This window comes from Aulonocara sp. 'chitande type north' Nkhata Bay, linkage group LG17, assembly GCF_057382095.1.
Source record: "Aulonocara sp. 'chitande type north' Nkhata Bay isolate Kocher_YH1m ecotype deep benthic linkage group LG17, A_spYH_male_GT1.1, whole genome shotgun sequence".
NCBI lineage: Eukaryota > Metazoa > Chordata > Actinopteri > Cichliformes > Cichlidae > Aulonocara > Aulonocara sp. 'chitande type north' Nkhata Bay.
Genome location: NC_141360.1, coordinates 42117203 through 42189291, shown reverse-complemented (window position 1 = coordinate 42189291; position 72089 = coordinate 42117203). Strand labels below are relative to the sequence as shown.

The 72089-nt window shown below is 42.8% G+C and overlaps 2 protein-coding genes across 4 annotated transcripts in view; one reads left to right on the top strand and one right to left on the bottom strand.

The window, feature by feature from the left end:
• Positions 1-39548, bottom strand: part of LOC147310689 (pleckstrin homology domain-containing family A member 5-like) — a 157735-nt gene extending 118187 nt beyond the window's left edge. For all 3 annotated transcript variants that reach the window (XM_086268990.1, XM_086268992.1, XM_086268991.1), the window contains exons 1-3: positions 39427-39548; positions 39224-39300; positions 38469-38526 (exon numbers count right to left, since the gene is read on the bottom strand). In XM_086268990.1, the coding sequence (XP_086125116.1) occupies positions 38469-38526; positions 39224-39300; positions 39427-39518 (227 nt within the window). In that variant the 5' untranslated portion in view covers positions 39519-39548. The remainder of the gene's footprint in view (positions 1-38468; positions 38527-39223; positions 39301-39426) is intronic.
• A 6388-nt stretch (positions 39549-45936) lies between these two features.
• rint1 (RAD50 interactor 1) lies at positions 45937-71721 on the top strand. Its single transcript, XM_086268890.1, has 15 exons — positions 45937-46467; positions 51652-51777; positions 57395-57510; positions 58636-58809; positions 59499-59639; positions 60427-60595; positions 61917-62027; positions 62417-62642; positions 63789-63926; positions 65724-65818; positions 66334-66438; positions 68106-68326; positions 69651-69831; positions 70712-70830; positions 71306-71721. The coding sequence occupies exons 1-15, from the start codon at positions 46246-46248 to the stop codon at positions 71514-71516; spliced, it is 2355 nt and encodes a 784-aa protein (XP_086125016.1). The 5' UTR covers positions 45937-46245; the 3' UTR covers positions 71517-71721.
• Positions 71722-72089: the final 368 nt, after the last annotated feature.

The window sequence follows — 72089 nt, the reverse complement described above, 5'->3', positions numbered from 1 at the left end:
TTGTGTTATCTTCACAGAGAAATCAGAGTGTGGGTCACATAAATGAATCTTAAGCTTTTACAGAAATCGCTCATCCAGTTTTCCTGCATATTTACAGCCAGCATCATATACAGTCAAGTTACATCTGTCTTAGACCAACAGGAGAGATTCTTTTTCACTAAACTCATCACACACCAGGTCAGCGGACTCTGACGACACAATATCCTCCATTTGTTTTACAATTTGGAGACGTGAAGAGGTGTGACTGAGCGACCCCAGCTTACCCCTCGTTACATCTGAGAGAGGGTAAAAAGATTTAACTTCTAGCTTCTACTGTACGTTTAGACTGATACAAAATGCTAAAGCATGTCACTAATAATTAATTATGCTTAAATCTAATCAATGAACATAAATGTCGTTAGAATTCGAACAGCCGAGTCCTGACCTCTTATTGTGATTTGGTGTGTGTGTGTCTCGTCTGAGCGACACTGAGTATGTTGTGATGGACAAACGCAGAGTTATGAACATAAAAAGGTGAGAAAGTATTTCTCCGAGTTATCATGTTGGTGACAGATCATACACGTGACACTCGTTCGATTGAGCTGATGATCAATTCCACTGACGTAAAATAGCGTCAGCTGGTCGGGATGGGATCAGATGAGCCTTTAGTGATTCCAAATATATCCAAATCCATATCACCTACTGACTTTCATTGGGTTCTCACCGACTCTGTTTTAAGAGGCATCACCATCTCTAAGCCGCAATAATTAAATGACATTCATGCAAATTGATTGGATGTTGTGGAACAAATATTTGTGCATATTCACTGAGATGTTTCCCTCTTTGTTCTGATCAGTGTGGAAGTCTTTGTTCAAAAAAGTAATTATTACACGTATCAGAACACTTTTCTTAAAAGTCATTATTCTGCTCGTTACATTGATTTGATGTAAAACAGCTGAAACACGTCTCATAATCACCACCGACAATATGAATCTGAGGCTACACACCAACACAAATCCCTAATGAGGAGACACATGTCTGCACAAAGCAAAGATGGAAACCAGCACAAAAGAGCGATCGCTACAGTGATTCTGCTTTAGAAACATGAAGCGGTAGAACGGGAGGCTGCAGCCTTGCTACCTGTTCGGGGTCTGGCTGCCGCGTCGACGTTCACTCAGCTTTCTCTCTGGGTTCTTGGCTAGCTTAGCGCTAGCATGCTGTCTGTGCAGATGTTTGCAAAGAACCAAAATTGTGTTAGCAGCATGCTGTGGTTGTTCCTGTCCTGGATGCAGTTTTCCACTTTATCCTTTTGTGCAATAACAACGCTCCAGAGAGCGTCGCTATCTTCTCCTCTGACACGCCAACTGAAACCAGCTGATTGTAGCACGAGTGCAAGAACTGATGAGCAGCATTGATAGGCAGGCAGACCAACAATTCCAAGGAATTGGAGAACTGGGAACCAGCTTTCTACAAGAACTGAAATTCCCATCCCTAGCAATGAAAGGTTAGAAACAGGTCTATAACTATTACCAGCTGATCCAAGTTATTTCGCTTGAGTAGCAGAGTGTGATGACAGCAGACAATCTGCTAATGATCACAAGCAGATTGATTCGAGGCACAGCAGGAGGAGCACAATGACCATTTCTGTCACACGTCAGAGGGAAAAGTCCCACCAGGTCACTGAAAACACCACGTGGACCAACAGATGTGACTCTGAAGACTGACTTCTAAAAGCCAATCAGGCACTGGTATTCACCTGGACCAATAACACACCAACGCTGAATGTTGTTGTTACGTCCCTCTGCAGCTTCTAATCGTCTCAGTGTTTTCAGCTGGTGCTAATTGGCCACACCTAGTCAGGTGTGGATAAAAGCATACCTGAGGCAAGCTTCCCGGCAGTGCACTAGTCTTTGCCTTGGTGGCACCAGCCATTTTAGCCAACCTGGTTTTCCATTTTAGGATGAAACCTCTTCTCACCCACACTCTGTTATTCATCTCCTTTTTTTATGTTGCGGCTTTTGAGCCGGGTCGTAACAGTTGTAAATACGACAAAGAGTGTCAGTGCCATCTAGCGTAGCAGGAAACGTGCGCTGCAGACAGGTGGGCTGATTTACACAGAAATAAGTCACAAGCCAAGTTTTACTGATTTGCTCTCTTTATGGAAATGTCAGGTCACCTGTACAGCAAACTGCATTACACAAAGCTTTAAATTTGCTGCTAATCAAAGCTTTCCTTGTCTTTCCTGACCCTCTGTGAGAGATCAGGCCTCTTCTCTGCCTGAGAAGACAGAACACATCTCTTCACCCTCAGACAGCCTGTGAGATGTTGGAGTGTTTTAGGCGACTGTAGTGAGATGATGGTTTTTAGTTTATTTTTATTTCACTTATTTTTTAGTTGATTGTATGTTGTTTTTTAATATAGGGTTGTTTTAATATTTATGTTTTCTTTTTTAGTTTCGTTTCATCCATTGTTCTTAACTTGTTTACTGTACAGCACTTTGGGGCTGTGCCGGCTATTTTAAAGTGCTTTGTAAATAAAGTTGGATTGGATTTTCCTTCCTGGGAAAATGAAACAGCTTTAGAGATTATGAGCCAAACTGTGTTTGATGATATGTCTTGAGCTGCTTAACTATTTTTGCTTGCTTCCCTTCTGTAGTGTGAGCGAGATGCTCACGTTTTATCTGAGCTGTAATGTCCACCATCACTGACGTTGCTTTGAAGCTTATGTCAAAGCTCAATAATGAAGACCTGTAGTCACACATCTGTCTTCTTCCCAGGTGTTTGGTGGCTAACCTAAGCTTTACGTCACTTCCTCTTTTTCAGACCATCTTTCTGTCCAATCAGCCTCCACTCTCATCATCATCATCATCATCGTTTATTTATATAGCACTTTAAAAACACACAAGGCTGACAAAAGTGCTGAACAATGGAAATATAAGAGATAAAATAATAAACATAGTAAAAACAATAAAATATAAGTAAATACAAGTCAGTTAATCCCTGAGTCAAAAGGCAGCGAATAAAAATGCGTTTTCAATCTGGATTTAAAAACCAGCACTGACGTCGATCGCCTAATGTGAAGAAGATTATTCCAAAGCTCAGGAGCCACGATAGAGAACGCTCGCTCTCCTCTCAGTTTCAGCCCTGATTTGGGGACTGAGAGCCACAGCTGCTCAGCCGACCGGAGCGAACGAGTGGGGACATAGGGCTTCAGCAAATCAGACAAATATGCAGGTGCCAGACCATTTAAGGATTTAAAAACCAATAAAAGAACTTTAAAATGAATCCTAAATTCAATTGGAAGCTAGTGCAGGGAGGCCAGAACCAAAGTAATGTGCTCAAATTTCCTTCTACCAGATAAAAACCGTGCCGCAGCATTCTGGACTAGTTGCAGGCGTGTCAGAGTGCCCAGTCCAACCCCTATTAAAAGGGAGTTGCAATAATCCAAGCGTGAGGTGATGAAAGCGTGGATACCAGTCTCCAAGTCACGCCTTGAAAGAAAAGGTTTAACCTTCGACAGACGCCTGAGATGATAGAATGATGATTTCACCACCGCATTCACGTGGCCATCAAGAGTAAGTGCAGAGTCGATTTTTAACCCAAGATTGGTAATCGAGCTCTTCAGGTGAAGGGTCAGAGCAGCAAGGTCAACATCAGGGATATCAGAGAGGAACGATTCGGCCCAAACAGAATTGCTTCCGTTTTACGTTCATTAAAATTTAAAACGTTTTGAGCCATCCATGACTTAACATCACTAAGGCAATCAAGCAGGAGTCTAATTGGGGAGCTATCAGAACGACTGAAAGGAAAATAAAGCTGGCAGTCATCAGCATATAGATGAAATGAGACTTTGTGTTTACGAAAGATCGCACCCGGTGGCAGGAGATGAAAACAGTAATGGCCCAAGAATAGATCCCTGTGGGACACCCCACGGCAGAGGGGCCACAGAGGACGATGACGAGCCCAACTTAACACAGAAGCTCCTGTTTGACAGATATGATTTTATCCACAGGAGTGCCAAGCCAGAAATGCCCACACAAAGCTGTAATCGAGAGATCAGCAGGTCGTGATCCACTGTGTCGAATGCAGCAGTCATATCTAGTAGTATAAGCACTACATGTTTACCACAGTCCGTCGTTACCAGAATATCGTTCATAACCTTTATGAGAGCTGTCTCTGTGCTATGAAACGGCCTAAAGCCAGACTGAAAAACTTCAAACATTTGAGAGTTGTTTAGATAATCCATCAGCTGAGTGTGAACAACCTTTTCCAAGATTTTACTCAGAAAAGGAAGTTTAGAGATGGGTCTACAGTTTGACTGAACTGAAATATCTGAGCCTGGCTTCTTAAGTAAGGATGAATAACTGCATGCTTAAACTCGCTTGGTACTTGACCTGACAAGAGGCTGGTATTAATTAGGTTCAGAATATGTGGTCCAACAGTAGGAAACACCTTTTTTAGAAAACTGGGACGAGCGACATCATTCGGAGAACCACATGGGTTAGCAGTTAACACAAGCTTCTCGAGTTCAGGTAGAACAATTGGTTGGAAAGCAATAAGCAAATTTAAACAGGGAACATGCACAGCCGGGTCAACAGAAGATAAAGTGGAGGGTCTCAGACTGGCAACCACAAAGAAATTAAGAAACTTATTACACATAACCTCAGAAGACTGCAAAAGAACATGATCCTCTGCATTCAGTACAGAATTAATGGTATTATACAGAACACGAGGGTTATGTGAATTAACAGCAATAAGTTGAGAAAAATAGGAGATTTTGGCAGTCTTTGCTGCCCTCTGATAAGCTTTCCAGCTCGTCTTAAGAGTTTCCAGAGAGACGTACAGTCAGTCCTTTTTCCATCGCCTTTCACATCTCCTACAGTCTCTTCTAATGGCTCAAGTAAAATCGGTTAGCCAAGGACTGGCCTTGGGTTTACACTGCCTGAGTCTTAGAGGTGCAACAACATCAAGGGCAGATTTACAAACAGAGTCCAGATGAGAGAGTAATCCATCTACGGAGGACGACTCAGAGGGACTGGACACAAGTTGTTCAAATAGTGTTGAAAAACGCTCGGGAGTATCTGAGCCGAAGGCTCGATAGCATCGCATAGGTGCAGCCGTTTAACAACAGGACTAAGAGGAACAACGTCAAATACAATGGGCATATGGTCACAGAATACAGCATCCTCCACATGTAAGTTACAGACAGATAACCCATATGATAACACCAAGTCCAATGTGTGACCATGTTCTTGAGTGGCACCTTTAACAGACTGAACAAGATGAAAAGAGTTCACCAGGTCCATGAAGTCCTTAGCCAGTGGCTTTCCTGGGCAACAGACGTGTATATTAAAATCACTGAGCAGCAGGACCTGGTCATACCGGGATGCACAGTCAGCGAGAAACTCCGATAAAAAAGCGAGAAACTCAGATACAAACTCCTTGTCTTATTTAGGAGGCCGATAAACTATTGCACACAGCAACGAAGGCGAGTGGCCCAGTTCACACAAACAACATTCAAAGCTGCTGTGGCGTGTCCATGAGGATAGTTGCTTAAACTCAAAGTGTGCTTTAAAAACAGCTAACCCCCCGCCACGACCAGAAGCTCTCAGAGCGCTAAAATGAGCACAGCCAGCGGGCAGCAGTTCAGAAAAGGCGCTTAACTCACCGGGTGAACTCCAGGTTTCTGTCAAACAGAGGAGATACAAAGCATGGGAAGAACAGAAATCCTTCAGGATGAAGGTCTTATTCGCCACCGATCTGGCATTTATTAAAGCCAACCTGAGGGGAGCTGGTTCGGAGACCTCCGCGGCAGTGACAACCAGATCCACCGGTCGAAGGTCTGATCGGTCCATTCGCCTCCAACGCAGATGCCAAAGAGGGAAGGATTTCACAGGGCTTCTCCCGATAGAGCCGACAATGGGAACCAACCAGGAATCCACAGGATCCAGAGCACGCGATGGTACCAAGAGTCGTGGAAAAGATTGATGAACGGAGCGAAGATTGTGAGGAAGGTAAGAAATCTGGATTCTCAGCTTAACAAGGCGACCTCCACGAGTACCCCGTCTCCTGCGTCGCTTCTTCATATCTGGTGGCAGTGGTATAGCTTCCAGGTAGGGAGGCAGAGAACCTTGGCTATCTTTACCAAACTGAACCGAAACTTTGGTGGATGAGCCTATTTTCAATGTCCGGCGATCGTAAGACAGCACTGAACTGACATGTTGCACACATCAGCTAAAAATAATAAAATCAAACGGATAAAAAAAAATAAAAAAAAAGAGCGGTAGACGGCGTGCCAAACACACAGGCACCATCTTAGATACACTCCGTACTTTAAATCTCGCTGCTCATCTGTCATTACAGAGGCCACTTCCTCCCCATCTCTGCCTCCCATGGTACTCTGACTCCATCCAAGCCTCCATCTTCATTTTTTTTATTTTACTTTAAATATTTTGACATTTTGGTCCTACGCCCTAAAGTGGTTTATATGTTGGATATATATAACATCCTGAAATGGGAGGAATGTTGTATTTAGAATGTAAAGATGATCATTTTTAACATGTAAGACTGGAGAAATATTTTATAACAGAAGAGCGTTTTAAAATTTCCAACAGCACACAGTCCTTTTTTTTTTTTTTTAACTGAGGCCTTAGAACCACAGCCCCGTCTGACTGAGCCACGCCCCGTCTGACTGAGCCACGCCCCGTCTGACTGAGCCACGCCCCCGTTTGACTGAACCAGGGCTTATACAGAGAGGCCAAAAGCAGCACACTTATACACAATTTAGCTTCAGCAGTTAATCTAACCTAACTGCACGTGTTTGGGCTGTTGGAAGAAACCAGAACACCCAGAGAGCACCGACACAAACACGTGCAGACTCCACCTCTCCAACCAGGTGATGGAGTGAGGCAACACTACTGCACCACAGATGTAATCTGTAGCTCACTACACTTAATTTTTAGAAATGCATTCATTGTTTTATCTGGCATTTATGTGAGATTTATGTTCTTTGATGTGTTTTTAATACCATCCAACAAAATATACTGAAAGACTCACACAGAAAGAGGATTGTTTTCTGGATTACAGACAGTTTGTGGGTTTCTGTGTTTCTGGAACATTAATGAGCAGCGTGGACGCTCCACAGACGACTGTCTGCTACACACTGTAAACAACAGACTTCAAACTCTGCAACTCTGAGTCCTGCGTCCACAAACACTCGGATCACACTGCCATTGCGGCGTGTCTTTGTCTAACAAGTTATAGACCTAACTGTGTTTTATTACTAGAACTCATAATCCTTATTATATGTATGTGTGTTGTTTTTATACACACAACTGAAACTTGCAACGATTTGAGTAATTTCTCCTTCCAGGTCAATGAAAACACAACAAAGTTCCTAATTTGACGTCTCTTTCCACACCACAGAGTGATCGGTGATTGGTGGAACGACTACTTGAAGCAAAAACTCTGTCTTCAAGCGAGATCATAAAGATTAACAAGCAGAAAGAAAAAATAATCATCATCACTACAGGAAAATGTATTTAAAGACATCTTACCTTGAGACAGGACGTGGATCGGTGGAGTCGATGACATGAAAAGACACAATGAGAATCTGTTAGCAGTCATGTTATACAGTCAAGCAGTGAAATAAATAAAGCACATTGGTTCACACCTTACGTTTGCAATGTTTCAACAGGAATATGTCAAAAACTATTAAAGGCCTGAAATTTTCACCGGACTTTAACTGAATCTGTAACTTGGGACAGCTACTAGGGCTGCCACAAACGATTATTTTGATAGTCGACTAGTCACCGATTATTTTTGCGATTAGTCGACTAATCAGATCATCATCCATTGGACGTAAAACGTACAGCTTATTGCACCAGCAGCATCTGCTCTGATATAACTATCATTAGCTTACAGCTTTAAGTGTTTAAGGTCTGTGCTAACTAAAAATAAAGACAAGATGATAGTTTATTACATTTTAATTAAATTTGCAAATTGTCTGGGTGGAGTTTAATAAACTCAGCTGTCTGCTCCTTGCTATCTAAACTATAACAGGACACCGGAGTAAATTCTCCAGCATCTCACACTTCTGATAATCAGCTGTTTGCTTGACGTTTATTCAGCTGTGTAAAAACTATAACTTTAATCTCAGCCAAACCGATTTACTCAGGAACAAATAAAACACTGAAAAAAGCCAAACAATAACATTTTAAGTTATCTAAGTGACTCATATATCATGTTTAACCTGAGTAGCGAAAGACGGCGGTGGGTTTGAAAACGATTTGCTGGGAGTCCGGTGTTCTCACGGCTCTAGTTAGCCTAGCCCCCGGCTAGCTATCGAGCTAGTGGGTAACAGACGTCTCTGAAAACGTCGGAGCGCTCTTGAAAATATGTGGTGTCCTGATAAACTGAGCAGATATTTGAGGTTTACACAGCTACATTCTCGCCTGAAAATATGTTAAACGTTTATTTTGTGACCCAGAAAGAATAATAAGAGTAATATTAAAACTAACTAGCTGCCCCCATTGTTGGAAACTGTGCAGGGCGCTATGGATTCTGGGACACAGCTTCTTCTTCTTCGGGGTTTAACGGCAGCTGGCATCCTTGTACATGCAGTGCTGCCATCTTCTGTTTCAGTCCGTTATTACACTCTTAAATCCTGCTACTTATTCCTGCGTCTTTTGGGATCTTACAAAGCTTCAAACGACGCGTCGACTATTAAATCAGTCGTCGACGATTTTAATAGTCGACTAATCGTGGCAGCCCTAACAGCTACTATCAGGAGGTTTCATTAGGAATCCTGGAATTTACAGGAAACTAAAACATGAAAGTCAAGTCACAGGTGATATTTACATTTTGCTTGTATTGTCTAAACAAAACCTAAATACATTGAAATTTACAAAAATATCGAAATGAGAAAAGAGTTAAGTAACAAGTAAACATGTTGGATAAAGCAGCTGGTTTAATGTAGCAGCCTGATAGGTTAGAACTCACAGCAACATTGTTAAACAATGTTACAACATGTCATCATCTCTTAATGTTCGTTGACTTTAAAAGATAGAATCAGGATATTAAAAGTCTCTTTAAAATTATGGACGTCAGTCTGGGCAGGACACTCCTTTCAACTTACTCCGTTTTGAACATATCAGTCATACAAATCTACAGTAGTCAGCCTCTGTGCGTTGCCATGACAACACACACACACACACACTCTCTTGATTTCTAGCAGAGGAAATGGAAGTGCAATCAAATTGCATTCAAGCCAAAAGAAGCCCTTTCCTGTAATTATCTCTTTGAAAACAAGCTCTGTGTGTGTGTGTGTGCGTGTGCGTGCGTGCGTGCGTGCTCTCCGCACGCACGCACGCACGCACGCACGCACGCACGGAGAGCGTGACTCCTTTCCCAAACACAAGACCACCACAGATGAAAGTGCACACAAAACTTTACACACCAAACACGCCAACGTTCACACGTTTGGTCAGAGAGAAGAACATCTGTCTCTGAGTTAATGTGAGAATATGAGTGAAAAACAGGCCGACTGTAACCTACATGTAGTTTAAACTGCCCGCAGGTTACAGTCCAACTCTGTTTAATGCTGAAATATGTTCTCATATTAAATACAGTCATTACATTATGTCAAGTACTACTCTGAGCAGCACAATCTGTAAGTGTGAATCCGACTACAACGAGATGTTTACTTCACACAGTGACCCAAACATGAACCATCACGGGGGCGTTATCAGCAACTTAATCAGCCAATCAGGGATCACACACACTCACGTTCTGCTACTTCTTACTTTTTACTTAATTTTCTTACTTTGTAAGTAGGGATGGGTATCGAAAACCGGTTCTTGTTGAGAACCGGTTCCCACTGTTTCAATTCCTTGGAATCGTTTGCCATTTTTGCAAACGATTCCCTTATCGATTCCAGTTTCCCCGAATGACGTCACCACGTTGCGGAGCGTCATTTACCTGGCAGGAAACACGGCGCCTAAGCAGCTCAAACGCTCAAAAGTTTGATTATACTTTACGAGAACGGATGACAACAGGGCAACTTGCAATACTTGCAAAGTAGAGATTTCATTTAAGGGAGGAAACACTACGAATATGCAAAAGCATTTGCTCACAAAACACGCGATGACCTTAAATGAATGTCGTGTTTTTAATTCCGCTCTCGTGAATCTCAACCAGCAGCAGCGGTAACGTTTGCACGTCCTCTCCCGTTAATGCGGCAGGTAAATAATCAACTAACAGTGCATATTATGTTAGCGCGATCTGCCTTATTACAAACCTGCCATTACTGTGCATTTAGTGACCATGATGACAGACAGAGTCTGGCTCAGATGCTGGCAGCTCTCGCTGCAGTCTGCCGTAGCGTCTCCTTTCAGGCAGGATAGACGAACGTCACCGAGCAGAGACTCAGTTTGTGGTCAAAGGCTGCCGCCGCAGATGCCCCGATTTTTGGTAAGTGAATGTGTTTAATTGTAGGCAGGGACATTACTGGATATTCTTGTGTAATTACTACAGAATAATTGATGTTGTACTTTGTTATTGCTACAGAAGAATATTTATTTTATTATTTTACATTTACATTTTATTTTCCTGGGGACCCTGTGACCCCCCATTGAAGAGGCTGTGGATCTCGTAAGATCTCACTGTTGGGTTTGTAAGGCCATGTTACTCCTAAATTTCTATCTTGTTCAAAGAGAAGATATAAAACGAAGTTCTGAGCTGATCGACCTTAGTGTTCTCCTTTTTTAAAAAGAATCGATAAAGAATCAAATCGTTAAACAGAATCGAAAATGGAATCGTGAAAATCTTATCGATACCCATCCCTATTTGTAAGTAACATTTGTACACAGCACTGATTCACTGTAAGTGAGCTTACTTGTAAACTGTGTTAAGCAAGCAGAGCTGTTTGAAAGTGCCGATCTGTGGAACAACACAGGAAGTCTGGATCGGCTCTCTGTTCACTCCAGCCCCTGGTGAGGGTCTCCCCTGGTTCTAACTGTCTGTAAGAGTCCGGGTGTTTACCCTGCTTAGTCTGAAAAACTAAACTAAAAAACAGGAGACCTGCTACCAGCCACAGTTACAGCAGCTCCCCTATAGATCCATGGCACTGGGTTTAATTTAGTGGCTTGGATAACTAAGCTCCAAGAGTCTCTTACTTTCAAAGGGCTGGAGTAACCAATGAGAGCTATTTATACTTATGTGAATCAGATTTTCCCTCTACTGCTTCACAAAGGGTCAAAAAGGGAATGTCCAGGATAAAACTTTTTAAATTCAGGATATTTTATTAAAGCAATTTAGCAAAAGCAGAATCAGATCGTTAATTAGACTTATCTAATGAACCTCCTCTGAGCTAATTCTGACTTTGTTCTGATCTTTCAGAGGAAGAAGACTGAGAAGAGAACCGGCCTGAAGAAGCACTCGTCTCTGTGTTTCATGTTTTTAATGACAGTCCAGCAGGAAAGCAGCACCCACTGGAAACTCAGCCCCAGAAATGCAGTGAAAATCCAAATCTTCTCAAAGTTAAAATGCACGGACAAAACTGTGGAACTCATGGAAGTTGTAATCCATCAAGAAAGTAATGGAAATCCCAATCTGCTTGAATTTATAATCTCACCCGGCATAAATGAGTCCAGCGCTTGGCCAGAGTTTGATGGCTCTGCTGTCACTGCTACAGTATCCAGCTGAGTGTCCTGTTATTAGAATCATTATTACATTCTCATATTGGTTAAACTTATACCTGGTTATACTCTGATCAGTATTAAGCAAATAAGCAAATTCGCGTTTGAATTGTGATTCTGTGCAACATAATTACACCATCCTTAATACAGCTTCTCTTACTCAGAATCAGGGATGATGATGTTTGGCGACACATTTCTCACTAATCTGCCAGAATCACAGCTGGATCATGTCCACACACAACTTCAGACATTGGAATAATTGAAGAGTCATTCAACACATTAACTAGACTTATATCTCTACTTTAGAATAAAGATGATTTACAGTTAAAAAGCACATGTACATAAACTCTGTATCCCTTTTAACATAAAAGACCACTGACCCTGTCTCAGATGTAACAGAGAGGTCAGTGTCTTTCAATCCCACCTTTCTCGACAAAAAGGTCAAGTACCAGGTTTCTGCACAGTGCCGTCAACATCAAAATCTTTTAATATCTTTCGATGAAAATATGCCCAGTTTCCAAGTTAAAATATCAGGAAAATGTATTTTTGTACTGTCACAGTTCACTAAATAACAAAGCTTTTATGAATATGATCAAAGTAGCTAATAAGATAAAACTAGACTCTGAAGATTGGCCTTCAGGACACATTCAGCTTTTACAACAAACCCTAATTCAGATTTATCATCAGTTCAAGGCCCAACAATCCATTGTGTAACCGGTTTGCTTATAGTTTTCGTTTGTTTTTAATAAAGTCTGTACTGTTTCAAATCTTCAGCAGCCAAGCTGACTTTCATCACCTGATTAAAAGCTAAAGATCAATGAAGACAGAACAGTCTTACAAACACAGATTTCAACTGAAACCTTCTAATGAACAGAAAGGAAATAATGTGAGAAACACCTGAAGCTTCACACTACAAACATGATGAAAGTCATCATCTGTGCAGTTGTTGCAAACATGGATGAAATATTTGAACTGTCCTTTTGTCTTTTAATATTCTTTGATATCAGATAATGACTGGTTGGTATCTGGTTAGCCACCAGCTTAAAATCACTTATATTTGGTAGGCTCCACTTGCGCTGCTAACACAGCTCATCAAGGCACAAACTCAAATATTCACAGTATAAATAAGGCCAAGTCCAAACCCTTATTGAAGATGAGCATTTTTCAGCACGGACCCTCGACTGCAGCCGGGAACACAAAGGTCTGCGCTGAGAGCATTTTTGTGCCAAGGACTCCTATTCCCAGGATCGTTAAATAAAAAAAGACAGCCTATGGGATCAGTCCACAAACATAACCACTGCATGATGGGGTACGGGTCTATATACCCCAAATACAAGTTCAAGTCAGCACAGTAACTGGTGTTATCACCTTTTAACTAACCCACACTGCTTACATACAATATTCTCTACACAAAGGCAATTTAACTTCAAATACTCTGAGAGACCAAACAAACCAAACCTACCATCTGCACCTATAAATAAAACTCCTGAGGGAAAATGTAAGACAATATGAGGACAGGATGGAAATAGGATAACATGAGGGAAAGATGGACTAAATATATGAATAACATTACTCAATGGGACCATCAGAATAAAACCGAAATAAATACAAATAATAATAATACATTTTATTTAAAAATGGCGCCTTTCAGAGCACCCAAGGACACTGTACAACAAAGACACAATATAACAATAATAAGAGTAACAGATAAAAGTTAAAAGGATGCAGAGGTTTAGGCTACGTCCACACGTACCCGGGTATTTTTGAAAACGCAGATTTCTCTATGCGTTTGCACCTTTCGTCCACACGTAAACGCAGTTTTTGGTCACTGAAAACGGAGATTTTTAAAAACTCCGGCCAGGGTGGATATTTTCTAAAACTCCGTTTTTGCGTTTACGTGTGGACGAGAAAAACGCAGAAAACTCAGCGTCAAAGGTGTGCGCATTTTTTGACGTCACACTGTGCGCCACGTTATTGTTTCGGTGAAATGAATTTCTACAATACTGTTAATTGTACTCTCTGCAGTGTTTAAATGCTTACATATACACACAGTTACTGTCCCTCCACACATACGACTCGGTTCTGCTTCTATGCCCCAGCTTTGTTTACTTTTTCCCACCGAGGCTTCTAGACTTCTGATTGGCCAACATTTCTGCACGGTTAGGAATATAGCACCACCTGCTGCTTTGGCATGTTCATAGCAGCGTTTTCCTTCATTTCTGCCTTTATGTGTGGACGGGATTATTTTTTAAAACGAAAACGGAAAATCTCCGTTTTCAAAAATACTCGTGTACGTGTGGACGTAGCCTTAAACATAAACAATTTTAAACAGGTGAGTTTTGAGGGAATGAAGTAATGTTTGTGAGGTCAGGGGGTGAGTAATGTTTGTGAGGTCAGGGGGTGAGTAATGTTTGTGAGGTCGGGGGGGGGGGGGGGGAGTAATTCCAAAGTCGAGGGGCAGAGCAACTAGAAGACCCTCCCCCGTTGTAATCAGACAGGAAGGAACAGAGAGAGAGAGAGGATGAAGATCTGAGGCACCGGGATGGGAAGTTCATCTGTACCAAATCAGAGAGGTATGGTGGAGAGAGGGGATGAACAGCCTTAGTGTATAAAGAATTATTATAAAATAAATGCGAAATTTAACCGGGAGCCAGTGAAGCTGCTTCAGGATTGGGGAGATGTGGTGGGTAGAGGAAGTAATAATACGGGCAGCAGAGTTCTGGACACATTGCCATGGCATAGCAGTGGAACTGAATGTTATATTTACAAAAAATGTGTCCAAGTGGAAGAAGGTAAATGATGAAAAGCAGGGGCCCGAGGACCAGATCCCTCGGGCCCCCCAGTAGATTGAGGAGAAGGCTGAGAAGTGAAGGATTTTAATTGAATGAACTGAGTGCGGTCAGACAGGTATGATTTAAACCAGGCTAATGGAGTATGAGAGAGACCAATAGAAGCTAATCTGCTAAGGAGAATGGGATGAGAGATGGTGTCAAAGGCTGCACTCAGATCAAGGAGAACAAGGATGGAGAGGAGACCAGAATCAGCTGCCATAAGAAGATCGTTTGTTATTTTCGTAAGAGCAGTTTCGGTGCTATGCAGAGGACAGAAACCAGACTGGAACTGTTCGTAAAGGTTGTTATCAGTGAGGTGTAGATAGACTTGTGAAGCAACTATTTTTTCAAGAATCTTAAGTAATAGATACTAAAGTGCTAGTACCATTTAAACAAAAACAACTGTGCAAACAGAAAACTAAAATAAAGATTGAAATGAAATCAAACATGCTCTGGAGCTCGCTCTCATCTTTCAGCTGCTGATGACCATGATAAACATGCTCTGTGACTTCAGCCATTTAGCTGCCATCTCTGTTACACTGGTTGTTACCATTCATCGAGTAACTGGAATAATTCCCTAATAACGGGGCAAAGAAAAAGCAAGAATTTATTGGAACCGGAGAATGAACGTTTTGCGGTGCTGCAAATGCTTGCATTTGATGCGGTACTTGGATTGTTTTGCCACGAGTTCCCGGCATGCAATGCACGAAAGTCACGTGGTCTGTCAATCTCTATTGAAGATGAATGTACTTTCTTTATGAAGTCATAAAACACACCGTGAGCAGGCCCAGCTCAGTAACAGTGCTCCTCTTGAACACACTGCAGGTAACAGACCTGATTTGGACTTCTGCTGTCACATATTTGTGAGGTCATGCTGTAGGGTTTCACAGGGGTGAGAAATTTTGACACAGAAACGACAGATTTTCCCACTGAAGCATAAATCCTGAGACATCCTTTAGCCTTCATAGTTTAATAGTCACCAACTAAACAGCAGGAAAAAATCATCCAGAAACCAAAGAAAAAGGTTTTTATAGTTCCACGGGCTAAACTCTGTGAACACTCAGACATGTTTCTGTGAAGCTTTGTGACTGAAGGATATTCTGGACCACCCAACTCTATAGAAGCCATTATGTAAAAGGCACTGCATGAATACGGTTCCTTTACCAAGCAAATTCTCACTTTCTCTCTGTGTGATCAGCACCATGGACAGCACATGCTGTCAGAGAGCTGATTTAAGCTTACGGGATAAACATGCACCATCTTTTTCAGCTCGTCTACTCAAAACAGATTTATCCTTGCTGAAGTCAGATACACAGCGCTGTACTTGCTGTAAGCATGGAACCAACGGGAGACGCCCAACCACAGGTGCTCACAGACCGACACCACAGGAGGGCTACAGCGTCTTCACTGAGCAATCATTTATAGTAAAGAGATTTCGCAGGTCTTTCCTTCCAACTGCTGTCAGACTCTACAACGTGGTCTCTGCAGGTGACCACACACATGAAGACAGACACACACATCGCATACACAATTGTAAGTTTCGCCCTGTCTCCCTGATGTGCAACAGTACCAAGTGCTAGTTTTCCTACTGTCCTCCTCTTTCCTGAGTTTCCGCAGCCTGAGGTATTCACTGAGCACACGGTCGGTTGGGGCCATCTTCCTGATGTACTGGGTTTGATCTTTGTTTTCCATCCTGGATAGTGGTTCTCACTAGTGTTCAGTCTCCTTCCAGTTATCATACAGTCTCAGGGTGCTGAACTTGAAATCCTCTGTGAAATCCTGCAAGCATGGTAAGGAGTTCTCTTCTTTTGCTGTCAGTGCCTACTATTGCCTTACTCTGCAGTCGTTGGTGGTGGCTGCGGCCTCTTTATGGCTCCCATTTGCCTGTGGGATTCAATGTGTGCAGTGTCTGCTAATGACCGAAACCAGGCGTATACCAAGCTGTAGACATGCTTTGTAATGCAGTTTAATTTTGAATTTGAACACAGGAGTTTTCATGGATTGACTCAGTATTGGAGTCAAAACCAAATGAGATGCAATTCTGCTGCTTTCTTTGGCATTTCGACATCAGACACCCGAGTGAAACTTTGCCAGTACAACTGTGAGACTGTGCGTTTAATATTGATGCCCCCCTCCCACCCCAGCCCTTTCTCTGCTGGGTTGCCCTTATATCAGTTGGCATGTCAGATCCATTAAAATCACTGGTGTAATTTTGTGTTGGTTCTGCTCCCTGAACAGCAGTGACCTTAAGGCATATGGATACAGGAACTATAGTCGTGTTCCTTGATATCTGGCACAGAAACATTTAGCAGCAGCTCCTCTGGGCTGCAGGGGGGACCTCAGTAGACCGGATTAGTGCATCCAGATCAGACCGGGATCTGTGGAAGTAAAGCTTCTTCTCCAGTCTTTGTACTAAAGTGATTCTCTGTTCTTACGACACAGCTCCTCTCCTTACCTTTATGCTCTTCCCTTCTACATAAAGACAAATGCACACATGCTTATTTTCATACTATGTGGACATTGCTTGTCCTTGCTTCTGTTTAGTTGACTGTTTTGCTGCCTACTCACAGATTTAACCTCTTATGTAAATCGATTAGTGAAGGAAGTCCCTCCTCGCAATATTTAAACGCCCACAGAAGGATCCAGGCTGAGAAGAATCTGTAGTACTACCAGACAAGCACAAAGGAACAAGGATATATGCAGAGGCACAGATTACAATAGAAAACAGGGGATTCACTGAGAGATGAGGAGATGGAGCTAAAGGCATTGACAGTAATCTGACAGAGGAACATTTTGGGCATTTCCACAGGCACATTTTCTACCACTCCTTTTATTTATCGACTCCTTTTAACTCCTTTCTGTGCCTTTCCATTATTCACTGGATTCCTCAGCATCTGCTTCCTTTATCTTTCCTTTTTTAATGTGATCACCAGATTACCCACGACCTCCTTACAGACACACAGAAACACATTCTGAATGGAGGATGGATTATATTAAAATATAAAATCAAAGAATGAGTACGTTCGAAGTAAATAATTAATTCAATGTTAAATAAAAACACTAAAGATGTAACTTTGTCAGTGCGTGCGTTGTGTCCCTGTGTGTGCAGCTGTTTGACTTTTATAAAACAGAAGTGCCACTAAGTTACAAACCTGCTTAATTTATGTCAGTCTCTCTAAAGAAAACTCTGAAAACTTCAACCCTGGTGCTTCATACATTTCTGTGTTTGTAAACCTCAAAAAGATTATGTTTGCAACTTGCATTAATATTTGTATGTATGTTCACTTTGTCCTTTATCGGGTTTTTCTGTTGTGAAGAAATCAAAGACTTTATTAGGTCTCAAAGTACTGCTTTGCATTTGTAGATAATGATGGTATTTGTAGAAAAAATATTCACTGTCTTCCAAAAGTTGATTCTGTTCATCTGGATGTTTTCAGTGGGAGAAACGAGAAACGACCTCCCAGCCCATTGCTCCTTCAGTGGGTGGTTTCAGTCATTATGCAAATGTCCTGATTATAAGATTGAAACCTGCAGTCGGCTGAGACTGAAGACGTCACCTGATGATGACGAAACGTTTCTCCCACTGAAAACGTCCAGATGAACAGAATCAACCTTTGGAGATTTACTTACGTGGATGACGGAGCATCAAGACTGTCTTATTTCTAGTATTTTGCTAATTAGAAGTACACATACAGTGAAGATGAGGCTGATCAGAATCAGAATACCTTATTAATCCCGAAGGAAACTGGAAGGATGGGAATGTCTGGACAGACTAAAAGCCAGAAGATCGTTTTAGGATCTTACAATTTTTCCTAAACTCGTCAGTTCTGTTCTAAAAGAAAGAAAACCTCATTGAAAAGCTCGCTCATATTCACGGGCATCTAATCTAATCTGAACTAAAAACTAAAATCCATCCTTGAAGCAAAACCTTTCTAAAATGTATCTGACGGGTATGTAAGACGCAGCAAGTCCAACACAGAGGCTTTGAGTGAACCTAAAACGTGACTCAGAGATGCCAAGAATCACAACAGTGGTTATGAGCAGCTTTTGTTCGCTTCCTGCTTCAGGCTCAGTTTGTTGTCAGAACAATGAGACACTTCAGTTAAATACAAACGTTTACAATGAATCTATCACAGGAGTCGGGTACAGAGATTAGAATATGACATTCAAATGCAACACCACTGCAAACAAGGCAAAAGTGTAAAGCTGCAGAAATCTGATGATCTCAATTAATTTAGAATATTTTTGCTGCTCTGTATTCTTTCAGTGCTGCTGTTTATTTCTAAATGAGAGCAGGACACCGACAGCTCTCAAACTCTTCATTTCATATATTTAAAGATTACAGCTTATTCACTGAATTCAAGGCTCTGTTCCAACAGTAGGCCGAATAAACTAACTGCATAGGTCCCGAGTTCGATTCCACCGTCAGGTCTTTCTGTTTGGAGTTTGCATGTTCTCCTGTTTGTGTGGGTTCTCTACGGCTTCCTTCCACGGTCCAAACACATGCAGCTAGGTTAACCGGTAACTCTAAATTGCCCGTAGCTGTGAATATAAAGAAGCAGTCGTGCAGAGACAGAGAACCTGCCAATGAAGCCATTTCTTCCCCGAGCACAGCTCGTCTGTGCAGAGGTGAGATATGTCACCGACTATGACTGAATTAGTATGTCCTACACATGCAGTGGTGAAAATTATAACAAGAACTCAAAGGACATAACTCCACCGGAGTATTCATCGCTGCATTTACAAAGAGCTGAATTACTGCTCTGGTTCCTTTCCATAAGAAACAGATGATGTATGTGTTGCTGAACATTGCACACTTTTAATTATATCTAATTAATTCCACTGATTAGCTGCCTGAACATCTATGTGTGATAATATATGGCACTGGTGTCATCTGGTCAGTGTTTACTCTGCAGTCACCTGTGTGATAATCTGATAGCAAGAAATATATTTTCTAAACAACTGTTTGGACTGTCAGTTTAAACCAGCGGTGGGAACTCCAGGCCTCGAGGGCCGGTGTCCTGCAGGGTTTAGATCTCACCCTGTGTCGACACACCTGAATCACGTGATTCGTTCATTACCAGGCCTCTGGAGAACTCAACATGTTGAGGAGGTCATTTAGCCGTTTAAAGCAGCTGCGTTGGATCAAGGACACATCTAAACCCTGCAGGACACCGGCCCTCGAGGCCTGGAGTTGGAAATCACCGACTCTACCAGTTACGTGGAAAATAGCATCAGCAGTTGTGTAATCCCTCAGACGTCTGTGAGCAGACAGTAAGATGAAGTGTTTTTACTTTTTAGATGAGACTTTGAGTTCCACGCTGACTTCAAGCATTTTGGCAATTTTATTGGTCTATATCTGATTCTAGAGGAGAGGATCTATTTATACTTAATGATTATAGACTGAGTCTAAACTAAAAATAAACTGGCTTTTCCAAAGAGCTCATGGACAACCTATTGATCCTCTACCTAATCCCACGAGCCAAGGTGTGGAAACGGTATAGGTCTCAATCAGCCAACAAACATGGGGGTCCAGGACCCTCTTGGGGACACTTAGGGCTTCAAATCTCCACCACTCACCGCAGAAGAAGCAGCTTCTCAGTTGAAACGTCTTGAAGGAAACTTAAACCAGTCAAGACACTTGTCTCTCCAAGCCCCTTAGACCATGATGACTTGCATGTCTGAGAACCTTCAGACTTAAACTTTAAAAACATTTATTTAATGAAATAAATAAATTTACTCTATTATAATCCACCAGACTCTCCTGTGTCTCGATCCGTCTGTATTTGTGCACGTTTTCCTTCCTGGCTTCAAACAGCAACAGTCGTTATTAATATAGCAGCTGTTTTCCACTCTTGCTGACCAAAGTGCTCACACATTCATACGGCGCCATCACTCTCCTGAAACACTACTGATTTGTCTGCAACAGCTTTATTACATATACTCGGTTTTATGTGTTTTCTCATATTATAGTTTTTGGTCTTCTTTTGTAAAATCAGCCGTTCTACACGTATCCTTATCTGTGATTGGGCAGATGCTCCACCCTCTTCATGTGAACGTGCAGGGAAACCACGGCTTACATTTGCACGTTTTTAACCAACTTTGTGTGAACACATTGAATCCAGTCTATACCCTGGGTATTTGTTTTCAGTGCCAAATGAAGCAGCTGAATTACAGTTACAGCCACTTAGACTTGTGACTGTGTGGATGATTCATGCAGGTCTCTAACTGCCTTTTAATGTGGGCTCCTAAAAGTGTGCGACGATACGAAGGGTAACTCCTCAACTCACACTTCGGTGTTTGTCTACGCACACAGCTCTCCTAAGCTCTGAGCGAGACCACCCGCCCACTTTGGTTTTATTTTACGTCAGTGGTGAAGAAACTGTAGCAGCAAACAAACTTCAAACAGCAGCTTCACTTACGGGCTGTGCAGAGGGGAGCAGGTCAGAGAGCACGACTTCTCTCACACCGAGCCTACCTGCACACTGACTATGACAGCCGCTCAGTTAAACAGCAGCATTTCTAAACACACACTAGCATCGTGAAGGAGGCCTGGAAGCTGCCAGTGTGCACTAAGAGAAATTCACGAGCTTCACAGATAGCAGCTTAGATCCCCTTCATCAGGTAATCCTGGCCAGCCTGGGTAGATTACCTATTCATCCTGCCTGTAGCCCGGTGGGACACAAGTCTGAGAGAGGAAAGAGAGGTAGAGTGTCGATGCACCGATGTGAAATTCAGGGACGATACCCGAGTAAAAGCTGTTAATTCATTCTAAGCCATCAGGCCGAACACTGAAGGAAACTAAAATTAAACTAGAATATTAACAAGTGGGAGAAGTTTCTTCAGTTCTGAAGAAGCTTCTGGGATCAGAGGTGAAACGTCTTCAAGCAACTTAAAGAAGTCCAGACGCTTTTCTTTCCAAGCTCCTTAGACTACGACGAGCTGGATGACTGAGAACCTTCACAGACTTATGGCTATTATTGTTATGTTACTATACATTTACATTCTTCAGATAAAAATCACACATTTGTTAACGTAATATTTAAAATTATAATGTTTATGTGAAATTCTCTCTTTATTATTTTATATCCTGATCAGTTATTCCTGAAAATTATGATTTGAAATCATGTAATTCAAATAACCCACGAAAGAAATAAACCTTGGAATTTCATTCATTTTCCTGATGTTTGTTGATTTTATCCACATACATCAAAAGTTTCTCTGACACTGTTATCGGTCAGTACGGACTCAACATGCTGGTCTAAACTTTAGCCTTACCTGCTTAGTTTCGACTATCCAAGCGTCGCTGTTGGATATAAGCGTTACATAATCCACCGGCAGCATTCAGTGTTTGATTCCGTCTTACTGAGCAAGTAAAGAAGAGAAAAAACATCTAAATGTTCTCGTGTGAGAAACATGCAAAACTCCTACGAAGCACCTTTGTTAATCACTAATCTGCAAATTCACATTTTGAGGGGAAAAAAGAACAAGTCAAACCTCGTCTGGTATCACAGTTTTACTCATATTCTACTCTTCAAATGTAGTTTTCCCCACAAAAGTGCCAAAAACAGCAGGTCCAGATGGGCGGTTGGTGAACAAAGCACAGAGTTGGACCTGGGTGTGTGCAGACAGGATGGATGGATAAGCCCTTTGCACATAAATAACTAACTGCAGATATTTAGTGGATATGTCAGGTCATCTATCATTAACTGTTTTACGCTGTCTTTGGCATCCACTTCAACAGCTTCTGCATTTTGTGATAACTTTAACTTCTGGTTGCTGTGAATTATTTTACCTGTCGTTGCAAGTCAACAAATTTCAAGGCTATTGCACAGTCTCAGTCACTACATCACCTGTTCCTCTCTCAGTTACTGGGCTACATAACACACTCCCATAGGGTGGCAACTGTCACACTAAAAAAGCCACGTCTTGACCCAGCCGTCTCGGCTACTTGTAGGCCAACTCCAGCCTTCCTTAATTTCTGACTCTCTTCACTGGTCCATCTTTGGTCCCGTCTCTCTTCACTTGCCTCCAACTGTTTTTCCTTCCCACTGTCACCAAGTGCTTGCTCATAGGAGGCTTCCTGATTCTGATCGTACAATATAAAGTGCCTGTTATTGCACTATATGAATAAAACTAAAGTCAGGAGCACAAACACAGACAACACTGCAGTCCTGCTCTTTCTATTAAGGTATTCCTGTAAGTGACATGAACATGTGGCAGGACTGTGCAACAATGCAAACAAACAACACGGTTAATTGACAAACCCAACTAGCTGCTGTATCAACACTTCTGCAAACAAAGCGCTCCCCGTCGATCTATCAGGAAGCTTTTTTCCTCCGGCTCTGATATTCTTTTGTACTCGTACAAACGTGCGAGCCACATGAAAACATTTCTTACTTTAAGTAAAGGCACAAAAATACTACAGAGAGTATCTTCAGGATAGAGAAAGGCAGTAGGACTCCTCATAACACTCATACCCACACATATGCAGGGGAGTACTTGTTAAACTGTGTACCAGGTCTCTGGCAAGGACACTCTATCATGTGACAGTCTGTAATGTCATTATTTTTAAAAGTCTGGTGACAACAGTGTCCGCACCAAGGTTAAAAGCAGCAACTACACAGATGCTCTGTGTAGCCAACCAGCCCTGTGACCTGCCTGCACAGGAGGACAGGACAAAAATAACAACAAGCCATGAAAACCAGCAAAGGGGAAAACAGCACCGACTCCCAGACAGAAACGAGACGAACGCCACAGTAAGACTCTTCAGTGTGTTTCCTGAGGCCGCTCTGACCTCACTTCCTGAGGCTCAGCAGGAACAAGACGATAAACGTACGCAGCACTGCATCAGGCAGCTTTAAGCTAATCATTTCTAATAGTACTACCACTAACACTAGGAATTAAAGGGAATATACTGGCAGCTGCCCGTGCTGCTCCTCCTGCTCTCGAGTTATCATAGTTAGAAGACTTTCAGAAAACTTGACCTTTGACCTTGAGCCCGAGGTCACTGAAATACATCCATGGTATCAATTTCAAACTACTATCTGCCCTCGTTCTGCCTGAATGCCCGACAGGGCAACGACAATACTGCGAAAAACTGCTAAAGACATTATGACAGGCTGAACTGGCCACTCAGCAAAAACTTAATGAAAACGTGTTGGAAAGCTGTAGATCTGATGGAGAACAGCACGAGTTCAAATGTGAAAGCTGTCTTTGATTCCAAATCTCTGCAAACAAACCAGCAGATGAGACTTAACCTCGTGAACCACATCGCTGACATGTGTTCAAATTAGTTACGATTAGTTTTCTCAGTCGCACGTTTTTAGTCCTGCATATGCAAACCTTTTCTTTTGTGACGTAGCCATAGGAAAATCTAACTCATAAAAGGTTCCAAAAAGACGCTAATTACTGGTTTATTCTTGCGAGCGCTGGAAGTCAAAAGGAAATATCAACCCTGCTAAATCTATTCTGAACAGGAGGATAATCCTTGGCTGAGAGCGCACACTCTGTGACACTTTTCCAAACACTTATTTTAGTAGATGACAAAACACTTTCATTCTTCAGTTACGGAGAACATGAGCAGCACTGAGCTGAGTGATGGAGCTCTGAAGCTCAAACACAGACCTCCCCCTTCATGCTGCTCTGAGTCTGCAGAATATTAAAGTTAATTCACACAGGACACTCTTATCAGTCAAGACAGAAAAAAACTTGTGATAAGATAAGAAGAAAACACATCAGAAACTCAATCTTTCAGTTTCTCGATTCCTTCATTGCGATCCTTCTCCCTGCAGCCGTGCACTATTGGGCTTTTACTCGCCCCGCCTTTGTTAAGATCACCGATTGTCTAAGACGAGTCGCTCTTAAGCAAATCATGCGTACGGACAGCTCCAAGTGGAGGTACAACCACGCTTAACAATACACAAACACTTGAAACCATGGGGATGCTAGAAGAGGTCATCTGAATTAGGGCTGGGCCATATCATACCGTTCAAAGTGATACCGGTGTAATGTTGGGCAACGGTAAGAAAATGAAATATGCCGATAGAATAAAACGCGCATGTGCAGTGTCTTTGATTTCATACGCACATGGCGGAAAAAGCATGGCGGCGACGCAGAATGAGAAGAGCGAAAGTGGATCGTTGAATGAAACAGATGAACCTGAACTGGTTTGTAAAAATGCTGCAGCTTCACTGGTGTGGAACTGGTTTAGCTTTCATCCGTCAGATACACAACAAAGCACTATTTTTGGTAGCGCATGCTAGCGGGCCGTCGTTATTACCGTGTTGTTTGGAAAATACGGCGCACTTAAAATCATCCTTTGATTCTTCTGAAAATCGACAGTGTCCTTATAAGCAGGGGTGCACATAAGTGGTCCACAGGTGCACATGCGCTTTCAAAATAAAAGACGCACACCGGATAAGAAGTTAAAACGCGTGTTTGCATACATAAGATTTTCTGGAGGAGGACAGACATTTGTTTAGAACTCTTAAAGATGTCAAAGAAGCTCCTTTAAACAATTACTTTGGTGTTCCTCTACCTCCAAAGAAATGTCAGAAGGAGAGCGAACCACAAAAGAAGCGTGTATTCTCGGGAAAGTGGTTGCAGGAGGTGAGCAAATTATGAACGCACAGAGACAAAAACAGTGCTTTTTATATGGACGAAAACGTGCGTTGCAACGTCTTATCTGGTGCACGTCTTTTATTTTGACAGCGAATGCACACCTGCAGACCACTTATGTGCACCCCTGCTTATAATCCCGTGTGCCTTATGTATGAACTCTGGTTGTGTTTACTGACCTGGAAACGATTTTATGTGCACGGCGCTCGAAAATCTGTCAAATGTTTCAGTGCGACTTTGCTAAGCTACGAAGCCGCACCGCTTGATGGATTGTCGGAGCATTACGGCTATCGTAGGCGGAGCCTCGCGGAGTGATACGTACTGTGCTTCAACATAATGTTACCGTATTGTGTGTGTATAACCTCTTTAAGTTTTGTGGATGTTATACATGGTTATGCTGAGGATATGTCGGCCAGTTTCCACTGGAAACCCCTTTTGGTTAAACTGTCAGACAGGAATTTGCATTTGCACTGTTACATTTTATATAACTTTAATGCACATAAAACAGCTGCTTGTTTAAGTGAAAATACATTGATGGGGTGTTTTGCACTAATAAAGTTGAGGACAACCATTGACATTCACACCTATGGGCGATTTAGAGTTACTAGTTAACCTATCCCCACTAACTGCATGTGTTTGGACTGTGGGAGTACCCAAGAGAACGGAGACACGGGGAGAACATGCAAACAGAAAAGTCTTCCCAGGAGCCGAGGCCTCAGCAATGCTGAAATACGTGAGCGTGACATCATTTCAAAGAATGGAATAAAGGCCGCCTACAGCGAAAGAATCCCTTTGGAAACTCCGTCCGGACCTGAGAACTGTTCCTGAAACCTGCTTTTCCCATGTTTCACTTACCCATGTCCCATTGTCTGTGCAAAATAAAAAGAAGAGAGAGGTTCAAAACTTTTGCACAGTACTGTATTTATTCTCAACTATTAACTATTCTCTGTGCATAAACCAAATCTGACCATTACTGCTGAATCTTTCTGTGATATCGTAGAGGACATCAACATAAAAATTAAGTACACTCAAGTAACAATAAATAAATGTTAAATGTCCACACTGGAAGCAACTGGTGACTAAAGACCAAAGTGAATGACTTTCTGCCACTTCCAGTGGGAACATGGATAAAATATGTGATGGAGACACAAACTGGGTAGGACACAAGATGATGACAATTATTTGTCAAGTTGTTGTTACGAGATAACGAGAGTTTGAGCTTGTTCTGCCCAAGGAAACAGGAAAAAAAGAGCAAAGCCTTACAGCCCAAGCTGATTATTCCATGCTGTGATCAAACAAATAGTTCATTAAAAAAATGAAAAAACAGACTGGAGGGAATCACTCAGAAATTCAGCAACATTTAATACCATGTTGGAGCTCAGGGTGAGCTGCAGATGTGTGTGTGCCAGTGAGTATTATGCAGGGACTGCACAGGAAACAACTCATGAGTAGTTCAGCCCCACCCAGCTAATAACCCTCATGGGAAGTGTTTGACGTAAAGAAAAAAAAAACAAGAAAAAACCTAAAAGGAACAGATTTAATCACATTAGACGTCTTTCTGAGAGTGCTGTTATCTTCTTCAATGCCCTGTACCAACACAGAGCAGCTACTCGTGAACTACCCGAAAAATAGAGCCTCAAATCAGAAGTACCTGACTCCGTGGTATAATTCTCAAACAGCCTAAAGCAGATGACTCGTAAGCTGGAGAGGAAATGGCGTGTCACAAATTTAGAAGATCATCATTTAGAATGAAGAAATAGTTTGCTGCTTTATAAGAAAGCCCTCCGCAAAGCCAGAACATCTTACTATTCATCACTGATTGAAGAAAATAAGAACAACCCCAGGTTTCTCTTCAGCTCTGTAGCCAGGCTGACAAACAGTCAGAGCTCAAGCTGGCTGTAGTTACACCTTTACTCAAAAAGCATCTCTAGACCCAGCAGTCTTAGCTAATTATAGGCCAATCTCCAACCTTCCTTTCATATCAAAAATCCTTGAAAGAGTAGTTGTCAAACAGCTAACAGATCATCTGCAGAGGTTTATTTGAAGAGTTTCAGTCAGGTTTCAGAGCTCATCACAGCACAGAAACAGCTTTAGTGAAGGTTACAAATGATCTTCTTATGGCCTCTGACAGTGGACTCATCTCTGTGCTTGTCCTGCTAGACCTCAGTGCAGCGTTCGATACTGTCGACCATAATATCCTATTCGGTCTTTAAATCTGATGTCAGTACTTGTCTGGGCCCAAACTCCGCTTCAGGTCCCAAAGTCAAACGAACACTGCAGCATCACTGAGAGTTAAAAACTGTCTAAATTCTTTCATCTGTAATAAAATGTTCAGTGTTGCTGCTTTACCAGGTGTAACAATTAAGCTTAACATCCAGGCATCCATGAAAACAGGATTTATTAAATTCAACGGAGTTAGAAGTTAGCAGGAAGTTAGCTCGCTAGCTTCCACCTAAACATGATATAGCATGTTCTGACTGAGAGATTAATGAAAAATTCAAACGTACAGCTCTGCTATCACTTCCAACATAAATGAAGACAGAAAACTAAACAGCAGAGATGTTTGTAGGGTTACTGAAGTTGGGCTAGCTGGTATATAATGATGTGCTACGTGATTGCTAGCGACACAGCTATGTTAGCATAGCATAAACAGTGAAGCTGGAGGATGAACGTGTCCCAGTTAGGTAGGTACTAAACAGTACCTGGTACTATCACTGTAATTCATTATTATCAGGAAGTCCTAAAAACTCCCTGAAAAGCCTTCAGCTGATCCAAAATGCTGCAGCAAGAGTCCTGACAGGGACTAGAAAGAGAGCAGATTTCTCCTGTTTTGGCTTCCTGTTAAATCCAGAATTCAAAATCCTGCTCCTCACATACAAGGTCTTAAATAATCAGGCCCCATCTTATCTTAATGACCTTGTAGTACCATATCACCCTATTAGAGCACTTCGCTCTCGCTCTGCAGGCCTACTTGTTGTTCCTAGAGTATTTAAAAGTAGAATGGGAGGCAGAGCCTTCAGTTTTCAGGCCCCTCTTCTGTGGAACCAGCTTCCAGTTTGGATTCAGGAGACAGACACTATCTCTACTTTCAAGATTAGGCTTCAAACTTTCCTTTTTGCTAAAGCATATAATTAGGGCTGGACCAGGTGACCCTGAATCCTCCCTTAGTTATGCTGCAATAGACATAGGCTGCCGGGGATTCCCATGATGCACTGGGTGTTTCTTCTTCACTCATGTGTTTGTTAATAGACCTCTCTGCATTTAATTACTAGTCAATATTAATCTCTGCCTCTCTTCCACAGCGGGTCTTTGCTTTGTCTTCCTCCCCTCAACTTCCTCTTCCTGTTAAAAGGGAGTTTTTCCTTCCCACTGTCGCCAAAGTGCTTGCTCATAGGGGGTCGTATGATTGTTGGGTTTTTCTCTGTAATACTATAGTGTCTTTACTTTACAATATGAAGTGCCTTGAGGCTGCTGTTGTTGTGGTTTGGTGCTGTATAAATAACACTAAATTGAATTGAACCTGTCCAACACACTGCTCTTTACTGTAAATCCACCAGAGTACAGCTTGCTAACCTGTTCATCCTGCAGTAAACAATATTTTACAGACACACTTTTGAACAGAGAGGTCACCAAAGAAGTAACAGTGCTAATGAATGAGATCCCATAACCCAAAGTCATGAGCATGAAGCCCTCAGTTTCTGTTCCTCTCACCTGCATAAACTTAAAAGGTATTTTTGTTGCTACAGACATTTTAATTACGCTTCTCTCCTTCACTCAGACGCTATCAGATCCCCTTCATGGCCTGTCACCAGTCTTTGTTCCTATTCTTTCATACAAAACATGAAAGCAGCTGTGCTGTAACATCTCACAATGTCTATGTCACTGGCAGACAACAGGGACCGTACACATTTCATGTCGTGACAGAAGTTTACTTAAGCACTTGTTGGCAGTAGCAATACAGCCCCATTAATTTTACAAACTTAGTTAGTACACAACTTCTCATTCGTATCATAAAATCACTCAGCCGTGACCTTTTCTGGACTGCAGATCTGGCGTACCGGGCATTTGCTCATTGCATGCACTTGTGGCCGATATACTTTTGGTTTTTTCCTTGTCGATATAATTTTAGAAACTATAGGCCGGCTTGAAAGTCCACTTTGCATCGGCCCTACAAGTACCGGCACAAGCCATTTGTTAATTTTTCATTACTGACATTGTATTGGCCAATCTAATCTCTCAACACAACCGACCTACCTTACGTTCGCTGTGCGCTCATGCACCTCGTTGAACAGAAGAAGTGATGGAGACGGACAGCTTGCTCAGCTCTAACATCGCATTGAGGAATCGCACAAATCAAGTGGACCGTCTGACCAATCGTGGTGGACCAAAACTTGCTGATGGCTAAAATGGAAAATGTAATTACTACATCTATTAATCTCTGTAATATAATATTAACTATGATAAACAACAAAACTATATGGAAAACGGATTTTTCTTCCAACAGTGTGTTTATTTATCTTCAAACATAACACCTGTACACGACCATTAAAACGTAAACAAGATGCTGAACTTACACTACAAACTACACATACTGCAATAGTGCATATATCACCATAAAGGGGGGGGGGGGGGGGCTGTGTGCGACTCCCACCATATATGACTCACACTCGCAGGTTACACGTACATTAGAAAGTAGTCATTCAATACCAAGCAATAAACATCATCCCCAAATTTTCCACCAGCCGGGGCAAGTCTCCCCTGCGTGGTGATCTTTTCTAAGCTCAGAGTTTATGTTAATTCTGAAATCCATTCTATCCTTGGTCGATCCACCTCTTTCCAAGCAACTGCAATCACTCTGTTGGCCACCAGCAGCCCTTATGTGACAGCTGGATAAATAACCAGCAGAAAAAGTTTTGGTTCTAAATGCATCTCTAATATTTCTTATTAATATGAATATTTCTCCTGTAAGTCCTCTCTCCAGAACTCGAGCTTCTTTGCTGACGTTTCTGGAGAGGCAGCCACCAGTTCATTATACATTTTAGAAATCAGGCCCCTTCCCTGACAATCTTTCACCATCATTTCTTCGAGTTGATGGGCCAGAAATGGACAAGGACTAGTTTTGCTGTGTTCTAATAAAATCTCTCATTTGTAAATATCAAAAAAAACTTGCTGTGGGCAACAATTTCATCAAAGGACAACAAGTGTTTGTCTGGATTGTGGAAAACTGAGACGACTGGTCTTTGTTTGTTTGGGTTTTTTGCAACACAGAAGAGAACCTTAAAACATTTGTCATATACTTTACAGTAATGTTCAATATTCTTTGCTCATATTAAATGTTTTAATAAGTAAATATTTTGCCCCAACAGTTCAGCCAATAAAAGGCTTTCCTTAGGCACATTTTGTGTGCAGTTTGCAGTCGATGCAAAAACTGAAAGCTTGCTGGTGTCAAACAGAAAAGCAGCCCTACTGCTTACTCAAACCACACACACTCGTTTCTCACATAATTGTGAAAAACTGGTTCTGCACACATTAACGCGTCGCAGCCATTAGATTCCTCTAACAGGTGGAAATGACTCGTGGGAACACAACCTGTAAGCTGCCAGGACCAAACAGCAAACTCAATGAATAAACATAATATCTCACTGATTAAAAACAACAACAACAACCCAGTAGCATGGCTACTCATTAGGACACAGTCCAGCTTGTTTGTTACACTTAATTTGCACTTTAATCACACACAAGTCCAAACCTGTGTCGCCTACACGCTGAGAACGGCACATGTTCACTGTCTTATTGAAAGTCATGAAGTTTTACTTAGAATAAGCTGCTGCATGCATGAAGTTGTGTTTTCTGGTGGGAGAGCAGCAGGGAAGATTAGTTTGTGTTACTCTGTTTATTTTGTATCCTTCCCAAAGCACTGATCCTCTGCCAAGTCAAACCAACAACTCACAGACATAGTAGAGGGAAAGAGAGAGGATCAGGAAAGGAGGAGGAAACTGGCAGCAACAGTGGCCAGACATAACTACGACACCGTGATGTCAGCTCCAGGTTAGACTCTCCGATTCTCTTTCATTCAGTTCCTCCATCCTGTCCTACCCTAATGTTTATCTCTGTAAAATGCGGAAAGATTTGACTACCGACAGTAAACACAAGTGCATCTGATGTTTCCACTGATTACTATTGACTAAACTTGACTAAACACACAGACATTTAGAGACAACAGGCCCTCGTAATCATTTCTATTAGTTCTTTGACGTTTGCCTGCAGGTGCATGTGAAGTTGGTCCAATGTAATGTAAAGTCTCTATGGATGAGCACATGAATGTCTGCTCAGAGACTGATGCCAACTACATTTACATGAGCCAGGCTCATTGCTCTACCTGCACACTCGCCTTATTCACCCATTCATATGTGCACTTTTTTCTTCCTAAATGATTTCTAACATTCATACACGCCAATGGATGCAGCTTGGGCACATGGACGTAGAAATTTCTAAACAGAAATCTCCGGCAAACAAACAACCAGTTCATGTCTCTAATTGCCTTTCCCGTTTTGGAACAAACTCTTATTTGTGATTCCATTTTGAGATATGAAGTTACAGACAGCAGCAACCACAGTGAATTATCTTCCAGCGAAACGTGAAAGGATGATGGTAAATTCCATACAATTACAGTTCACGTCGGCAGTAACGACACCTGATACATTAAAATAGTTAAATCGTTTTGTGAATTTGCTAAAACAATGTCTTACTGTACTATTCTCTGAACCCTCTCCAGTCTGACCAGCAGTGACATGTTAGCCTCATGTTCTCCTTAAACTGCTGTCCAAAAAAATGATGTGGGCTGTATAAATACTTGGAAGAATTTCTGGTCTTGTTGGGAGAGACAGGGTCTATCCCACTTTGGATGGAGCGGCTCTCATTTCTATAAATGTTATCCCCCCAAAACCACATCCCCTTAGAGACTGTGTTTTCTCCAAAAATCAACAAAAAGAAATTTAAACACTAAAATCACAACAAAAGAAAAATATAGTGTCCACAACTGTACCAAGGAGTAAAACAGTGACATGTGGATTATATGTTAGGTCTGACTCCTGGAAGTCTCTGTTAGTACATGAATTAATAATTAATAAACTGGTTTACTCTGCCTTAGTGAAACCTGGAAGATTATGTTTGAATGAGTCAACACTCCCAACTCATGCTAAAGTCAGAATCCTCGAAGCACAGGGGAGCTTTCAAGAGGAGCTTTCACTCCAGCTTAATAATCAACCAAAGACCCAGACAGAACTGTAGTTCATTTGAAACCCTGATGCTTAGTCTTGTGGTATGGAGGGCCTCGAGTGCCAAAATGAAATAAACATATATTTAATTATTAAGACATTTAATTAATTATTTATATATTTCATTAATCAACTGTTTGAAAGCTTGAGTTTTCAGTTGCAACATCTCTCTGTGTGCGTCTGTGTGTCTCTGACCTTCTGTGCTAATCATCATTACGATGGAGGTAAAAACCCACATGATCGCACTCGTCTGTTCAGCCAAGCCGACGACCGCGATGCAATGCACAAAATTACAAAAGTAAGAGCTGTGCGATTGGCCGACATGCCACAAAGATTGTATCTCATGACACAGAATGTGATATGTCAACACGCACCACCCACGACACAAGTGAAGCAGCAAGCATAAAAACGGCGTAAGGAACGACGACGGACATGACAGTGGAGAAAATGAACTGAATCCGTTTTTAATAGGTTTGATTCATCCCCTGCACCCCTTCCTACTGCTACACCCACCACCACCATCTGGGCACCTGGGGGACTGCTCGGGCTTTGGCGTTGATGTAACGCCGCAATGCATTGTGGGAGCGCGGCGCCATTTGAGAAGGCCACGAATCAAAACAAACACACTGTGTTGGAAGGACGACTGCCAGAACCATGCTTAAAATCAGCTCAAAAGTCAAAGGACTGTATCGAGACCGGTTGTGCCCGGACACCAAGAGACGGTACTTGGAAAAAATAGCGTGCATCGGTAATGTGGACCCGTTTTTCTCTCAGCTGCAGACTTGCTGGTGTTTAAGGGTTTGAGAGTAAAGATTAGACAGAAAAACAATCTTTAAAAAAAAGACGTGCTTGCACTCACACATGCTATGCATAATTACAACATTTCACAATTTATAGAAGTGCAAAAATCTCTCTAAGATTGCAGTAGCAAAGTGGGAGACAAACAGGAGAAGGGGATGAACGAACTCACCACACACAGGATAGCTGACTGTGAGCACACACCATCCTCAACAGGTTTCCATTTATTTTGCAATTTTCCAGTAAGATCATGCTGTAAAACTAGTTCCACAAGATGATGAATGACCTCTTTTTACTTTCAAAGAGACATGAGGGGTACTTCACAGAGTCTGACCTACATCGATGCATCCACACAGTGTCCATGGTTACCATGATTGCTGCAGATGCACTAAAATACTGTGAATTAAACTCGCACTGCAAAAACCTAATGGTGACATGAGTGTCCAGGTTATTCATTACGACTGAACGGTATAATTTGGTGAAATTATACTTTAGAACAGGGCTGCCCAATCCCGGTCCTCGAGAGCTACTATCCTGCAGCTTTTAGATGCATCCCTACTCCAACACAGCTGAATCAAATGGTTTGATTACCTCTTCAGCATGCCATCATGTTTGGCAAAGGCCTGATAACAAGCCATTCATTTGATTCGGGTGTGTGGGAACAAGGATGCATCTAAAAGCTGCAGGACAGTAGCTCTCGAGGACCGGGATTGGGCACCCCTGCTTTAGAAGTATCATAGAATTCAGCTGAAGGTGACGGGCCCCCGAGGTGATGGGCCCCCGAGGTGGCAGGCCCCCAAGGTGACGGGCCCCCGAGGTGACGGGCCCCCGAGGTGACGGGCCCCCGAGGTGACAGGCCCCCGAGGCCGCAAGCTGTGTCCTCCCGTCCTCGGAAATCTGGACTTGTGTGGACTTTCCACGCAGGAACAAACAAGGATTTAAGCACAAACTCCACTATGTTGCTGTATTTTTCCTGAAAGACCTCAGTGCAGCACCCAGTAGGGAGGGTTGCTGTAGCCCAGGAGGTCGAGTAGGTCATCTGCTGACTGAAAGGTTGGTGGTTTGATGCCCGGCTGCTCCAGTCTACAAGCCAAATATCCTTGAGCAAATTGCTCTCCGACGCATCCACTGGAGTACGAGTGTGTTAGACAGAAAGCACTCACATAGAAAACTTAGCCCTTTTCCATTAGTACCAGCATGACAGTTTTCAATTAGGCGATAGTACCAGGTACTGTTTAGTACCTACCTAACTGGGACACGTTCATCCTCCACCTTCACTGTTTATGCTATGCTAACATAGCTGCCTCGCTAGCAATCACGTAGCACATCATTATATACCAGCTAGCCCAACTTCAGTAACCCTACAAACATCTCTGCTGTTTAGTTTTCTGTCTTCATTTATGTTGGAAGTGATAGCAGAGCTGTATGTTTGAATTTTTCATTAATCTCTCAGTCAGAATATGCTATATCATGTTTAGGTGGAAGCTAGCGAGCTAACTTCCTGCTAACTTCTAACTCTGTTAAATTTAATAAATCCTGTTTTCATGGATGCCTGGATGTTAAGCTTAATTGTTACACCTGGTAAAGCAGCAACGCTGAACATTTTATTACAGATGAAAGAATTTAGACAGTTTTTAACTCTCATTGATGTCGCAGTGTTCGTTTGACTTTGGGACCTGAAGCGGAGTTTGGGCCCAGACAAGTACTGACATCAGATTTAAAGACCGAATAGGATATTATGGTCGACAGTATCGAACGCTGCACTGAGGTCTAGCAGGACAAGCACAGAGATGAGTCCACTGTCAGAGGCCATAAGAAGATCATTTGTAACCTTCACTAAAGCTGTTTCTGTGCTGTGATGAGCTCTGAAACCTGACTGAAACTCTTCAAATAAACCTCTGCAGATGATCTGTTAGCTGTTTGACAACTACTCTTTCAAGGATGTTTGATATGAAAGGAAGGTTGGAGATTGGCCTATAATTAGCTAAGACTGCTGGGTCTAGAGATGCTTTTTGAGTAAAGGTGTAACTACAGCCAGCTTGAAGGCCTGTGGTACATAGCTGATTAATAAAGATATTTACAGTGTAGTACTGTCCACTTAGTTTTGTAGCATTTGACTGAGTCTGAGCAGAGAGTAAAGCCAGAGGCTTGCCTCATATTCTGCTCAAGGTTTGCAGACTTTCAGTCATTGTGGTTCTAAACTGTTTGTAGAAAACTCCCCACAATGAAGGTGAAAAAGCCTAAAATAGAAAATAAAGTTAAAATCTATACTCTTACAACTTTAAACCTTTACAACATAAAATAACTTAACCTTCTACATAACAAATGTACAGTTTCTGTCATGCACAATATTTAAACATGTACTTATTTACTTATAACCACAAATTTGTGCCTCATCAACGGGGCTGCTAATGACAAGATAAACTTCCACAAGCTCCGTTACAACACTCCCTCCAACCTCCCCGACTGTCGCCAAACTGCACCGACAACAGTTATACAGGAAGTCGTTTCTTCAAAATAATAGCATCACAACTCCAACAGGAAGTTAATCCCAGCTGATAGTACTGCCAAAATAAGATGCAAGTAAGCAAATAAAAGTATTTAGGGTTATTTATACGAGAGGGACTTTGTTTCCAGGCAATCCAACATGTCTCTACCTCAGGCTTAAAGAATTCCTAAGTGAGTTAAATTATAAATATGAGGACATAAACACATTCAAAATGGAAACTTGGAGATTAACCCAAGCAGGAGGTTTCTGACCCTGAAAAGCTCAGCCTGAGGACAAATAACCTACCATCACAAACTCAGGGAGCAGAAATGCCCTTCAACGCCACTGATGAGGCGTGAGCTGCGAGAAAACACTCCCAATAATGGACTAATAGAAAAATGACCGAAGAGGAATTTGAGAGGAATGTGGGGGGGTTTCAAGAAGTGGTGATGATGCAGTGTCCTTTAGTGTGACTGCTCTGTGTCAAATGCTTCTCATTGTATTCAAGCCTGTGAATGTGGCAGCATGAATGTTCGCCTTCAGCCGAGCACGCCACTTCGAGGACAGCACAGAAGTTGCTTTTTATGGCCTAATATCCAAATGAGCTTTTCCACCTGTGATCACTACTTATTTTGTCCTCTAACAAAACAAACAAAAAAATAAATCACACTGTTGAGTTATCAGAGCACCCACCAGCTAGACGGGCTACTTACAATTTGCCAATACCTTACTTCACATTTGAACTGGCATCATTCAGTCTCCAGAGATGACCGACTTTGACCACTTTGCCTCCTCCTGTCACCTGCTCAGTACGGCTATATCGGTACACACAATTTGCTGCATTGTCCTGGTAACTAAATGTTCAGTGTTTGTTTAAATAAAGCATAGCGTGACCTAAGCTAAGCTGGGGCAGTCCGTAATTAGTATACATAATTGGACAGATCTCAGCCAAACAGGTAAAACAATAGTAAGTTACACCATTTGCTTCATTCTTTAATCTTTTTTTAAACTTGTTTATAGTTTACAATTAGGTTAAGTTATTCAATGCAACTGTATGTATTATTGTAGGGTCTACCTTGCAAAGCAAAGTACCTTGAGGCGACTTGTCATTTGGTGCTGTATAAATAAAATGGAACTGAGGGAAAAAATGCTCCAGCTGTGGTCAACTTTAGCCAGGTGGGCCACGGCATTTATAGGCTGTGAAAAATGCTCCCCACATGGACTGCTTCTTGTTGTGTGCCAAATATGAGAAAGGTAGCTGAAGATATCGGAGTCTGTGTCCCACTGTCCTGAGTTAGTGTCTGTTGATCTCTGGCTGCTCCAGTCTGCATGCCAAATGGGTAAGATATTAACTCCAAGTTGCTCTCCGGTACATCCACTGGAGTGTGTGTGTGAAAGCACGTCAGCAGAAAAAGAATAGAACAAAGTGCTTGTATGATTAGGTGGTGAATGAGGCCAGTTGTATAAAGTGTGTTGAGTGCTCAGGTAGAGTAAAGAACAAGTCCATTTACCATCTTTTTGACTCTTTAGATTGTTTCACTATTTTGCAGATGGTCCAACTGGTGAACGACACAACAGGAGCTAATTCAAACAAAAGATAATACTTAGAGTATGATGGTACCAATGTAGTGATTCCATTACAATGATCAGTAGCACTCGTCACAGCGAGCCATGTTTTAGATAAACACTTTTGGCTGCATGTATCAAACACCAGCTTGAAACGCTCGATAAGCAAACGAAACGTCAGTAAGTAATCAGAAAACATTAGAGACGTGTGCCCTCCCCAAGAAACAACGAAAGCCAGAATATATGCACGAGTTCTTTTCTTTCCTATCATGTGAAAAACAACTCAAGCACCATCACACACTCATGTCTCTCTGTACTGCCTCTGAATGTGTCCTGATCTAATCCCAGCCTCTTTAAAATGCTCTGGCTGCATTTGCAGTTATCCAACTGTGCAAGCATGTAATGCTTAACACATGCAACTGTGCTTGCAGGTTTACATGTCCATGTGCATGCATTAATACACTGAAGATGTGTTTGGGTACACTCTGCATGCATGTATACATACAAATGAGCACCAGGTTTGGTCTATTTATAGAATGGCTATATTAGCTCACTGCATGTGTCAGCTGCTGCTTTCAAAATATCCACAGATAGCACCAGCAGCTCCAGTAAAGCTGCACCAGCAGCTCCAGTAAAAGTCAGTGTGAAAATAGGTGGAAGAAAATCAAAGTGTATCTGTGGTGATCAGAGAGCTGCCAGACAGTCACACCAAAAAACTAACATGTGTGTGCAAAAAGCTCACAGGTTGCTGAAGTTGGTTATAAACCTGGAGTGGGTGCACACATACACAACAGACACACAGCACACCAACAAGTAGAGCCTGTTAAGCAGTGGAGCAGCGTCTGAGTCACCCTTGCTTGTCAAACTTGTGCCTCACTAACAGTACAGACTTGTTCTTGGGTAAATCCCTTCACTGGAGAGAGTGTGTTTATGAGACAGAGGCGAAGAGCTGTTCAGTCACATCAGTTTTCTACATGTGTGGGTAAGGATGTGTGTGCACATTACAGGGCCGCTAAACAGAAGGATTTGGGAATTCCTCCAAAGGAGCAGACAGGCCAAGAGGTGGGAAGAGGGGAGGGAATCTCAGAGCTTACCAAGCACACAAAGCAGCACCCCACTGCCCAAGACAAGCCACCCAACCCGTCTCCATCCCTCTCTGCATCCATCAGTGTCTTCCTATCTATGTTTTTTCCATGCCACACATTCCAACTCACTTGATGAAGCAGCGAGCTCCCTCAAATGTATATCCTTCCTCCCATCCTGTTGGTAAATCTGTGAGGGAGGGAAAGAAAAACAACACAAGACAGCAGGAACATAAGGAACGGTGACAGAGACAGCGAATCAAACAGCAACACACTTTTTCTAGCATAATATCTCGTTTGGATTGCGCCCTTTTTAATCAATCCCGCCCCCTCCCTCCTGCAGAATTTATCATTTTGTGTGCGTCTGCCTGCTCAGTATCACGCTGGTGGAATACACCATTGATGTGCATGCACCCAATAAAAACCTCCCCACGGCAGATGTGCAAATTTGGGGGCAATATCGTCTCTGAGCTGACGCACAAGCCGCAGCGCATTGTTCTATAATCGGCCGTGGTGACTGGAAATACTGGGTTTCTGCAGCAAAGCGGGGTATGTATCAAATGTCACTGCAGGGAATCCGCTTGGAAATCGGCAAAAGCCTACGTGACATAACTTTTAAAAAGTGTGTCGCAAAGTGTCCAGGTGGAGTAAGTGGGGTGGGGATGGCGGGGGGACGCCGTGCGCAACGGTCCGACAGCGGAGAGGGGCGACTGTTGCTTTGCTGCAGAGAAGAAATCTACCCCCGTCGTCTTTCACGCTCTCCCCGCAACTTGTCGCCCCTTTTTTCCCACCGTGACGCGCACATAACCTTTTCTAGGCGATGCGTGCGTGCGTGCGTGCGTGCACGGATTTTCGCAGGAATGTAGAAAAAACACATCCTGTATTACCTGGGGTTTTTCTGTGCCCCGTGATGACAGCTTCTCCTGTAACTGGATGCAACCAGGTTGTACTCTTTGCTTCTTCGCTGTTGGTGAAAGAAAACGGGGGAGGGAGAGGTGAACAGAGAACCCGAAAAAAAACCCCAAACAAGAATGCGTCGGAGAAAAAAGCAGTAGGTATCCATAAATCCGTGTATCCGCGTCATATTTACTTAATGAAGAATATGCGTCCATCCCGAGTCACCCCATAACTCCAAGAAGAGGGAAGGCAGGAGAGCCAGTCCGGCTGAGGATCCGCCGCCATGTCTAGTTTGGAGCTTTGCTTTACTACGGGTATGGGCTGGAGTGCGCGGCTCCGTGCCAAGCGCGCGCGCACTTCATCCTGTGCGCGCCTCAAGGAAATGCGCGAACGCGCAGAAAAGATAAAGATGCAAGCAACGATTTTGTCACAAGCCTGGGGAACCGATGGGCTCGTTTTTGGCAGCCGTGCGACTAAACTGGTGCCGGTGAACGTTCCAGATAACACGTAGCTTCATCTGTTCCGTATACGAGCTTTTCACAATGCACCAAATAAATTCAGATAATAGTGACACTGTTTCTTCTTCTTTCGTTTCGTATATGATAAACTTTATTTCCACTTAGGTCTGCCCTTCTCTGCAGATCAACACGTTCCCTGTGAATTATTGTTTTTTCACCATTTATATGGCAAATGGGGTTGAACTCATACCAATCAGGCATGATTATAATACTACTGTGAAAGAAGCCAAGGAAAAAGACCGTTTCCATGAAAGGGTGCACATGGTCTGCAGCAACGTTTAGGTAGGTGGTGCATGTAGGGAAATGTTCAAAAAAGGAGTCTGTGGCTGACGGGTGTTCCTGGTTTCTAAAAGGAAATGTTTCCAGTTGAATTGTGACTTGAAGATTGTTTTATTTATTACTAACTAAAGACTTAATAATAAACTCCTTCTTAAATAAGCATAAACGTTCCAAAAAACAAGACATTTATCCAGAACAACCTGTGTACTCCTAACCTCTCCGGCCATGCTCCTCCTCTTCCCAAACCACAAAGGTTTTCCATTGCACTTACATGCTTAAAGTGATGGGCACCTCTTTTGATTCTTATCACAAACAGGGCCATATCATTACCTTACGAAAACATAACCTAAATGTTCAAATGTATTAATCCTGAAAATATCAATTATGTAACTCACAAGCATCTATGAATTACAAACCAAACATGAAATTAATTGTAAATCCAAATATAAAGTAGATATCTGGCGCCTACAGTAATATCCACATGGGTGGCAGGACCCGAGGTTTCCAGAGCATCAGACTGTGTTTCCTAAGCACGTGACACAAGCTCCCGGCCATCCACGTGAAAAAAGCAAACATGATTCATCAGAACAGGCCATCTTCCTCCTTTGCTCGATGGTCCACTTCTGATGCTCATTGTTGTCACAGTCATTATGGGCACACTGACAGGTTTTGGCTGTGCAGCCCCACAAACAAACTGTGATACCCTGTGACACCTTTTTAATCAGAACCAGCACTGAGCTGCAGCAGCAGCTTGTTTCTTCAGCTGGAAAATATGGGCAAACCTTCCCACTGCGTGTGAAATGTAAATCAAAGAAAAATGTAATGATTTGCAAGTCTCATAAATCCATATTTTATTCAAAAAGAGCATATACACCTTATCAAATGTTTGAAATTTGTCACGGCTAAGCCGCAGGTGTGTTTGTGGTGCGGACCCAAATGCAGACACGCAAGAGATGAACAGAGGTTTACACAAAAAGCGAGCCTTTGGTACGGAGATACACAAAAAACAGAAAAACAAGGTGAGGTGAAACTAAACTGAAGCCTAAACTGGGAATGAACCAACTATGAAAACAATGACGTGAGAACATAAGATGGAAACTGGATGGGAGCGTGTAAAACCTTGAACATGAAATCAAATCACTTTTATTGTCACATGTGCAGGTACACTGGTACATGCGAGTGAAATTCTTGTGTGCGAGCTTCACAAGCAACAGAGGTGTGCAAAGTACAATAACATAAGAACAGGCAAATATACGAATGGCTAAATCTGAGAATTATATGAATAAATATATGTACAATATAAGAGTGTATGCATATTACTGAATGTGTATACTAAATATGTATGTCTACGTGTGTGTATATATACAGTGGGGCAAAAAAGTATTTAGTCAGCCACCGATTGTGCAAGTTCCCCCACTTAAAATGATGACAGAGGTCAGTAATTTGCACCAGAGGTACACTTCAACTGTGAGAGACAGAATGTGAAAAAAAAATCCATGAATCCACATGGTAGGATTTGTAAAGAATTTATTCGTAAATTAGGGTGGAAAATAAGTATTTGGTCACCTCAAACAAGGAAAATCTCTGGCTCTCACAGACCTGTAACGTCTTCTGTAAGAAGCTTTTCTGTCCCCCACTCGTTACCTGTATGAATGGCACCTGTTTGAACTCATCATCTGTATAAAAGACACCTGTCCACAGCCTCAAACAGTCAGACTCCAAACTCCGCCATGGCCAAGACCAAAGAGCTTTCGAAGGACACCAGGAAAAGTATTGTAGACCTGCACCAGACTGTGAAGAGTGAATCTACAATAGGCAAGCAGCTTTGTGTGATAAAATCAACTGTGGGAGCAATCATCAGAAAATGGAAGACATACAAGATCACTGATAATCTCCCTCGATCTGGGGCTCCACGCAAGATCTCATCCCGTGGGGTCAAAATGATCATGAGAACGGTGAGCAAAGATCCCAGAACCACACGGGGGGACCTGGTGAATGACCTGCAGAGAGCTGGGACCAAAGTAACAAAGGTCACCATCAGTAACACACTACAACGGCAGGGAATCAAATCCCGCAGTGCCAGACGTGTTCCGCTGCTGAAGCCAGTGCATGTCCAGGCCCGTCTGAAGTTTGCCAGAGAGCACATGGATGATACAGCAGAGGATTGGGAGAATGTCATGTGGTCAGATGAAACCAAAGTAGAACTTTTTGGTATAAACTCAACTCGTCGTGTTTGGAGGAAGAAGAATACTGAGTTGCATCCCAAGAACACCATACCTACTGTGAAGCATGGGGGTGGAAACATCATGCTATGGGGCTGTTTTTCTGCCAAGGGGACAGGACGACTGATCCGTGTTAAGGACAGAATGAATGGGGCCATGTATCGTGAGATTTTGAGCCAAAACCTCCTTCCATCAGTGAGAACTTTGAAGATGAAACCAGGCTGGGTCTTCCAACATGACAATGATCCAAAACACACCGCCCGGGCAACAAAGGAGTGGCTCCGTAAGAAGCATTTGAAAGTCCTGGAGTGGCCTAGCCAGTCTCCAGACCTCAACCCCATAGAAAATCTGTGGCGGGAGTTGAAAGTCCGTGTTGCTCGGCGACAGCCCCAAAACATCACTGCTCTCGAGAAGATCTGCATGGAGGAATGGGCCAAAATACCAGCTACTGTGTGTGCAAACCTGGTAAAGACCTATAGTAAACGTTTGACCTCTGTTATTGCCAACAAAGGTTATGTTACAAAGTATTGAGTTGTATTTTTGTTATTGACCAAATACTTATTTTCCACCCTGATTTACCAATAAATTCTTTACAAATCCTACCATGTGGATTCATGGATTTTTTTTTCACATTCTGTCTCTCACAGTTGAAGTGTACCTCTGGTGCAAATTACTGACCTCTGTCATCATTTTAGGTGGGGGAACTTGCACAATCGGTGGCTGACTAAATACTTTTTTGCCCCACTGTGTGTGTGTGTGTGTGTGTGTGTGTGTGTGTGTGTGTGTGTGTGTGTGTGTGTGTGTGTGTGTGTGTGTGTGCACATATTTTACAAATTAAATAGAGTAAAAATAAAATAAATATGTAAAATATACAGAGGTTGGTAGTTGGATATTGTGCAAAACAGTGGCGTTTATATACAGTGTGGAGTGCATAATGTTGAAGTTCCAGTAGTGAAGCTGAGGTGTCTATGACGTGTTCAGCAGTCTGATGGCCTGATGGAAGAAGCTGTCTCTCAGTCTGCTGGTACGGGACCGGATGCTGCAGAACCTCCTTCCTGATGGAAGCAGTCTGAACAGTTGATGGCTGGGGTGACTGGAGTCCTTGATGATCCTCCCCGCTTTCCTCAGGCACCGCTTCCTGTAGATGTCCTGGAGGGAGGGAAGCTCACCTCCAATTATCCGTTCAGAGCACCGCACTACTCGCTGGAGAGCTTTGCAGTTGTAGGCGGTGCTGTTGCCATACCAGGTGGTGATGCATCCAGTGAGGATGCTCTCAATGGCACAGTGATAGAAGGTCCTGAGGATGCGGGGGCTCATGCCAAATCTTTTCAGTCTCCTGAGAAAGAAGAGGCGCTGCTGCGCCTTCTTCACTGTTTTGTTTGTGTGTACTGACCACGTAAGATCCTCAGCCAGATGTACACCAAGGAACCGGAAGCTGCTCACTCTCTCCACAGCAGCGCCGCTGATGGTGATGGGGGTGTGTACTTCTCTGCACCTCCAGAAGTCCACTATCAACTATCGACGTTGAGGGTGAGATGGTTGTCTTGACACCAGTGGGTCAGGGCGCTGACCTCCTCCCTGTAAGCTGTCTCATCACCGTTGGTGATAAGACCCACCACTGTAGTGTCGTCCGCAAACTTCACAATGATGTTGGAGCTGTTAGTGGCTGTGCAGTCGTAGGTGTAGAGTGAGTACAGGAGAGGGCTCAGTACACACCCCTGTGGAGCACCAGTGTTCAGTGTGATGGGGGATGAGGTGATGCTGCCCAGTCTGACCACTTGGCGTCTGTCAGACAGGAAGCTAATGACCTTGTAGTACCATATCACCCTATTAGAGCGCTTCGCTCTCGCTCTGCAGGCCTACTTGTTGTTCCTAGAGTATTTAAAAGTAGAATGGGAGGCAGAGCCTTCAGTTTTCAGGCCCCTCTTCTGTGGAACCAGCTTCCAGTTTGGATTCAGGAGACAGACACTATCTCTACTTTCAAGATTAGGCTTCAAACTTTCCTTTTTGCTAAAGCATATAGTTAGGGCTGGACCAGGTGACCCTGAATCCTCCCTTAGTTATGCTGCCGAAGGTTCTTCCTGTTAAAAGGAAGTTTTTCCTTCCCTGTCACGGTCCTGAATCGGTGACCCAGCGCTTTGAGTTTATTATTATTACTTTCTACTTCATGTTTCTTATCCTTACCTGTGTCTTCCCTCTGTGCTCTGTTCGGGTCCCTGAGTTTTGTGTTGTAAAATAATCTGTGTGTTTCCTGTTTTACTTTGTAGGTCTGTGTCTCGTTATGTCCATGAGTCCCAGCTGTGTGCCCACCTGTTCCTCGTATCCTCATGTGCCTGCCAGTGTATTTTAGTCCCTGTCAGTTAGTTCTTGTTGTTGCGTTGTTAATGTTGGTTCCCTTCTCGTCATGTGTGTTTTCTCATGAGTTATAGTCTTGGATTTCCCAGTTTAGTTTGTTATTGTTTTATATTTCTCCCAAGGCTGCAATAAAGTGCAGTTTTGAGTCCAGCGTTTTGGGTCCTCTTCAACTGCCTGCACACAGCATATCATTCCCACTGTCGCCAAAGTGCTGCTCATGGGGGGTCATATGATTGTTGGGTTTTTCTCTGTATGTATTATTGTGGGGTCTACTGTACAACATAAAGCACCTTGAGGTGACTGTTGTTGTGATTTGGCTCTGTGTAAATAAATTGAATTGAATATACTGCTGTGGATGACATATATTGTGACTTGGGAATTATGTATTCAGTCTGAGTTTTCCATTACAATGAACCTGCGTGGCTTTCTCTTGTTCATGAGATATTTACACCAGAAGTGCTAATTTGTGATGAGAATCGTGACAACTGTTAACAAATAGCTCACCTGCAGTGCTAATGGTTTTCCTTGCATTTTTAAAAATATTTATTTGCATTCCAGTGTTTAAATTAATAGATAGCCTATATTGGTCTTCACAATCCACTTCAAAAATGACAATGAGACACGTGCGTGTGTTTGTGAAAAATAGAAGCGCAAACATGAAAAACATTAGGCAGAGACAGGAAGTGAAAGGGAGAGAGAGTACATCTGTTCTACAGAATGGTCACAAAGATCGAGATGAAGATCAGTTTGACAGACAGACAACATAACATTCGATCATATATTCAGTTATAGTTAACTAATGCATGGAAAAATATGCTACAGCTCAACTGTGTGCTAAGGTACTCAGGTAAACAGCACTATACATCTGTATACATGAATTAGAGGCGGCACATTGATCCAATTATTAATAGTATCGACAACAACACTGGAATTGATACTGGATCGATAGTAGTGCGATAGATACTTTGTTTCTATCTTCTAAATTCACTGAATTATAATTTTTTTGTGAATTAACAAACAGTATGAAAAATGTCTGAATCTTCTTGTGTCTTGTTTATAGCCAACAGCACGTTTAAACAGCCTGAGCTGTGTGTTGGAGACGAAAGGTGTGTTTTCATTGTTATTTATTATTGTAGAATCACAGTGATTTAGTGGTCATTAAGGTGTGCTCGGAATCTGCACACCTGTGATGAGTCATGTCACGTGCTCCCCTACATAAGGTATGTCTGTAGATCAATAGTATTGGTATCGGTCCTGCATTGACTTGGTATCGATACTACAATCAGCTGTACTGGACCCGGTACCATGAATGAATGTGCTGACGTGTAGCGGACGGCGCCATCTGTGACGTAGGCGTTTTCAGGCAAATGTGGGCTTGTTTTCTCCTCCAGCGTACTCCTCGTGTTAGTGAAACAAACACGGGCCATACGGCAGCAGTGGCTACAGTTTACAAGAGAGCAAGACACGCGTGGTAACGTCCCTTTATGTGAGACAATCTATAAAGGAAAATTTAATATGAAAGCCTGGCATGTGTGCAACTACGCGTGACCGCTACACGCGTGACCTCTTCCCGCGGGGAACCCAAATACAATTCACGAGCGCCTCCGAGGAAGGCGGTCGTTGCATTCGAGAGGAAAGATGGCGGCGGCCGTAACAGGAACGCCAGCGCGAGCAGAGAGTGAAATAACAACATGTTCCTCACAGCCTGCTCATACGGCAGCGCCACACCGCGAAGCTTTATCTGCGGAGGACTTCGTGGCGGGTTTCCTGGAGGACAGAGACACCGAGCTGATGTGCCCGAAGACCGTCGGTGAGCTGATGGAACATCTGACCGAGCAGAACAACACGCTGAAGGAGCAGGTGAACGAAAGCATCATATATACAGAAACACAGCGAAGAATGCGTGAGATGCGGTCCTGCTCGCTGTGTCACTAACACCGGGACAGGTGGGAAATGTGGCAACCGAGTCTCCCAGTTAAAGACAAACAAACCAACCCTGTAATTGCTCCCAAAAGGCTGATTGTGTCCATCTGGACGTTTCCGTGGGAGAAACGTTTCGTCATCATCCAGGTGGCGTCTTCAGTCTCAGCTGACTGCAGCTTTATAAACAGGACATTTGCACAATGACCTCACAGCCCACAGAATGAGCTGTGGGCTGCCAGCGTCTGTGTCCTAATCACAGCTCAGTAAAAACGTGCACAAGCCCACATATGAGATTAGTAGTGGTGCAGTTGCGTGGACACTGGCGTGGGAACAGTATGACGGTGCATGTTTCTATATATCTCCATTTTTACACTAAAAATGTAAGACGTAAACAAACAAACGTCTATAACACTGTATTTTTACACATTTCTGTGTCCTCGAGAAACACGTTTGTGCGTTGTTGTGAAGTTTATGCACTTATTAATAGTTAAATTAGATTTATGGTAGAAAGACTGATTGTATAAACCTTGTTTTGAGCTCAGTTATAGCTTTAAATCAAACTGTACTCCTCCAGGCAGCCAGTGGGGGGCGCTGGTATGAGCCACTGCCAGAAGTCAGTGTTTTGATTGTGTTGAGTCTATTCCGGCTCTTTTCTCCCAGCTTTCCAGTCTCAGTGTTGTCAAAACAGACTTGAATGACTTGTTGGATTAAACCCCTGTTGTCTGGTGGCTTTGAACACACCGGCGGGCAGCTTCATTTTCTCCTCAGAAATCTCTAAATATCACTAAAAACTTTGTTTTTCTTCATGTTGGAGTTTGTTAATGCGGTGGTTTGAAGGATTCACACCAACTTCTTCCCAGTAAAGGTTTTAATGGTGATTACAGGAACAGTTGTTGTTGTTTTGGACACTAGAAACACGTTTTTGTTTTATTCATTTAACCTGAGCTCACGTCTCATCTTACCAGACAGAAACTGGTTAGTTAAGATAAGATAAGATAGAACTTTATTAATCCCTCGGGTGGGTTCCTCTGGGAAATTCGACTTCCAAAAAAAGCACAGCAACGACCGAAGTTACAGTTACAGAATTGTTATATATATATATACACACACACACACACACACACACACACACACACACACACACACACACACACACATATATATATATAAATACAGAGACAAATATAAATAAAATATACAAAGGGGATAAATAGAATAAATAGGAATAAAAAATAAAAATACAAGTGAATTGCACATTTCAAGTATTGAGTCTATTGCACTGTTGACTATTTACAAAAAGTATTGCACAAAAGGTATTGTACAGTGAGGTGCAGAGGCACTACAGCTTAGTTGTTCCCCCCTCCTTTGTCCTCCTGTTTCCCCTCCCTCTCCCCTCCTTAGTTGTTACTAAGTTACTGACTCCATTTAATCAGCAGTGAAAATAAGTCACCAGGAGCACATCACTGTTTCAGACAGCCTAACATACACTGTGTCTGTGCTTTCTGGCACTACCTAAAATCATCTTTATTATTATTATGAGTTCTTACAGCAGTGGATCATAATGGGACATGAGCTGTAGTTTTCCAAAGAAATAACAGTTTTGTACATCATGCAGGTCTTTTGTTGTACATTTGTTGATGCCAGGTTTAGCTCTGCTTTTGTAACGGACGGTCACGGCGGGTTGTGGCCTCTCCACGATGTACTCGTGGATGTTTAGAATAGAATAATCCTTTAATTGTGCCACAAGCAGAAATGTGGTTGTAACAGCAACAAGAAAAAAACACACGTACATCAAACAGCGCACAGAACAGAAACATACACAATTTAAAAAATATATATATTTACATCAAGGACAGTAGTTACCAAAAACAGAGTACTGTACAGTTATTACCATTAAATAAAATGAAATACATTTTATCTGTAAATAAAGTGTATTTCAGATAAGAGGCAAACTCAGCTTATAGTGTGAATCGGATGATGAAATAGTGCAAGTTACAGCATTGATGTAAACCTGTGTTTGTTGGGAGCAGTTCTGATTGTACAGTGTGACAGCTGCAGGGAGGAAGGACCTGCAGAAACGCTCCGTCATGCATCGAGGATGCAGCAGTCTGTCACTGAAGGAGCTCTGCAGCTCAGCATGCATGGGCTGGGAGACTCTGTCCATCAGAGATGTTTTGGCCAGAGTCCTCCTGTCTCCCACCACCTGCACTGGTTTGATGTCTCATCCTGTGGTGCTGACACTCACCAGTCCCCGGCCTCCTTCCTTGTGCTTAGCATACAGCCTCAGGGTGCTGGACTTGGGGTGAAACCCTCCATGCATGGTCAGGAACTTCCTGGTCTTGATGTCATACACACACACACACACACACACACACACACACACACACACACACACACACACACACACACACACACACACACACACACACACCTACCTACCTGTCTATGTAGACGTAGCGTTGTCAACCTTTTGGGAAAATTGAATATGGTCGGAAAAGTCAGATTGTACCCCTGCACGCTCTGGCATTATGTATTACAATTCTAAAATATGTATCAATAATTATTGTTTGTTAATTTATTTCAAACATGTAAACAATGTACAGGTACATTTAGTAAAGAAAATACGAGAGAAAAAAGATACTATACAAAAGTTGATACATTTCAATATTGCTACCATTCTGATTCATTTACGTGTTGAAAGGGAGTAAGAAGTACACACTTCTTTAATCCCACCCCTTTGCCATAAGTTATCAGTCAGTATTTAGTCATCGTCCGTACTGATACAATCTGTAATAAAATAGCGAACAGATTTCCGATATGCTATAATATCACATCATGACATTTTCTAGAGACTTTCACTTAATTTCAACATTTTCATGTCTTTATAGTTCAAGAAGATCATATTTTTAACTCTTTTTGAACCGTTTTCTGTTGGACGTTGCTTCAGCTTCACTCCATGCACACAAACACTGAAGCTTTTTCTTGCAGTACGGACCTTCACTTACAAAAACCCCTTCAATTATAACTTCTTTAAGAACAAACATACTCTGAATATTTCCTGGCAGTTCCTTATTTTTTGCTTTGAATAGAATTTGTGCGGTTTGGAATTTCACTAGATCGGCACATTTCAATATTTCAGACTGCAGTAACCTGTAACCTGCAGCGTGGATGATTCAAACTGCGTTTTTTGAAGAGTACAAAGTGAATGTAATGTAGTTTTACAGTTGTGGCCCCAGACCTCTGCACAGTAGCTTAAGTAAGGTGAAACCAGTGAACAGTAGAACATGAAGGCATGTTCTGTCTAATACCTGCTTTGCCTTGTTTAGTGTTGCAATGCTTCGTGATACTTTGGAATGAATATATCTTACGTGAGCTCTCAGTTAAGATTTTTTTACCCCCAGAAATTTATTTTACTTTACTTATTTCATTAGTCATATCCTCCAATAAGTTCTGCAGATCATCACCAGAGCAGAAGATGTTTGTATCATCAGCAAAGAGAACCATTTTTAATACTTTGGACACTTTACAGATGTCGTTAATGTGTAAGTTGAAGAATTTTGGGCCCAAACTGACCCTTGGGGTACACCACAAGCAATGTGCACATAAGGAGCATTTAATTTCACAAACTGCTTCCTGTCACCTAAATAACTCCGGGCCCAATCTAGAGCGACCCCTCTGACACCGTAACGTTCCAGGTTTCTTATTAATATATCAGGATCTATGGAGTCAAATGCCTTTGTCAAGTCTCTGAATGACCCAGACACATATTTCTGATGTATTCTATTGAATCTAATAGTGCCGATGATGTTGATCTGCTTGATCTGAACCCGTACTGACTCTCAGTGAGTAGTTTATGTGTAAATTTCTCCAGTCTGTTTTTAAACAGTTTTTCAAGAACTTTTGAGAATTGAGGTGGTGAAGAGACCGGCCTGTAGTTTGTGAAATGGTGTTTGTTGCCAGATTTGTATAGACTAACTTTTGCTATTTTCATTCTGTCTGGAAATCGACCAGTTTGAAATGATAAATTACAGATGTATGTAAACGGTTTTATAACAGCCTCAATGACTCTTTTAACCACGATCATATCAATCTCATTACAATCCAAAGATTTCTGATTTTTACATTTTTGACAGTTTCAAAAACGTCATTTTCACCGATGGCTGTGAGGAACATAGAATATGGATTTCTGTCTATCGGTGTATCCGGTTTGTCCTGTGCTCTCCCAGGATCAGCGCCTGTTTCTGCTGAATTTGGTGCAGCAGTTACAAAGAGTTCATTGAGACTGTTTGTCACAGCGTCCATATTCTTCATGGTCGTTACAAATGAAATACTTGTAGTTCTTTTGTCCAGCCCCACGTTTTATAACACTGTTCAGTATTTCCCATAGGCTTTACATATTATTTCTATTTATATCTACTATTATAGTTATTTGTAAGGCAAGGCAAGGCAAGTTTATTTGTACAGCACAATTCAACAACAAGGTGATTCAAAGTGCTTTACAGAGACATTAGAAACAAGAACAAATAAAAAGCATGATTTAAAATTGATTAAAACAAGCAAATAAACTAACTAATTAACAAACAAATTTGTATTTAATAGATGTTATAAATTTAATTATGATTTTCTTAAACGGGGACGCTGCACCACTGAAATGCCATTACACATGTCGTTATAGTTATTTATAATGGAAATTAACAAACTGTTCATGAACGCCCTCGTATGGATGGAAATGCTAACTGTGGCCTGTAAAGTCTGAGATGTAACGTTTGGGGTTTTCAGTTTTTCCTCTTCGTCTGTCGGTGTTGATGTGGCGCTGCTCTCTGAGTGGTGATGCTTTTTGTGATGGCGAGCATAAATGGTTGTGGCCGTGTGATGATGTCACTGGTGCACAAAGCAGCCAGTTTTTATCGTTTAAAATACAAACAACACCCTTACGGTACATTTAGTTGTCCATAGGCCTGCTGTCATCCCCTTCTGCTGCTCTCGTCTTTCTGTTACTCACTCCTGTACTTTGCACATTTACACACAGTTATAGAATTTATTGTTTGTAGAAAGTTCACACAATCATGAAGCTCTGAAATCTTCGGTATGAAATGTAAGCAGTTCTGTTTTGCCTTTCAGGTCCTGACTGTGTCCAGTTTGGTGCCTCCTAAAGTTTCAGCAGCTCTGTCTGCTGTCGAGGACGCCAGGTGTTCTCTGGAGGCGCTGCTGCAGAGGGAACAACTTACCTTCAACATCCTGCACAAGGTAGTGACATCACTAAGCTCGCCAAAGTACTCTTGTCTTGTCTCCCTCCTTGATGGTAGCGCTCCGAGCCTCTTGAGCTTTCCCAGGTGTTTTGGTTGATGTCTGTCAGCTTCATGTCACGTTTCCAAACGTGGAAGTGGAGTTTTGGTCCTCCGACAGCGTGAGCCCTCGCACACCTCGCCATACCCCGTGTCCTTGGGGATGTGACCCGGGTTCATGCATCGCACATGGCCCAGCCATCTGAGTTGACTCTGACTGAGCAGTGCACCCAGACTTGGAGTACTGACTCTCTGCAGTACGTTGGTGTTTACCACAATACGTCTAAGATATCAGAGGCTGCAGTTGTTCAGCCTTCTGTCCTGGCTGGCTTACTCGGACCAGGATTCAGTGCCATAGAGGAGTGTGCCAAATATGTAAGCTTGATACCACGCGTGTTCAGCCATGACAGCTGCAGTTTTTGCTATCACTTGTATCTCCAGAGAGAGGGAGTTAGAGATGATGGAAGGTAGGTGAAGGTGTCTACCACCTCAGGATGGACCGGAGTCAGCATCCTGGATCATGATGCTTCTCTTTTTCGGGCTAAAGGTTAAGGTAAACTTGTTGCAGGCCTCAGACAAAGGGCTGACTAACTGCTGCAGACATGAATGCTGCATCGTCTGCAAACAGCAGCTCGTGAATAAGGGACCTCCCTGACCTTGGTTTTCGAGTGTCCCAAACAGGAGAATCGTTGGTGGGTGCATAGACGCTGAGAAGGTTAGCAGTGCTCGATGATACTGACCAGTGAGGATCCTCTCGGTCCCATCTGTTGGTGTTTCAGTGGCTGTGAGTGAGTTCTTCACAGCCAAGTCCACAGCATGCTGTGTGGGGTTGTGTAATCAGTGATGGAAGCTAAGGTCAGCTAAGCAGCTCTCCGGTGAGCAAGCAGGTCCTCGTTAACGACTGCTAGCATCAACTGAGATCGTCTGCAGTAGTGATGTTTATTATTGAGGGATTTGTATTTATTGTGCTATTTCTTAAATTTGTAAATCTGTCACATATTGTATTGTTAAATAGTCTGTTTCTGTTACTGTACCCACATAATTTCCTTAGGGATTAATAAAGTATGCTGATACTTGTAGTACCATATCACCCTATTAGAGCACTTCGCTCTCGCTCTGCAGGCCTACTTGTTGTTCCTAGAGTATTTAAAAGTAGAATGGGAGGCAGAGCCTTCAGTTTTCAGGCCCCTCTTCTGTGGAACCAGCTTCCAGTTTGGATTCAGGAGACAGACACTATCTCTACTTTCAAGATTAGGCTTCAAACTTTCCTTTTTGCTAAAGCATATAGTTAGGGCTGGACCAGGTGACCCTGAATCCTCCCTTAGTTATGCTGCAATAGACGTAGGCTGCCGGGGATTCCCATGATGCACTGGGTGTTGAATATTGTAGGGTCATTACCTTAAAATATATAAAGTACCCTAAGGCGATGTTGTGATAATGTTGAAATAAAACTGAAAAGAAAAACAAAAAGACATTTTTAAGGAAGGAAAGTAGGAGAAAGTGTGATGTGTGACACGAGCTGAACATCAGTGTCACTGTCTTTGATGAATCCCAGTTCGAGCTTTTTGCTTCAGATTGTCGTGATTAGTGTGGATGAGGGACAACAGTGCGTATACAGCCATGTATACAACTCAGTGAGGCCTCTGTCATTGTTTGGGGCTGCATTAGTGCCAGTAGTGTTTGGGCTTCACTTCCCAATGATCCCAGTTACACTGCCAGTACAGTAAAAGCATAACTGGATAATAAAATGCACAGTAAAACCCAATCAGTCATAGATCGACCTGCAAACACCAGACTGAAGCTGGTGTGACGACCTTTGGGCTTCTTAGTACCAAACATACTTTGTTGAAATGCCACAGTCCACCTGAGTGTTGCTGTGACCACGCCGGCCCCTTTGTGACCAAAGTGGAACCTCTTCATGGCTGCTTTTAGCGACATTACATGCCGATCCTCAGCGCACCGGCTTCTTGAACACGACATCCGTGCGCGTCATGGATGTTCAGCTTGGAAATCTGTTTGGGCCATATTGAAATGTCAGCATCATTGTGACGAACGCTTCCACCACCTTGTTGAATCTGTGACATTTACGGCAGTCCTGAAGTCAAAAGGGGGCCATCTACTGCACTATGGGACGGAAATGAGTCACCGGAGGAAGCATGACTTCAGGCAGTGTTCTGCCGGTGAAGCCTGGGTCGTGCTTTTTCTTTTGTTCCTGTTAACTTAGTTGTTTTGCAGCAGTATATTTTATGCATTAATGCCCACTTACAGCAGTATACAGCATATAGCTTGAGATATTAATAAGTAATGTTTTTATTTGCAGTGTTGTAGCTAAAGTAGAACAATATCCTTCTGTGACTCTGTTAATCTTAGCCAGTTGGTCAACCTACCTACAAGGCCAAATATAAAGAGTCCTGACAAATCTACTTTGACCTAATTCTAACAAATGTCCCTCATAAGTTCCTGTCTCTAGGCGTGTTCTGTAATGATTTAAGCGATCATTGTGTAGTTGCTACCTGTAGGAACACTAAAATCCCTAAATGTAAACCGCGTATCATCTGTAAAAGAAATTTTAAAATATTTAGTGAGCAAGCGTTTCATTATGACTTGTCCATGGTAAACTGGGAAAATTTGAGTCTGATACCAGACATCCATCTGGCTTGGGCTTATTTTAAAGACATTTTTATGAAGATTTTTAATAAGCATGCACCTGCCAAAAAATTTAGGGTCAAGGGACGGGAGAACCCTTGGTTTTCATTGGAATTATCAGAGTCCATCCATCAGCCCAACGTGGCATGGGCAAAAGCTAGGAAAAACGATTCCCTGACTGACTGGTTAGATTTCAGGAAATTAAGAAACAAATGCACGACACTTATCAAGAAGGCTAAGTCAGAATATTATTTATCTGTTACTACAGGAAACCTCAATAACCCTCAGAAATTTTGGAAAGTAATTAAGTCCTTATCTATAAATAAAATATCACAGGCTCTTCCAAAATTCATTTTAAAAGATTCTGTCCCAGTTTATGATAGAACTGAGGTCTTAAATAGCTTTAACAAGCACTTCGTAGCTACTGGTTTTTTTATTTAACTCTGTTGGAGCAGCCCCCATGACTCCCTGTACAGAACCCCAAACATATTTTGGGGAGCTTTTTGGTTTTTCTCCTTTTTCTGTCCAGGAAGTGCATAAAGCTCTTAAAGCCTTAGATCACAGGAAACCCCCAGGGCCAGACTTAATAGAGCCCTATTTTCTGAAAATAGCAGCTGATTACATTGCACAACCTCTTACGATCCTTTTTAATCTTTCAATCCAAAATAAAGAAATTCCACTTGTTTGGAAGTCTGCTTTTGTTACGCCAATATTAAAAGGAGGCGACCCGGCCATTCTGACTAATTACAGGCCAATATCAAACTTGTGTGTCTTGGCAAAAGTCCTTGAGTCTCTCGTCAGTGAGCAATTAAAAGAGTTCTTGTACTCCTAATGAAGTTCTCTCAAAACTGCAATCTGGGTTCAGAAAACAGCATCGTGCTGTTACGGCTGCCACAAAAGTGATAAATGACATACTTGCTCTGGATAAAAAACAGCACTGTGCTTCTCTCTTTATCGACCTGTCAAAAGCTTTCGACACTGTGGATCACGCCATTTTGAAGCATAGGCTTCTTTCTTTGGGGCTGTCTAGACATGTCGTCTCCTGGTTCACTAACTATTTGAGTGACAGGACTCAATGCATTAAATGTGAAAATCTGTGCTCAGAACTTTTGAATATTCACACTGGGGTGCCACAGGGTTCAATTTTAGGACCTCTGTTGTTCATCATGTATATAAATGATTTGGGACAAAATGTGTCCAATGCTAGTATGCATTTTTATGCTGATGACACAGTTATTTATTCCTTTGGCTCAAACTTTGAAAAGGCAATAGAATCGTTGCAGAAAGCTTTTGACGTGGTTCAGCACACACTTCTGGAGCTGAAATTGGTTCTCAATGCTGAAAAGACAAAGCTAATGTTGTTTTCAAACATGAAGAGATTTCCTCAAACTGTCCCCTTGGTGTCCACTCTTGAGGGAAACCTCATAGAAGTGGTGCACACGTATAAATATCTTGGCTTTTTAATTGATGATTCTCTGACCTTTAAATCTCACATAGACAATCTTGTGAAAAAACTCAAACTAAAATTAGGATTTTTCTTTCGAAACAAATTTTGCTTTTCTTTTGAGACAAAAAAGCGTCTTGTAAATGCTACATTTTAATCTGTTTTAGATTATGGTGATCTGCTGTACATGAATGCTTCCGCCCAGTGTCTTCATAAGATTGACTCAGTATATCATGCCTCTTTACGGTTTATTACAAACTGTAGGGCTTTGACCCATTGTTGTGATCTGTACGCTCGAGTGGGATGGCCTTCGTTGTCCTCCAGGAGGTTTGTTCACTGGTGCATCTTTATTTATAAGGCCCTGCTTGGACAAATGCCCACCTATATTTGCGATCTGCTCACACGGAGGAGTACTGTTTCTTATAGCCTGCGTTCAAGCGATCTTTTTTTGTTCCATTTGTCAGAACTGAACTGGGAAAGAGGGCTTTTACTTATGCTGCCTCTTTTACATGGAACATGATGCAAAAAGACTGGAAGATAGCAGATCTTATTTCATTAAATGCTTTTAAGTCCAGCTTGAGAGAGCCAGAGAAAAATGTTTTTAAAATGTAATTGTTACTTATAATATGTATGTAACTTTGTAATTTCAACGTGTTGTCGCCTCTTGGCCAGGACTCCCTTGAAAAAGAGGTTTTTAATCTCAATGGGACTTTTCCTGGTTAAATAAAGGTTAATAATAAATAATAATCCATTCACAGTCAGCCTTTTTACCCCAGACCGGGAGAACAGATCTGATTGGAGCAGAACACCAGGTGAGAGGATGATATCTGTGGAGCCGCAGTCAGACCCCACGCAGGTGCAGCGGGTCCTGGTGCACAACGATGCCTGGCCTGGTGGCGAAAGTATGCCGGCAGTTCCTGGAGGATGAAGGAGTTGATCCCACCCCATCCTCACCTGACCTAAATCCAGTAGAACACCTCTGGGAGATTATCTTTATCTATTATCTATCATGTGCTCATGTGAATACTTTAGGCAGCAGAAACCCGCGAAAGACCAGGAGCGAGAAAAAGAACCATCACGGATATGGATTCATGACTTTATCCGACACCACGCGTTTCACCTCAGTCCAGCTCAGGGATGCCCTGGTCCAGATCTGAGAGGAGATTCCCTTGAACACCACCCATCATCTTGCCGTGCCGATGTTGCCGATACATTAACCTCCAAACTGACATCTGAGATGTGTGGCCAGAAGAAGGCCATTCTAGGAACAGATACGATGCTGTGGCAGATCCTCCTCTGGTACAGGAGCCGAGCTTACAGGACAAATACAGACAAATAAAGTGTGTGTGTGTGAAATGTGACCGATCTGTACAGCATAGAAACCCTAATATCTTTGTACGCTTCTCTGCTGCTGTCCAGCATTGTTGCTATCAAACGGTTTCAGACTGAAATACTGGACGTCTTCAATGTCTGTTTCTCTTTTTTGCAGCACCTACAGGATGCCCAGCCTTGGATGGATAAACTCGAACAAACGTGTAACCAGGTTGACTTTATAGAGAGACACATGAAATACCTAAGATGCCTTCAACACATAGAGGAGCTCAGGTAACACCCTCACTGTTTATGAGCAATTTAAAAACACAAAGCTTTATGCCGTCTTTTAAAGTCCAGATGCTGTGTGCATAAAAACAGAGTGCAATGATTTGTAAGTCCCATAAATCTGTATTTTATTCACAGCAGAAGATCTATTAGATGTTTAAATAAGGAAGGAAAGGAGCCAAGTTCTGCTGATTTTAAATTTGATGGCAGCAAACCTCTAAAGTTGGTACTGGGGCAACAAAAACGGGGAAAAGTGAGCGGCACTGAAACGAGTTTGAATGTTATTAAGTGGCAGCAGGTCTGTAACGTGACAGGATGTAAAAAGATTATCTAAGGAAGGCAGCGTGTCTCAGAACTGCATCAACACAACCTAATACTGCAGAGACTGTTGGATCATTAGATCATCTACAGACGACAATGTCATCGAAAGGTTCTGAGAATCTGCAGAAGTCTGTGTGCAGGGTCAAAAGTCAGTCCTGCATGTTGGGGGCACAGTGTGCCGTTCTCTGTGCCAGAGCTCGTGGAAAACAGACCGAAGCAAACTGTTGTGAAGGTCAGACAAATTGAAATCCTTTCCCCAAAACACAGATGCCCCATCCTTTGAACTGAAGAGGAGACGGGCCATGTGGCTGGTTATCAGCACTCTCTTATCAAGCCACTGATGAGAAATCCCAAAGGTTGAGTCTGTTCATCTGGATGTTTTCAGACGTCTTCAGTCAGCTGAGACTCGAGACGTGACGAAACGTTTCTCCCAATGAAAACGTCCAGATGAGCAGAACCTTTGGCATTTACTTACCTGGATGATTGAGCATGCATCTAGACTCTGATGGTACAGGGCAGCGGTGTCCAAGGCCTCCAGGGCCGGTGTCCTGCAGGTTTCAGATGTGTCCTTGATCCAACACAGCTGATTTAAACGGCTAAATGACTCAACATGTCTTGAAGTTCTCCAGAGGCCTGGTAACGAAATGGTCATTTGATTGAGGCGACCCAGGGTGAGATTTGCACATCATAGCTTATGTTTTTCTGTAACTCGGCAGCCCACCTCTCTGAGTCTCGTTCATGGCCTGTGGTCTTCCTGTTGGTGCCTGCTGTGGTGTAATGAAAGCGCTGACGTGCAGTCTTGTGTTCCAGTGCTACAGTTCAGCAGTGTCTGATGACCAGCAGTGCCTGGGAAGCCATAAGGGCAGTGGATAGCATGGCGGCTCTGGATTATGGACTAAACCAGTCTAGATGTTCTCATCTCCAGAACTTCCTCCAAGCAACTCTTAGCTTCTGGCACAAAATCATGAAGGACCGTCTGACCAGGTGGGAGCCCTCAAAGCTGCTGTGCCTTATTAGACTAAAGACATGGTGACAGATTTGGGACTGAAATGCACGGACGCAAGATTTGGGTTTTCAAAAGTATTCACGCGTGGATGGATCAAAGCTGAGAGTAGCACTAAATGTACCAGAGCAGAACATTATAAGAAGGCGGGGATGGTTTGTATAATTAAGCGTATACAGTGAGAAGAGCATTTTGCTGCAGCACCTGTGTGTTTATCTAACACACAGGTGCTGTGTTAGATAAACACACAGCATCTTTATCTAAAACGAAGCGTAGTGGCTGACTCACAGCTGTGTAGGAATAATGCCTCAATGCTGCAACACGTCAGTCAGGTGCCACTAACCAGAGCTGGCTGTGGCACAGATCCTCTCTTTGGCTTAAATGAGCGTTAGCAAAGGAAGAATGTGTGCATTTAGAGTATGGAGCTATCAGAGTTTCTGATGGAGGGACCGATCAGAACCACATATTTCAGAACATATGAAGCTGCTGCTGCCTCTCCCTGATGGGAGTTTCCAGGCTGCTTCAGTTCAGAAACACATTCATGAATCCGACACACGCTCCATCATCAGCTCGTTTGTAAATTTGCTGATGATTCTTTAAAACGAGCTAGCTGTTAATAAGCAAAGATGTCCCCTGACATGTGACCCAAATCCATTTTCTTCTTTCACAGTGATTTTGAGAAGCTGCTGACTCAGCTTCACTGGCCGATCATCTCTCCTCCCACTCAGTCACTGACACCGACGCCCAGCTGTCAGGAGACTGAAGGCCAGCTGGAGCTGCTGGTCGGGCAGCTCCTCGCCCTGCAGACCTCGTATCCTTGTAAATACTCCTAGGATGATTGGAAACTGTCTGCCATGTTTCTCATTTGTGACTTTAAATTGTTGGGAAATGTCCCTTCAGCCTCCATATTCATGGAGTTTTGTTAATAAAAAACTGAATGCTCTGCGTTTCTACAGGTGGGCAGGCTTAATGAATTTAATGGTAAATGTATTCGTATAGCACTTTACTCAGTCCCTGAGGACCCCAAAGCACTTTACACCACATCCAGTCACACACACATTCACACACTGGTGATGGCAGCTACATTGTAGCCACAGCCACCCTGGGGCGCACTGACAGAGGCGAGGCTGCCGGACACTGGCGCCACCGGGCCCTCTGACCACGTGGCCTGATCACGAACACCTGGCTGTTACTTTGCATGTTTTTATGTGGTTTTTTGTGCATTTTGGCTTCATTTTTGTTAAAGAAAAATGTAATCGGACATGTTTTCATTTGAGGTTAAAATTGACTTAATTTAAATAATTTAACTATTATTTCATTTACCTGATGTAAATGGGTGCACACGCACACACACACACACTCACACACTAAGTTCTTAACATTATATACATTCCCATGCTTATATTTTGGTGTAACCAAAGAGACCTTTTAATTTCAGACGACCTTGTTTTGGGGACACTGTTTAAAAGTTTAAACATGGTTTGCCGTCTCCACGTGGAGACATGAACAGGAATGTTTGTTCCACCACACGCGTGCAGAGCCGTCTTTATAATAACACATGTTCCCTGCGCACACGTTGCTCTTTAACTGTCTGACAGTGATGATCTGCTGTCTCAGAGGACTTTGGACTCCAGTGAAGCTCTGTCCTCTCCTCAGATGTCCAAACCTGCTCCCCTCTGTCTGCCCATCCAGATCATGTTGTTGCCTCTCAACAAGAGGTTCAAATACCACTTCTATGGGAACCGGCAGACCAACTCTGTCAGTAAGGTGAGAGTTCAGAGGTCACTGAAAACAGCTTTGACCACTGAAACGTTTGGCAGCAACATGTCAAAGTCTGGACGCTGATTAACACAAGAGGGAACAAAGTGTTTGATGTGCGCCGTGATGCAGTGCTGCCGCGCTGCCGCAGTCCCGGATCACAGGGTTGCTGTTCTGTCAGTTTAAGGTGGGATCGCATTAGCTGTCATGATCAATGTTACAGGGAAGTCATGTTTCTGTGGCTTTATATTGAAATCCTAGTTGTTGATAAGCGTACATATGAGTTACTGAAGGAACCGCTGTTTGATTTCTGGATGATTAATAGATCCAAACCATCCTCTGAACCTTGGCGAGCACGTGGACAGCACCTCACCAAAAGCACAGATGGGGGTGCGGTGCACACTTTTCATTATTTTTAACTCTCGCTTTCAGTTTAACGCTTTGTAACTTTGCTCTTTCACGGCAGCACAAGCTTTAGAGTTGCTCACAGACTGCGTCCACTTGACAACACGCTGCAGGCAGGCGTGGAGCGTACAGCGAGTGCGCTCTGTCTGCTGCACAGTAAATTCCTCCTAATGCGGCCTTGAGCGATCGAGCGCTCCCTGGCTCCGAGGCCGGGTGCTCATCAGCGAGTGAAGTGTCATAACTTCTGCAATAAGCAGCGTGTTATTGATGCTGGGGGGCGATGGGGCCTCGAATCCATAGCTTACGAAAAGATTCAAGAAGAGGCTGAAAATTTCGCTCCTACATAGTTTCCTTAGGGATTGATAAAGTATCCTGATTCTGAAAAGGATTAACACGGAGTATTCAGAGCTGAGCCGTCGCTCTGAGAGGCGATGTCAGTAATCGTATGTACGTATGCTAAGGTTATGTGTTGTTTGGTAACACGTGTAATTACGCTGCTGTGGGTCATGTGCTGATGATGATGATCAGCTCCAGGGCATCCCCTCGTCCTCACCAGTGGGTTCAGTTGTTGTTGTGCATGTTTTTCTTTACTTGGAAGCGTTCAGAGGATGTTTGTTAGATTCTGAGTTGCAGTCTGTGCTTCTGTCATGGTTCAAACTGTCTGCTCCTGTGGTCACAGTCGTCATTGTTAGCAGGTCATCTGTAGAGTATTTTTGCAGTTGCATCCTCCTGCTGAGAAACTGGGTGCTGTTTGGAACAGGAATACTTGAGCCCTCTGTCATGGCTGCATAAACTTACCCTGTGAAATTACTTTAATCCAGGCTGTTATTTAGTCCTGTGTTTTCTACAAGAACAAGCCGTATCAGAGAGACTAGCTTTGTGACTGTCATCACAATCCAAAATAAACTTCTTTGTGTATTTTCAGCCAGAATGGTACCTCACACAGGTTCTCATGTGGATGGGAAACAACTCCACCTTCATGGAGGAAACGATCCAGCCGATCTTGGACCGAGGAGGGGTAACTCTGAGTGCCAAGGTATGCTTTCTGTTACTATGCTATAATTCACTCATTCCTAAAGTGTGGGCATAAAAGTGACTATAGGTGGACTGTAGGAGGATATTTGAAGTAAGAACTGTTTCAGCTAACTGAAATAATCGATGCTTATAAGATTCAAACACGGCTCATTAAACTGTAACACAGTAAACATTTGATTGGAGCTCAGGGCAGTTTGGGCAGTTTCTATTTCAGCGACGCCACAGAGAAGACTGACGTCAAACCTCAGAGGCAGATTTAATATTTATTACAACTTATTATTGTACAAGAGCACTACAATGTTTTCCCACCCTCTGCTGAGCAGCTTACAGGGAAGCCTCATGCAAACTCGTTGTTTCCTGAAACTGAGCAGTACCTTTGTGTTTGTGTAGGTGGAGTTGTGTCGAGGCCTGCTGTCTCTAGTCCAAGAGAAAGTGACCAGTGATGCTTCTAAGCTGCTGTATGATGATGTGCTCTTCTGTCACTTGGTGGAGGAGGTGCTGCAATTTGAGAAGGAGCTGAGAAGCAACCATTCCTACCCAGCAGAGCTGCCTGGTGTGCTTCACCTCCTTCTCGAGGATGCAGTCCTACAGAAGTGGCTCACTATGGAAAAGAAGAGTGAGTTTTTAAGGACGATTTGGTCTTTGCTGCTCCAAATGAGACCACGTTTTTCTTGGTCTCATTTGTTATGCTGTTATTTCAATATTAAATGAGCTAAACTCAGATTTTGTTTGAATGAGCTCCACCTGCTACATCACTCCAATCAGTGGAAAGTGACTGCTTTGCTAACCCCGAGTATACGTGTCGCACACCATATAAATGAGTCAGTCACAGAGGAGGTGACGTTCTTGCATCATTCACCTCTTTGACACCGTGAACTCTTTGGTCAATATGCGAAACAAATCTTACTGTGATGCTGTTAAGTCTTCATCCTGAAGCAGTTTGGACCACGTGTTTGGTTTGCAGCTGTAAAAACCCAAACTGCAGTGAATTACAGTCAAACATGAAGGACACGGTCTAATATTGCTGAGATCTTACTGAGATTGATGAAACATTAATGCTGCTCATCGACGGCGTAATGACGGTCATGAAGGGTGAAGTTTCTAACAGTAGTAGACTCTCACTGTCTCCCAGTGACACTAGGTTACTAAACAGTTTCTCAAAATTACTGTTAATGTTACAGCAAAGACTTAGCAATGCTGCATGATCCACTCCAGAGAAGTCGATTCACTCTTTTGGAGGATTTGCATTAAGTCCTAGCATCCGTTGCAGTGACGTGCCTGGTTATTCTTTAACACGGCCTTAGACTAAATGTCATTATAACAGCAAAAACACTCAGGAGCGCATTTAGTCAACAGGACGTCCTGGACCACTTTGTTGAATTCAGATGGTGTGGTACTGCCTAAAATACAGAATCAGCTGTGTGTCAGCAGCTGCACAAAATATTTTATTCAATGGTCAGAACTCAGTGACAGCAGTGCGGCTAATCCGTGGACCCTGAGACTGACACACATGTAAAGATCTGATCGCACATATAGCCTCACAAACGTTGCCTTACAGTACCTTATATTGTAGCATAAAGGCCCTGCAGTCCTTCCAGATCATCCTGAATAATGTGACAGATTGTTTCTTTAAACTACATGTGGCTGTTCTTCGCTGTTACTGTTGCTCGTAAGATTTCATTTCATACGATAGCCTGCATTGCAATCTCATCGTCTCCAAGTTTGATCAGTAACTGACACAAATGTTTCTCTGTACATACAGTGGCAGTGGAAAAGATGGATGCCATGCTCTCGGCTGAAAGAGCCTGGAGCTCTCAGTATAAGGACATCAGTGATATGGATGATCTGAAGGCTCCAGACTGTGCGGAGACTTTCATGACTCTGCTGCAGGTTATTACTGGTAAGATTTGAGTATCGTTGTCTGCTTTAGGTTAGCTTGAGCTGTTTTGTTATGTTTAATAATATTCTAACTTATGTATAACACCATTTCACCAAAGAGCAAGAGGTGAGGTAAGGAAATGATCTTTGTTGTAAACTGCTTTATGGAAATAAATTCTATGCCGTTGGAAAGCCTGTTTTATCTTTCTTTAAATGGTGCCATGATGTAGTGAAAATGCGTTTGTGGGTTGAGTAGCAGAGTATGTTTGTCGCACCCATGAGAAACTTGCCAAATCTTCTGTGCCAACACCAAACAACTTTTTCTGCTGTTGACTCGTTTGGTCTCAGTTATTTGATTGGATGGTTGAAGTCTGAAGAAACGACATGCTGGAAACTGAACATTCATTTAACAAACAGGAGCTTCAGTAGCACCTGGAAGAACTATGTTTGTTTGTTTAGAGAAGTAAATGTGAGGCTTTTCAATCTCAGTACGCTTACAGGTCGCACTTACAGGTAAGTTATTACCACTAATAGGTTCTTTGTAATAAGCATAAATACAAACAGCCTGCGAGCTGCAGTGGTTTGTATCATATCTATCTAATAGACTCCAGTTTGTGCATGTAAATGGAGAGTCCTCTTCACACACTGAGGTTAATTATGGAGTTCCACAGGGTTCAGTGCTAGGACCAATTCTGTTTACATTATACATGCTTCCCTTAGGCAGCATCATTAGAAGACATAGCATACATTTACACTGCTATGCAGATGACACCCAGCTCTATCTGTCCATGAAGCCAGATAACACACACCAATGAGTTAAACTGCAGGAATGTCTTAAAGACATAAAGACCTGGATGGCCGCTAACTTTCTGCTTCTTAATTCAGATCAAACTGAGGTTATTGTACTCGGCCCTGAAAATCTTAGAAATATGGTATCTAAGCAGATTCTTCCTCTGGATGGCATTACCTTGGCCTCCAGTAACGCTGTGAGGAACCTTGGAGTCATTTTTGACCAGGACATGTCCTTCAACGCACATATTAAACAAATATGTAAGACTGCTTTCTTCCATTTGTGCAACATCTCTAAAGTTAGAAATATCCTGTCTCGGAGTGACGCTGAAAAACTAGTTCATGCATTTATTACTTCCAGGCTGGACTACTGTAATTCATTATTATCAGGAAGTCCTAAAAACTCGCTGAAAAGCCTTCAGCTGATCCAAAATGCTGCAGCAAGAGTCCTGACAGGGACTAGAAAGAGAGAGCAGATTTCTCCTGTTTTGGCTTCCTGTTAAATCCAGAATGATCAGGCCCCGCCCCTCCCTGAGCCTGGTTCTGTCGGAGGTTTCTTCCTGTTAAAGGGAGTTTTTCCTTCCCACTGTCGCCAAAGTGCTGATCATAGGGGGTCATATGATTGTTGGGTTTTCCTGAATCTATTATTGTACGATCTACTGTACAACATAAAGCGCCCTGAGGCGACTGTTGTTGTGATTTGGCGCTATTATGCGGTTATTAATTTATTTGTATAGTATTAACTTCCCCTGTTACCGTACTATTACCACTTTATTACAGAGCTGTAATAGAAAGTGCGGCCCACTTATAAAGAGTCAAGCATGGTGGTAGCATCAAACTCTTACCAGTGATACTGGTGCAAACGATTATACTGGTAAATCAACTTCATCGGGTGAAGAAGGAATCAAAAAATAACGATACGAGCTGTGTTTGGAAGGGATACAAAATAGTTTATAAAATATCTTATTTCCTGTTACTGCATATAAACATTTTTTGAATAATTTTATTTCTGTCGTCCCTCCATACTTAGAGCGGTACCGGACCTTACCTTGTCCTTCTGCACAACTGAAATTTTTGGAGCTGCAGAAAGAACTCGTGGATGACTTTCGTATACGACTCACTCAGGTAACATTCAGATTCAAAACAACAGCTGACAAAATGAGATGACAGATCAGGGAATTAGGTTAGTTCTCCATCATCTGCTCCAAATCAGTGAACAAAATCCTCTTTTTACCCAGAGACAGTAATCACTCACAGTCATAGTGGATGAAGTGTGATGTCCATCCACTGCTGGGCTATCAGGCACGTTCTTCCTTAGTGCAGTCCAGTTTAGTTGCATCCAGGTGACCACAGCTCTGAGCACCCACTCATGTGCACACGTTTCATAGTCTTTGTTAACCCCTTTAAGCACCAGATGGGCAAAACGTACGGGCATTAAAAAACACAATGTTTACCTCTTTGTTGATCTTATTATCTAAGCCTAAATGCAGAAGCAGTCCCGGTCTGGAGCATTTAGGTGTGTTATGGTCACAGTAGTATTGTCTCTCCTCATCAGTCTGGGAAAGGTTTTATGGCTATTTCAGAAACAGTTTTAAGTTCCAGTCAGTTCTTAAATGTTTTTCTGTTCGTTTCCCTTCTAGGTGATGAAGGAGGAGTCTCGCTGCCCACTGGGTGTCCGTTATTGTGCCATCCTCAATGCTGTCAACTACATTTCCACCATACTGGGAGACTGGGGAAACGATGTGGTGGGTGTTCTCTTTCAAACCTTCCTCCGTATCTCACTAGAAGCAGCAGTGACCAATCATGGAAGCGTCACTACCAGCTTGTCTGTCCAAGATGGACCAATCACTTCCAGGACACAGGGTCCCCTTGACCCCCTTATAAGAGCCCCAGGCCCCAAACCAGCCATCCTCGCTTTCTTTTCCATGAGCTCCTCAGTCTGTTCAACTTAATCTGTTCAATGATGCTGCCGTCAAGGTAGAACTTGTTTTTCTGGTTCTCAAGAACATCTGTTATGCTGTGATTCGTCGAGCTGATATATTGTTGTAATAGTGGGTGTTGTAACACGCAGATAGCAGTAACACAAAACGAGCTCGTCAAGTAGCTTCTGGTTTTGTGTTTGTGGCTATTGCTAGCTGCCAAAGCGAAGGTTTAGTACATACAGCCCCTGGACCCTCTCAGATGAACCCCAGTGGGGTAAGGTTAAGGGTGTCGTGTTTCGCCCTTGCCCAGCTGCGTGCAGACTAACCATCTCAGCTATGACCCCCATCCCCTCTGCGTTGCCTAAATGGGCTTCAAGCATGCACAGGCATTGCAAGCAGACCCCGACTCCTGCAAACACTCCCACGTAATGCCCAGCAGAATCTGGGAGCAGCATTTGCAAGTGGCTGTGACCCCAAAGCCGATCCCTTCCTTCGCGTCACTGCAGCAAAGCCCAGTGGCGAATCCAGCTCAGCTGCTGCATGCTGGGGTCCCCCGAGGACCATGTCCCCCCAGAGGATCAACTTCCTCTCTTCAACCAGCTCTTCAACTTTGGGGAGAAGCACGGAGAAGATGAAGAGAAGGGTGTTAACATGGATATCCTTGTAGATGAAAATGAGGAGGATGCCATTCCTCCTGCCCAGGTGTCGCGGCCTGGCATCGCCATCGGTGGGGAAACTCACCCCTCCCCATGTCCGCTGTCCTGGCATGCATGAAGGAGCCGAGGCGTTACTGGGATAAGCCCTTTCACCATCAAGGGTCACTCTGGCCTGGAGATTGCTGACTGAGATTTTGGGGCTCACCGAACACCCAGTGATCAAGCATTAGATGGTTTCAGCTTCATCTGCACCGATGTGCCACACTCATGTCGGTGGGACCAACCTTCTCAGGTAAGATGGAGCGTTTCACAGCCTCCATGGTACCAAAAGGTGTATGGTCAGCCTGCGCTCAGCCTCCCAAACTGAGGACACGTGTATCGTCACTGATCTTATTCTCCAGGTCTCTCTGGGTGCAGCGCAAAGCTGTGGCCACGTCAGACCCAGCTGTTTAGGACTGAGCCTGGCCGGGACACATTGGTCAAGGTGCCGGGCCAATGTGGCCCTCGCCCTGGAGACTGTCCTGGGCTTGGCTCCAGGGTAGGACCCAGGTACCCCATTCCTGTAGGGTGCACTGGACTGTTCTGCTACTTGAGGGTTCTGTGAATTGCTTTTTGATCCTGGGTGTGGGGGCCATCTGCCATGGGAGACCCTACCAGAGGCAAATTTCTCCAGACAACATAGTCCCGTGATCACTGGGACACACAAATCCCTCCATTCATGCAGGGATGCCCAAAAAGTAAATCTTTAGAAGATCGTGCTGCATTGACCTGTTGCAGCTGAGCCAATGAGTGATATCTAAGATTTTATAATTCTGGTTCTTTTCCTTTCTTCAGTTTTTCCTACAGTTGCAGCAGACAGCGGTCTCACTCGGTGAAGAAGCCGTCCCCGGAGGCCTGGGCATCATGGAGATGGGTCGTCTGGCTTCTCTCGAGGGCTCTCTGTTTGACGGTCTCTTAGCGTTGCTGGATCGTTTAAAGGGAGATATGCTGGGAAGACTGCTGGATTTTCTCATGAGAGAAATAAAAGAAAAAGCCAAACCATATTGCCAAGAAAGGTGAGAATTACCTGTTGACGACAGGCTAATTCTTTGTATTGTTTTACACAATTTAAATCAAGTTTTAGCTTTCAGACATCTGTGTAGCTTTAGACTAACGGGACAGCAGTCCAGAGGCTTCACAACCACAACCTGGTTTAAAGATTTATTTTTGTGCATTAAAGTAATCCAGCGACAGTTTGTGTCAAACAATTACTGTTTATAGTTAATTTGGGAAACTTTGCTTTCCAAATCGTAAATGTATACATTAAACGAGGGCTTATGTTGTTTCACAGTAACTGCAGGACGCTTCGTCCTTCTGCTTCCAAACAGTCAAAAGTCATTTAATATAATTCCATACATCAGTTGTAATGCTTTTAACAAATGAAACTTGCTACGTAGATCTACAACAGTACGATGAAGCTTAAAATTTATATCGTAGTATCACTGAAGGTGACGAGCCTGACAGCTGAAGGCGCTGCCTCTCATACTACTTTTAAATATCCTGGAAGTAGACCAGCAATCTGAGAGTGAAGTGCTCTGTTGCTGTGTTATGGTACTGTGTTAACAGGGAGCCAATACAGGAGAAATCTGCTCTCTTTCTAGTCCCTGTCAGGACTCTTGCTGCAGCATTTTGGATCAGCTGAAGGCTTTTCAGGGAGTTTTTAGGACTTCCTGATAATAATGAATCACAGTCGTCCAGCCTGGAAGTAATAAGTAGTAAGAGTAAGCATCTGGTTATTTTTCTAATATTTTTAGGTCAAAATAACAATAATGTCAGTTTGATCTGAATGTGTCAGCAAGAAAACAGAAATACCAGGTGAACCACGCGAAATCTGACAGTGAAACAGGTGAGACTCATTACAATGTTGCAAAATAAGGAGGCGCCACCTTGTGGTGTCATCCAGCACTGCAGCATATTTACCTGGCCAGGTTATATTCCCCCCCCACCTTTACAAGAGCTCGTAAATAACTACAGATAACACATGTTTGTGTCTGACAGAAGGAAAAATAATAATAGTTACTGTTGTTGTATAAAGTTAAAAGCCTGAAATGCTCGCGGGCCTGTGCCAGCGTTGGCTGTATTTACACTGTGGGGCTTTGCAGGACAACACTAATAAAAACTTCACATTATTTCTATTATTCAGATACATCATCAAAATAAAGTGACATCATATTTCTTATTTTTATAAAATTACATTCAATCTGTTGTTTTGATCATTATTTTTATTTATTATCGTTTCTTGAGTCCTTTTAATATTTTTTCTGCCACTAAGAAATATAACAAAGTCCCACATTACAGAGTTTCATTAAGTTTTTAGCTGTTACTCTGTTCTTCACTTAGGTGGTTGTCCCTGCCGTCACAACAAGACCAGTCCACCATGTCCCTGTCCAGTACAGCATGTCCCATGATGCTGTGCGTTAGGGACAGACTGTTGAACCTTCATCAGGTGCTTGGCTTTTCTCTGTTTCACCTGGCCTGGCAGGGCCTGGCGGAAAGACTCGACAACTTTCTCTACCAAGACGTAAGCAGTCAGTGCTCACTAAACCCACCTCACTGTTATTGTCCTTGATTTGTGTCAGAGCGTGCAAACAATAAACGTCTGCTCAGTGTGGAAGTGTGATGGAAGAGTCAAAACTGCTGAAGGTTCCCACCAAACGCTGCAGGCTGCTCTTTGCATTGGTTTATTTAATAAGAATAATGTTTACTTTATTGATCCCCGTGGGACCCGTTCACTCAGTGAAGCAGTGGGCAGTCACTAAGCAGGCGCCCAGGAGCAGTGTGCAGGGACCTCGCTCAGTGGCACCTCAGGGTAGCTGTTCGGTGGATTCGAACCCCCGACCTTCTGATCATGGGGCGACCAGTCTACCTACTGAGCTATCGCTGCCATGACGCCGCGTGTTGAATATATCGGTTGAATGTTGACATTTTTCCCTGCTGTGAATTTTTTGTTTCATATGTCAAAATATTTTTTATATATGTTTGAAAGATGTTCTTTTGAGCCACTTTCAGGCCATTTTTTCCACATTGAACATGAATATTTCAAAAACAATGAAATATTAAATGCTCACCCTTTCTTGGCTCTGGTCTGTTTTTGGGACCAACACATTTAAAGATCTCTGAAAATTTGCCAGTTAAAAATTTAAAGAGAAAAAAAATTTGTTTAGTGACGTTTCTGAACGATACGGAGTTACACTGTAAAAGACTGTAGAATACTTTAAGTTGTTCCCTGTCCAGACATTTGCTCCTAAATAAAAACAACAAACAAAAATATTTTTGAAACCAAACTAAATGTAACCTTTCAGTTTGACTTCACAGTAAATACACTTGATGTTCTGTCAGTTTTGTAGTGCTGAGCTTCCAGCACAAACGTGTCTCAGTGTATAACTTTATTCCTCTGGCAGGTGATCCTCTGTAACAACTTCAGTGATGGTGGAGCAGCTCAGCTTCAGTTTGACATGACCCGGAATCTGTTTCCTCTCTTTGGTCACTACTGCAAAAAACCAGAGAACTTCTTTAAGCAGTAAGTGTGTGTCTGTGCGTGCGTGTGCGTTTGTGTGTGCGCGGGGTAGGGGAACAAGAAGCCCTGGGTACCACAGAGTACAGGCTCAGGAAACAAATGCTACGGCAAATGGACGCCATCGTAACCGATACTGAGTTATCAGTCACGATGTCTGCGTCATACAGAAGTTTACAACTGTTCAAAATCACATTACATATATGCAAGATTATATAACAGATCAAGACGTCTTTATCCCAGATTTGTTGCAAAAATACAGAGAACAAACACAACAGCAGGAACCAGTAATGACTGTAGACAAGCATAGCTGGTGTGGGGGGATCTGGGCACCTCTGCTTGGGCCGCTGCCCCCCACAGACACAGATAAGACGTCCATGTCATGAAGCCTTCATGCTTAAGAAACACTGCTGTGACCTAAGAGCGCATGTCAACTCATATTTGAAATGATATATTTTGTCCATCTGCTCTCTTTCTGCAGTGTAAAGGAGGCATGTATCATCTTGTGCCTTAATGTGGGCTCTGCTATTCTGCTGAGGTCTCTCATAAAAGAGTCTGACATGACCAGAGACTGTGCAGGTACGGGAGATCCTCCACCCGAGTCGGCGCTGAACGAGCTCGGTGTTTTCTGTTTGGCGCCGTGTGACGTGTTGATTCTCCTCTCTCTGAGAACCTCGTGGTTTCCCTCCTGATCAGTTTACTCTTTCTTTTGGTCATTAGCATTTATGTTCCTCGTAGCTTTCAGAGTTGGTCACATGATGTTCAGTAAGTTTGTCATTATTCGTTTCATCTGTTCTTTCATGGGGTATTTAATGGCTATGACATGAGATGACCCAAGTACACAACAACTGTATAAATAAACCCAAGTTGTGTAAAACCGTTCTTTTGTTGTTTTTGTGAGAGACACACACACACACACACACACACACACTCTCTCTCTCTCTGTTTTGGACAAACATAACACAAGTAAACACAAAGTGCTGTTTCTAAATGAAGGTGTTTATTATTAAAGGAAAGAAAAATCTGTGTCACTCCCTCTTGCAACATAAATCAACTGTGGTGCATCACATCTTTGGAAAGCAGAGATCAGTTTCTCTGACCACACCCACGCCTGGCCACACCCACTCCTGACCACACACACACCTGTTCTCAGTCAGCAGATCATTTAAATAGAGCCTGCCTGACAAAGTGGAGTAGACCAAAGGATCCTCCAAACATCATGCGGTCATTGAAGGAAAATCAGGAACAAAATAGAAACAAAGTAA

Bases quoted from the DNA above. Each gene is read 5' to 3' on its own strand.
- rint1 (XM_086268890.1), top strand. From the start codon at position 46,246: ATGGCGGCGGCCGTAACAGGAACGCCAGCGCGAGCAGAGAGTGAAATA. The intron at 51,778-57,394 runs GTAGTGACATCA...TCTTTTTTGCAG, and splicing joins CCTTCAACATCCTGCACAAG to CACCTACAGGATGCCCAGCC. The intron at 68,327-69,650 runs GTGAGAATTACC...TTCTTCACTTAG, and splicing joins AAACCATATTGCCAAGAAAG to GTGGTTGTCCCTGCCGTCAC.